Source organism: Equus asinus, chromosome 1 (genome assembly GCF_041296235.1).
Source record: "Equus asinus isolate D_3611 breed Donkey chromosome 1, EquAss-T2T_v2, whole genome shotgun sequence".
Classification (NCBI taxonomy): domain Eukaryota; kingdom Metazoa; phylum Chordata; class Mammalia; order Perissodactyla; family Equidae; genus Equus; species Equus asinus.
The window spans coordinates 77321230-77393318 of record NC_091790.1 but is presented as its reverse complement, the minus strand read 5'-3'; positions in this window follow the sequence as shown (position 1 = coordinate 77393318).

The following is a 72089-nucleotide window of genomic DNA, read 5'->3' as shown; positions in this document are numbered from 1 at the left end:
ATGAAAAGATGTTCATCATCGCTAATCATCAGGGAAATGCAAATCAAAACTACACTAAGATATCACCTTACCCCCGTTAGATTGGCAAAAACATCCAAAACCAAGAACGACAAATGTTGAAGAGGTTGTGGAGAAAGAGGAACCCTCATACACTGTGGGTGGGAATGCAAACTGGTACAGCCACTACGGAAAACAGTATGGAGATTTCTCAAAAAGTTAAAAATAGAAATACCCTATGACCCAGCCATCCCATTACTGGGTATCTATCCTAAGAACCTGATATCAGATATCTCAAGAGTCCGTTGCACCCCTATGTTCATCGCAGCATTATTTACAATAGCCAAGACGTGGAACCAGCCTACATGCCCAGAAACTGATGATTGGATAAAGAAGATGTGGTATATATACACAATGGAATACTACTCAGCCATAAAAAAAGACGACATTGGCCCATTCACAACAATGTGGATGGACCTCGAGGGCATTATGTTAAGCGAAATAAGTCAGTCAGAGAAAGACGAACTCTATATGACTACACTCATAGGTGGAAATTAGTATATTGAGAAGGAGATCTGATGGGTGGTTACCAGGGAAAAGGGGGGGTGGGGGGAGGGCACGGAGGGGGAAGTGGTGTTCCCACAACATGACTAACAAAAATGTACAACTGAAATTTCACAAGCTTGTAATCCATCATAACATTAATAAACAACAAAAGAAAAAAAAAAGATGCTTTGGGGCCCATCTGCCCCTATGGAAAGAACGCAGCACTTTCTGCCTTGCAGCTGTAGGGCAATGTAGCACACCCAGAGCAGAAGTTCTACTTCCGCCAGATCAGGCCCGCAAAGAAACTGCGTTTCACAGGCCTTTGTAAGAGATGTTGCCGGTAGGCTGTTAGAGCACTGTGCAGAGCGAGTTGTTTCTTAGCTTCCCAAAGAGCTGGAAGCAAGATGCTTTAGGGGCCATCTGCCCTTAAGGAAAGAAGGCAGCACTTTGTGCCTTGCATCTCTAGGGCAATGTAGCACACCCAGAGCAGATGTTCTACTTCTGCCAGGTCAGGCCTGCAAAGAAACTTCGTTTCACAGGCCCTTGTAAGAGATGTTCCCGGTAGGCTGTTAGAGCACTGTGCAGAGCGACTTGTTTCTTAGCTTCCCAAAGAGCTGGAAGCAAGATGCTTTGGGGCCCTTCTCACCCTTTGGAAAGAAGGCAGCACTTTGTGCCTTGCAGCTCTAGGGCAATGTAGCACACCCAGAGCAGAAGTTCTACTTCAGCCAGATCAGGCCCGCAAAGAAACTGCGTTTCACAGGCCTTTGTAAGAGATGTTCCCGGTAGGCTGTTAGAGCACTGTGCAGAGCGAGTTGTTTCTTAGCTTCCCAGAGAGCTGGAAGCAAGATGCTTTGGGGCCCGTTAATTTTATACCCTGCTACTTTGCTGTAGTTGTTGATTATTTCTAATAGTTTTTCTGTGGATTCTTTGGGGTTTTCTATGTATAAGATCATGTCGTCTGCAAACAACGCGAGTTTTACTTCTTCGTTACCTATTTGGATTCCTTTCATTTTTTTTTCCTGCCGAATTGCTCTGGGCAGCACCTCCAGTACTATGTTGAATAGGAGTGGTGAAAGTGGGCACCCTTGTCTTGTTCCTGTCCTCAGAGGGATGGCTTTCAGCTTTTGTCCATTGAGTATGATGTTGGCTGTGGGTCTATCATATATGGCCTTTATTATGTTGAGGTCCTTTCCTTCTATACCCATTTTACTGAGGGTTTTTATCATAAATGGGTGTTGGATCTTGTCGAATGCTTTCTCTGCGTCTATTGAGATGATCATGTGGTTTTTGTTTTTCATTTTGTTGAGGTAGTGTATCACGTTGATTGACTTGCGGGTGTTGAACCATCCCTGTGTCCCTGGTATAAATCCCACTTGATCATGGTGTATAATCTTTTTGATGTATTGCTGTAATCGGTTTGCCAAAATTTGGTTGAGGATTTTTGCATCTATGTTCATCAGTGATATCGGCCTGTAGTTCTCCTTCTTTGTGTTGTCCTTGTCAGGTTTGGGGATCAGAGTGATGTTGGCTTCATAGAATGTGTTAGGGAGTTCTCCATCTTTCTCAATTTTCTGGAACAGTTTGAGGAGAATAGGTACAAAGAACTCACACTGCTTAACAACAAAAAAACAAACAACCCGATCAAAAAATGGGCAGAGGACATGAACAGACATTTCTCCAAAGAAGATATGAACATGGCCAATAGACACATGAAAAGATGTTCATCATCGCTAATCATCAGGGAAATGCAAATCAAAACTACACTAAGATATCACCTTACCCCCGTTAGATTGGCAAAAACATCCAAAACCAAGAACGACAAATGTTGCAGAGGTTGTGGAGAAAGAGGAACCCTCATACACTGTTGGTGGGAATGCAAACTGGTACAGCCACTACGGAAAACAGTATGGAGATTTCTCAAAAAGTTAAAAATAGAAATACCCTATGACCCAGCCATCCCATTACTGGGTATCTATCCTAAGAACCTGATATCAGATATCTCAAGAGTCCGTTGCACCCCTATGTTCATCGCAGCATTATTTACAATAGCCAAGACGTGGAACCAGCCTACATGCCCAGAAACTGATGATTGGATAAAGAAGATGTGGTATATATACACAATGGAATACTACTCAGCCATAAAAAAAGACGACATTGGCCCATTCACAACAATGTGGATGGACCTCGAGGGCATTATGTTAAGCGAAATAAGTCAGGCAGAGAAAGACGAACTCTATATGACTCCACTCATAGGTGGAAATTAGTATATTGAGAAGGAGATCTGATCGGTGGTTACCAGGGAAAAGGGGGGGTGGGGGGAGGGCACGGAGGGGGAAGTGGTGTTCCCACAACATGACTAACAAAAATGTACAACTGAAATTTCACAAGCTTATAATCCATCATAACATTAATAAACAAAAAAAAAAAAAAAAAGATGCTTTGGGGCCCATCTGCCCCTATGGAAAGAACGCAGCACTTTCTGCCTTGCAGCTCTAGGACAATGTAGCACACCCAGAGCAGAAGTTCTACTTCAGCCAGATCAGGCGCGCAAAGAAACTGCGTTTCACAGGCCTTTGTAAGAGATGTTCCCGGTAGGCTGTTAGAGCACTGTGCAGAGCGAGTTGTTTCTTAGCTTCCCAACGAGCTGGAAGCAAGATGCTTTAGGGGCCATCTGCCCTTAAGGAAAGAAGGCATCACTTTGTGCCTTGCATCTCTAGGGCAATGTAGCACACCCAGAGCAGATGTTCTTCTTCTGCCAGGTCAGGCCTGCAAAGAATCTTCGTTTCACAGGCCCTTGTAGGAGATGTTCCCGGTAGGCTGTTAGAGCACTGTGCAGAGCGACTTGTTTCTTAGCTTCCCAAAGAGCTGGAAGCAAGATGCTTTCTGGCCCTTCTCACCCTTTGGAAAGAAGGCAGCACTTTGTGCCTTGCAGCTCTAGGGCAATGTAGCACACCCAGAGCAGAAGTTCTACTTCAGCCAGATCAGGCCCGCAAAGAAACTGCGTTTCACAGGCCTTTGTAAGAGATGTTCCCGGTAGGCTGTTAGAGCACTGTGCAGAGCGAGTTGTTTCTTAGCTTCCCAGAGAGCTGGAAGCAAGATGCTTTGGGGCCCGTTAATTTTATACCCTGCTACTTTGCTGTAGTTGTTGATTATTTCTAATAGTTTTTCTGTGGATTCTTTGGGGTTTTCTATGTATAAGATCATGTCGTCTGCAAACAACGCGAGTTTTACTTCTTCGTTACCTATTTGGATTCCTTTCATTTTTTTTTCCTGCCGAATTGCTCTGGCCAGCACCTCCAGTACTATGTTGAATAAGAGTGGTGAAAGTGGGCACCCTTGTCTTGTTCCTGTCCTCAGAGGGATGGCTTTCAGCTTTTGTCCATTGAGTATGATGTTGGCTGTGGGTCTATCATATATGGCCTTTATTATGTTGAGGTCCTTTCCTTCTATACCCATTTTACTGAGGGTTTTTATCATAAATGGGTGTTGGATCTTGTCGAATGCTTTCTCTGCGTCTATTGAGATGATCATGTGGTTTTTGTTTTTCATTTTCTTGAGGTAGTGTATCACGTTGATTGACTTGCGGGTGTTGAACCATCCCTGTGTCCCTGGTATAAATCCCACTTGATCATGGTGTATAATCTTTTTGATGTATTGCTGTAATCGGTTTGCCAAAATTTGGTTGAGGATTTTTGCATCTATGTTCATCAGTGATATCGGCCTGTAGTTCTCCTTCTTTGTGTTGTCCTTGTCAGGTTTGGGGATCAGAGTGATGTTGGCTTCATAGAATGTGTTAGGGAGTTCTCCATCTTTCTCAATTTTCTGGAACAGTTTGAGGAGAATAGGTACAAAGAACTCACACTGCTTAACAACAAAAAAACAAACAACCCGATCAAAAAATGGGCAGAGGACATGAACAGACATTTCTCCAAAGAAGATATGAACATGGCCAATAGACACATGAAAAGATGTTCATCATCGCTAATCATCAGGGAAATGCAAATCAAAACTACACTAAGATATCACCTTACCCCCGTTAGATTGGCAAAAACATCCAAAACCAAGAACGACAAATGTTGCAGAGGTTGTGGAGAAAGAGGAACCCTCATACACTGTTGGTGGGAATGCAAACTGGTACAGCCACTACGGAAAACAGTATGGAGATTTCTCAAAAAGTTAAAAATAGAAATACCCTATGACCCAGCCATCCCATTACTGGGTATCTATCCTAAGAACCTGATATCAGATATCTCAAGAGTCCGTTGCACCCCTATGTTCATCGCAGCATTATTTACAATAGCCAAGACGTGGAACCAGCCTACATGCCCAGAAACTGATGATTGGATAAAGAAGATGTGGTATATATACACAATGGAATACTACTCAGCCATAAAAAAAGACGACATTGGCCCATTCACAACAATGTGGATGGACCTCGAGGGCATTATGTTAAGCGAAATAAGTCAGTCAGAGAAAGACGAACTCTATATGACTCCACTCATAGGTGGAAATTAGTATATTGAGAAGGAGATCTGATCGGTGGTTACCAGGGAAAAGGGGGGGTGGGGGGAGGGCACGGAGGGGGAAGTGGTGTTCCCACAACATGACTAACAAAAATGTACAACTGAAATTTCACAAGCTTGTAATCCATCATAACATTAATAAACAAAAAAAAAAAAAAAAAGATGCTTTGGGGCCCATCTGCCCCTATGGAAAGAACGCAGCACTTTCTGCCTTGCAGCTCTAGGGCAATGTAGCACACCCAGAGCAGAAGTTCTACTTCAGCCAAATCAGGCCCGCAAAGAAACTGCGTTTCACAGGCCTTTGTAAGAGATGTTCCCGGTAGGCTGTTAGAGCACTGTGCAGAGCGAGTTGTTTCTTAGCTTCCCAAAGAGCTGGAAGCAAGATGCTTTGGGGCCCTTCTCACCCTTTGGAAAGAAGGCAGCACTTTGTGCCTTGCAGCTCTAGGGCAATGTAGCACACCCAGAGCAGATGTTCTACTTCTGCCAGGTCAGGCCTGCAAAGAAACTTCGTTTCACATGCCCTTGTAAGAGATGTTCCCGGTAGGCTGTTAGAGCACTGTGCAGAGCGACTTGTTTCTTAGCTTCCCAAAGAGCTGGAAGCAAGATGCTTTGGGGCCCTTCTCACCCTTTGGAAAGAAGGCAGCACTTTGTGCCTTGCAGCTCTAGGGCAATGTAGCACACCCCGAGCAGAAGTTCTACTTCAGCCAGATCAGGCCCGCAAAGAAACTGCGTTTCACAGGCCTTTGTAAGAGATGTTCCCGGTAGGCTGTTAGAGCACTGTGCAGAGCGAGTTGTTTCTTAGCTTCCCAGAGAGCTGGAAGCAAGATGCTTTGGGGCCCGTTAATTTTATACCCTGCTACTTTGCTGTAGTTGTTGATTATTTCTAATAGTTTTTCTGTGGATTCTTTGGGGTTTTCTATGTATAAGATCATGTCGTCTGCAAACAACGCGAGTTTTACTTCTTCGTTACCTATTTGGACTCCTTTCATTTTTTTTTCCTGCCGAATTGCTCTGGCCAGCACCTCCAGTACTATGTTGAATAGGAGTGGTGAAAGTGGGCACCCTTGTCTTGTTCCTGTCCTCAGAGGGATGGCTTTCAGCTTTTGTCCATTGAGTATGATGTTGGCTGTGGGTCTATCATATATGGCCTTTATTATGTTGAGGTCCTTTCCTTCTATACCCATTTTACTGAGGGTTTTTATCATAAATGGGTGTTGGATCTTGTCGAATGCTTTCTCTGCGTCTATTGAGATGATCATGTGGTTTTTGTTTTTCATTTTGTTGAGGTAGTGTATCACGTTGATTGACTTGCGGGTGTTGAACCATCCCTGTGTCCCTGGTATAAATCCCACATGATCATGGTGTATAATCTTTTTGATGTATTGCTGTAATCGGTTTGCCAAAATTTGGTTGAGGATTTTTGCATCTATGTTCATCAGTGATATCGGCCTGTAGTTCTCCTTCTTTGTGTTGTCCTTGTCAGGTTTGGGGATCAGAGTGATGTTGGCTTCATAGAATGTGTTAGGGAGTTCTCCATCTTTCTCAATTTTCTGGAACAGTTTGAGGAGAATAGGTACAAAGAACTCACACTGCTTAACAACAAAAAAACAAACAACCCGATCAAAAAATGGGCAGAGGACATGAACAGACATTTCTCCAAAGAAGATATGAACATGGCCAATAGACACATGAAAAGATGTTCATCATCGCTAATCATCAGGGAAATGCAAATCAAAACTACACTAAGATATCACCTTACCCCCGTTAGATTGGCAAAAACATCCAAAACAAAGAACGACAAATGTGGGAGAGGTTGTGGAGAAAGAGGAACCCTCATACACTGTTGGTGGGAATGCAAACTGGTACAGCCACTATGGAAAACAGTATGGAGATTTCTCAAAAAGTTAAAAATAGAAATACCCTATGACCCAGCCATCCCATTACTGGGTATCTATCCTAAGAACCTGATATCAGATATCTCAAGAGTCCGTTGCACCCCTATGTTCATCGCAGCATTATTTACAATAGCCAAGACGTGGAACCAGCCTACATGCCCAGAAACTGATGATTGGATAAAGAAGATGTGGTATATATACACAATGGAATACTACTCAGCCATAAAAAAAGACGAAAGTGGCCCATTCACAACAATGTGGATGGACCTCGAGGGCATTATGTTAAGCGAAATAAGTCAGGCAGAGAAAGACGAACTCTATATGACTCCACTCATAGGTGGAAATTAGTATATTGAGAAGGAGATCTGATCGGTGGTTACCAGGGAAAAGGGGGGGTGGGGGGAGGGCACGGAGGGGGAAGTGGTGTTCCCACAACATGACTAACAAAAATGTACAACTGAAATTTCACAAGCTTGTAATCCATCATAACATTAATAAACAACAACAAAAAAAAAAGATGCTTTGGGGCCCATCTGCCCCTATGGAAAGAACGCAGCACTTTCTGCCTTGCAGCTCTAGGGCAATGTAGCACACCCAGAGCAGAAGTTCTACTTCAGCCAGATCAGGCGCGCAAAGAAACTGCGTTTCACAGGCCTTTGTAAGAGATGTTCCCGGTAGGCTGTTAGAGCACTGTGCAGAGCGAGTTGTTTCTTAGCTTCCCAACGAGCTGGAAGCAAGATGCTTTAGGGGCCATCTGCCCTTAAGGAAAGAAGGCAGCACTTTGTGCCTTGCATCTCTAGGGCAATGTAGCACACCCAGAGCAGATGTTCTTCTTCTGCCAGGTCAGGCCTGCAAAGAATCTTCGTTTCACAGGCCCTTGTAAGAGATGTTCCCGGTAGGCTGTTAGAGCACTGTGCAGAGCGACTTGTTTCTTAGCTTCCCAAAGAGCTGGAAGCAAGATGCTTTCTGGCCCTTCTCACCCTTTGGAAAGAAGGCAGCACTTTGTGCCTTGCAGCTCTAGGGCAATGTAGCACACCCAGAGCAGAAGTTCTACTTCAGCCAGATCAGGCCCGCAAAGAAACTGCGTTTCACAGGCCTTTGTAAGAGATGTTCCCGGTAGGCTGTTAGAGCACTGTGCAGAGCGAGTTGTTTCTTAGCTTCCCAGAGAGCTGGAAGCAAGATGCTTTGGGGCCCGTTAATTTTATACCCTGCTACTTTGCTGTAGTTGTTGATTATTTCTAATAGTTTTTCTGTGGATTCTTTGGGGTTTTCTATGTATAAGATCATGTCGTCTGCAAACAACGCGAGTTTTACTTCTTCGTTACCTATTTGGATTCCTTTCATTTTTTTTTCCTGCCGAATTGCTCTGGCCAGCACCTCCAGTACTATGTTGAATAGGAGTGGTGAAAGTGGGCACCCTTGTCTTCTTCCTGTCCTCAGAGGGATGGCTTTCAGCTTTTGTCCATTGAGTATGATGTTGGCTGTGGGTCTATCATATATGGCCTTTATTATGTTGAGGTCCTTTCCTTCTATACCCATTTTACTGAGGGTTTTTATCATAAATGGGTGTTGGATCTTGTCGAATGCTTTCTCTGCGTCTATTGAGATGATCATGTGGTTTTTGTTTTTCATTTTGTTGAGGTAGTGTATCACGTTGATTGACTTGCGGGTGTTGAACCATCCCTGTGTCCCTGGTATAAATCCCACTTGATCATGGTGTATAATCTTTTTGATGTATTGCTGTAATCGGTTTGCCAAAATTTGGTTGAGCATTTTTGCATCTATGTTCATCAGTGATATCGGCCTGTAGTTCTCCTTCTTTGTGTTGTCCTTGTCAGGTTTGGGGATCAGAGTGATGTTGGCTTCATAGAATGTGTTAGGGAGTTCTCCATCTTTCTCAATTTTCTGGAACAGTTTGAGGAGAATAGGTACAAAGAACTCACACTGCTTAACAACAAAAAAACAAACAACCCGATCAAAAAATGGGCAGAGGACATGAACAGACATTTCTCAAAAGAAGATATGAACATGGCCAATAGACACATGAAAAGATGCTCATCATCGCTAATCATCAGGGAAATGCAAATCAAAACTACACTAAGATATCACCTTACCCCCGTTAGATTGGCAAAAACATCCAAAACCAAGAACGACAAATGTTGCAGAGGTTGTGGAGAAAGAGGAACCCTCATACACTGTTGGTGGGAATGCAAACTGGTACAGCCACTACGGAAAACAGTATGGAGATTTCTCAAAAAGTTAAAAATAGAAATACCCTATGACCCAGCCATCCCATTACTGGGTATCTATCCTAAGAACCTGATATCAGATATCTCAAGAGTCCGTTGCACCCCTATGTTCATCGCAGCATTATTTACAATAGCCAAGACGTGGAACCAGCCTACATGCCCAGAAACTGATGATTGGATAAAGAAGATGTGGTATATATACACAATGGAATACTACTCAGCCATAAAAAAAGACGACATTGGCCCATTCACAACAATGTGGATGGACCTCGAGGGCATTATGTTAAGCGAAATAAGTCAGTCAGAGAAAGACGAACTCTATATGACTCCACTCATAGGTGGAAATTAGTATATTGAGAAGGAGATCTGATCGGTGGTTACCAGGGAAAAGGGGGGGTGGGGGGAGGGCACGGAGGGGGAAGTGGTGTTCCCACAACATGACTAACAAAAATGTACAACTGAAATTTCACAAGCTTGTAATCCATCATAACATTAATAAACAAAAAAAAAAAAAAAAAGATGCTTTGGGGCCCATCTGCCCCTATGGAAAGAACGCAGCACTTTCTGCCTTGCAGCTCTAGGGCAATGTAGCACACCCAGAGCAGAAGTTCTACTTCAGCCAAATCAGGCCCGCAAAGAAACTGCGTTTCACAGGCCTTTGTAAGAGATATTCCCGGTAGGCTGTTAGAGCACTGTGCAGAGCGAGTTGTTTCTTAGCTTCCCAAAGAGCTGGAAGCAAGATGCTTTGGGGCCCTTCTCACCCTTTGGAAAGAAGGCAGCACTTTGTGCCTTGCAGCTCTAGGGCAATGTAGCACACCCAGAGCAGATGTTCTACTTCTGCCAGGTCAGGCCTGCAAAGAAACTTCGTTTCACAGGCCCTTGTAAGAGATGTTCCCGGTAGGCTGTTAGAGCACTGTGCAGAGCGACTTGTTTCTTAGCTTCCCAAAGAGCTGGAAGCAAGATGATTTAGGGGCCCTTCTCACCCTTTGGAAAGAAGGCAGCACTTTGTGCCTTGCAGCTCTAGGGCAATGTAGCACACCCCGAGCAGAAGTTCTACTTCAGCCAGATCAGGCCCGCAAAGAAACTGCGTTTCACAGGCCTTTGTAAGAGATGTTCCCGGTAGGCTGTTAGAGCACTGTGCAGAGCGAGTTGTTTCTTAGCTTCCCAGAGAGCTGGAAGCAAGATGCTTTGGGGCCCGTTAATTTTATACCCTGCTACTTTGCTGTAGTTGTTGATTATTTCTAATAGTTTTTCTGTGGATTCTTTGGGGTTTTCTATGTATAAGATCATGTCGTCTGCAAACAACGCGAGTTTTACTTCTTCGTTACCTATTTGGATTCCTTTCATTTTTTTTTCCTGCCGAATTGCTCTGGCCAGCACCTCCAGTACTATGTTGAATAGGAGTGGTGAAAGTGGGCACCCTTGTCTTGTTCCTGTCCTCAGAGGGATGGCTTTCAGCTTTTGTCCATTGAGTATGATGTTGGCTGTGGGTCTATCATATATGGCCTTTATTATGTTGAGGTCCTTTCCTTCTATACCCATTTTACTGAGGGTTTTTATCATAAATGGGTGTTGGATCTTGTCGAATGCTTTCTCTGCGTCTATTGAGATGATCATGTGGTTTTTGTTTTTCATTTTGTTGATGTAGTGTATCACGTTGATTGACTTGCGGGTGTTGAACCATCCCTGTGTCCCTGGTATAAATCCCACTTGATCATGGTGTATAATCTTTTTGATGTATTGCTGTAATCGGTTTGCCAAAATTTGGTTGAGGATTTTTGCATCTATGTTCATCAGTGATATCGGCCTGTAGTTCTCCTTCTTTGTGTTGTCCTTGTCAGGTTTGGGGATCAGAGTGATGTTGGCTTCATAGAATGTGTTAGGGAGTTCTCCATCTTTCTCAATTTTCTGGAACAGTTTGAGGAGAATAGGTACAAAGAACTCACACTGCTTAACAACAAAAAAACAAACAACCCGATCAAAAAATGGGCAGAGGACATGAACAGACATTTCTCAAAAGAAGATATGAACATGGCCAATAGACACATGAAAAGATGCTCATCATCGCTAATCATCAGGGAAATGCAAATCAAAACTACACTAAGATATCACCTTACCCCCGTTAGATTGGCAAAAACATCCAAAACCAAGAACGACAAATGTTGCAGAGGTTGTGGAGAAAGAGGAACCCTCATACACTGTTGGTGGGAATGCAAACTGGTACAGCCACTACGGAAAACAGTATGGAGATTTCTCAAAAAGTTAAAAATAGAAATACCCTATGACCCAGCCATCCCATTACTGGGTATCTATCCTAAGAACCTGATATCAGATATCTCAAGAGTCCGTTGCACCCCTATGTTCATCGCAGCATTATTTACAATAGCCAAGACGTGGAACCAGCCTACATGCCCAGAAACTGATGATTGGATAAAGAAGATGTGGTATATATACACAATGGAATACTACTCAGCCATAAAAAAAGACGACATTGGCCCATTCACAACAATGTGGATGGACCTCGAGGGCATTATGTTAAGCGAAATAAGTCAGTCAGAGAAAGACGAACTCTATATGACTCCACTCATAGGTGGAAATTAGTATATTGAGAAGGAGATCTGATCGGTGGTTACCAGGGAAAAGGGGGGGTGGGGGGAGGGCACGGAGGGGGAAGTGGTGTTCCCACAACATGACTAACAAAAATGTACAACTGAAATTTCACAATCTTGTAATCCATCATAACATTAATAAACAAAAAAAAAAAAAAAAAGATGCTTTGGGGCCCATCTGCCCCTATGGAAAGAACGCAGCACTTTCTGCCTTGCAGCTCTAGGGCAATGTAGCACACCCAGAGCAGAAGTTCTACTTCAGCCAAATCAGGCCCGCAAAGAAACTGCGTTTCACAGGCCTTTGTAAGAGATATTCCCGGTAGGCTGTTAGAGCACTGTGCAGAGCGAGTTGTTTCTTAGCTTCCCAAAGAGCTGGAAGCAAGATGCTTTGGGGCCCTTCTCACCCTTTGGAAAGAAGGCAGCACTTTGTGCCTTGCAGCTCTAGGGCAATGTAGCACACCCAGAGCAGATGTTCTACTTCTGCCAGGTCAGGCCTGCAAAGAAACTTCGTTTCACAGGCCCTTGTAAGAGATGTTCCCGGTAGGCTGTTAGAGCACTGTGCAGAGCGACTTGTTTCTTAGCTTCCCAAAGAGCTGGAAGCAAGATGCTTTAGGGGCCCTTCTCACCCTTTGGAAAGAAGGCAGCACTTTGTGCCTTGCAGCTCTAGGGCAATGTAGCACACCCCGAGCAGAAGTTCTACTTCAGCCAGATCAGGCCCGCAAAGAAACTGCGTTTCACAGGCCTTTGTAAGAGATGTTCCCGGTAGGCTGTTAGAGCACTGTGCAGAGCGAGTTGTTTCTTAGCTTCCCAGAGAGCTGGAAGCAAGATGCTTTGGGGCCCGTTAATTTTATACCCTGCTACTTTGCTGTAGTTGTTGATTATTTCTAATAGTTTTTCTGTGGATTCTTTGGGGTTTTCTATGTATAAGATCATGTCGTCTGCAAACAACGCGAGTTTTACTTCTTCGTTACCTATTTGGATTCCTTTCATTTTTTTTTCCTGCCGAATTGCTCTGGCCAGCACCTCCAGTACTATGTTGAATAGGAGTGGTGAAAGTGGGCACCCTTGTCTTGTTCCTGTCCTCAGAGGGATGGCTTTCAGCTTTTGTCCATTGAGTATGATGTTGGCTGTGGGTCTATCATATATGGCCTTTATTATGTTGAGGTCCTTTCCTTCTATACCCATTTTACTGAGGGTTTTTATCATAAATGGGTGTTGGATCTTGTCGAATGCTTTCTCTGCGTCTATTGAGATGATCATGTGGTTTTTGTTTTTCATTTTGTTGATGTAGTGTATCACGTTGATTGACTTGCGGGTGTTGAACCATCCCTGTGTCCCTGGTATAAATCCCACTTGATCATGGTGTATAATCTTTTTGATGTATTGCTGTAATCGGTTTGCCAAAATTTGGTTGAGGATTTTTGCATCTATGTTCATCAGTGATATCGGCCTGTAGTTCTCCTTCTTTGTGTTGTCCTTGTCAGGTTTGGGGATCAGAGTGATGTTGGCTTCATAGAATGTGTTAGGGAGTTCTCCATCTTTCTCAATTTTCTGGAACAGTTTGAGGAGAATAGGTACAAAGAACTCACACTGCTTAACAACAAAAAAACAAACAACCCGATCAAAAAATGGGCAGAGGACATGAACAGACATTTCTCAAAAGAAGATATGAACATGGCCAATAGACACATGAAAAGATGTTCATCATCGCTAATCATCAGGGAAATGCAAATCAAAACTACACTAAGATATCACCTTACCCCCGTTAGATTGGCAAAAACATCCAAAACCAAGAACGACAAATGTTGCAGAGGTTGTGGAGAAAGAGGAACCCTCATACACTGTTGGTGGGAATGCAAACTGGTACAGCCACTATGGAAAACAGTATGGAGATTGCTCAAAAAGTTAAAAATAGAAATACCCTATGACCCAGCCATCCCATTACTGGGTATCTATCCTAAGAACCTGATATCAGATATCTCAAGAGTCCGTTGCACCCCTATGTTCATCGCAGCATTATTTACAATAGCCAAGACGTGGAACCAGCCTACATGCCCAGAAACTGATGATTGGATAAAGAAGATGTGGTATATATACACAATGGAATACTACTCAGCCATAAAAAAAGACGACATTGGCCCATTCACAACAATGTGGATGGACCTCGAGGGCATTATGTTAAGCGAAATAAGTCAGGCAGAGAAAGACGAACTCTATATGACTCCACTCATAGGTGGAAATTAGTATATTGAGAAGGAGATCTGATCGGTGGTTACCAGGGCAAAGGGGGGGTGGGGGGAGGGCACGGAGGGGGAAGTGGTGTTCCCACAACATGACTAACAAAAATGTACAACTGAAATTTCACAAGCTTGTAATCCATCATAACATTAATAAACAAACAAACAAAAAAAAAAGATGCTTTGGGGCCCATCTGCCCCTATGGAAAGAACGCAGCACTTTCTGCCTTGCAGCTCTAGGGCAATGTAGCACACCCAGAGCAGAAGTTCTACTTCAGCCAGATCAGGCCCGCAAAGAAACTGCGTTTCACAGGCCTTTGTAAGAGATGTTCCCGGTAGGCTGTTAGAGCACTGTGCAGAGCGAGTTGTTTCTTAGCTTCCCAAAGAGCTGGAAGCAAGATGCTTTGGGGCCCTTCTCACCCTTTGGCAAGAAGGCAGCACTTTGTGCCTTGCAGCTCTAGGGCAATGTAGCACACCCACAGCAGAAGTTCTACTTCAGCCAGATCAGGCCCGCAAAGAAACTGCGTTTCACAGGCCTTTGTAAGAGATGTTCCCGGTAGGCTGTTAGAGCACTGTGCAGAGCGAGTTGTTTCTTAGCTTCCCAACGAGCTGGAAGCAAGATGCTTTAGGGGCCATCTGCCCTTAAGGAAAGAAGGCAGCACTTTGTGCCTTGCAGCTCTAGGGCAATGTAGCACACCCAGAGCAGATGTTCTACTTCTGCCAGGTCAGGCCTGCAAAGAAACTTCGTTTCACAGGCCCTTGTAAGAGATGTTCCCGGTAGGCTGTTAGAGCACTGTGCAGAGCGACTTGTTTCTTAGCTTCCCAAAGAGCTGGAAGCAAGATGCTTTGGGGCCCTTCTCACCCTTTGGAAAGAAGGCAGCACTTTGTGCCTTGCAGCTCTAATGCAATGTAGCACACCCCGAGCAGAATTTCTACTTCAGCCAGATCAGGCCCGCAAAGAAACTGCGTTTCACAGGCCTTTGTAAGAGATGTTCCCGGTAGGCTGTTAGAGCACTGTGCAGAGCGAGTTGTTTCTTAGCTTCCCAGAGAGCTGGAAGCAAGATGCTTTGGGGCCCGTTAATTTTATACCCTGCTACTTTGCTGTAGTTGTTGATTATTTCTAATAGTTTTTCTGTGGATTCTTTGGGGTTTTCTATGTATAAGATCATGTCGTCTGCAAACAACGCGAGTTTTACTTCTTCGTTACCTATTTGGATTCCTTTCATTTTTTTTTCCTGCCGAATTGTTCTGGCCAGCACCTCCAGTACTATGTTGAATAGGAGTGGTGAAAGTGGGCACCCTTGTCTTGTTCCTGTCCTCAGAGGGATGGCTTTCAGCTTTTGTCCATTGAGTATGATGTTGGCTGTGGGTCTATCATATATGGCCTTTATTATGTTGAGGTCCTTTCCTTCTATACCCATTTTACTGAGGGTTTTTATCATAAATGGGTGTTGGATCTTGTCGAATGCTTTCTCTGCGTCTATTGAGATGATCATGTGGTTTTTGTTTTTCATTTTGTTGATGTAGTGTATCACGTTGATTGACTTGCGGGTGTTGAACCATCCCTGTGTCCCTGGTATAAATCCCACTTGATCATGGTGTATAATCTTTTTGATGTATTGCTGTAATCGGTTTGCCAAAATTTGGTTGAGGATTTTTGCATCTATGTTCATCAGTGATATCGGCCTGTAGTTCTCCTTCTTTGTGTTGTCCTTGTCAGGTTTGGGGATCAGAGTGATGTTGGCTTCATAGAATGTGTTAGGGAGTTCTCCATCTTTCTCAATTTTCTGGAACAGTTTGAGGAGAATAGGTACAAAGAACTCACACTGCTTAACAACAAAAAAACAAACAACCCGATCCAAAAATGGGCAGAGGACATGAACAGACATTTCTCAAAAGAAGATATGAACATGGCCAATAGACACATGAAAAGATGTTCATCATCGCTAATCATCAGGGAAATGCAAATCAAAACTACACTAAGATATCACCTTACCCCCGTTAGATTGGCAAAAACATCCAAAACCAAGAACGACAAATGTTGCAGAGGTTGTGGAGAAAGAGGAACCCTCATACACTGTTGGTGGGAATGCAAACTGGTACAGCCACTACGGAAAACAGTATGGAGATTTCTCAAAAAGTTAAAAATAGAAATACCCTATGACCCAGCCATCCCATTACTGGGTATCTATCCTAAGAACCTGATATCAGATATCTCAAGAGTCCGTTGCACCCCTATGTTCATCGCAGCATTATTTACAATAGCCAAGACGTGGAACCAGCCTACATGCCCAGAAACTGATGATTGGATAAAGAAGATGTGGTATATATACACAATGGAATACTACTCAGCCATAAAAAAAGACGACATTGGCCCATTCACAACAATGTGGATGGACCTCGAGGGCATTATGTTAAGCGAAATAAGTCAGTCAGAGAAAGACGAACTCTATATGACTCCACTCATAGGTGGAAATTAGTATATTGAGAAGGAGATCTGATCGGTGGTTACCAGGGCAAAGGGGGGGTGGGGGGAGGGCACGGAGGGGGAAGTGGTGTTCCCACAACATGACTAACAAAAATGTACAACTGAAATTTCACAAGCTTGTAATCCATCATAACATTAATAAACAAAAAAAAAAAAAAAAAGATGCTTTGGGGCCCATCTGCCCCTATGGAAAGAACGCAGCACTTTCTGCCTTGCAGCTCTAGGGCAATGTAGCACACCCAGAGCAGAAGTTCTACTTCAGCCAGATCAGGCCCGCAAAGAAACTGCGTTTCACAGGCCTTTGTAAGAGATGTTCCCGGTAGGCTGTTAGAGCACTGTGCAGAGCGAGTTGTTTCTTAGCTTCCCAAAGAGCTGGAAGCAAGATGCTTTGGGGCCCTTCTCACCCTTTGGCAAGAAGGCAGCACTTTGTGCCTTGCAGCTCTAGGGCAATGTAGCACACCCACAGCAGAAGTTCTACTTCAGCCAGATCAGGCGCGCAAAGAAACTGCGTTTCACAGGCCTTTGTAAGAGATGTTCCCGGTAGGCTGTTCGAGCACTGTGCAGAGCGAGCTGTTTCTTAGCTTCCCAACGAGCTGGAAGCAAGATGCTTTAGGGGCCATCTGCCCTTAAGGAAAGAAGGCAGCACTTTGTGCCTTGCGTCTCTAGGGCAATGTAGCACACGCAGAGCAGATGTTCTTCTTCTGCCAGGTCAGGCCTGCAAAGAATCTTCGTTTCACAGGCCCGTGTAAGAGATGTTCCCGGTAGGCTGTTAGAGCACTGTGCAGAGCGAGTTGTTTCTTAGCTTCCCAAAGAGCTGGAAGCAAGATGCTTTGGGGCCCTTCTCACGCTTTGGAAAGAAGGCAGCACTTTGTGCCTTGCAGCTCTAGGGCAATGTAGCACACCCCGAGCAGAAGTTCTACTTCAGCCAGATCAGGCCCGCAAAGAAACTGCGTTTCACAGGCCTTTGTAAGAGATGTTCCCGGTAGGCTGTTAGAGCACTGTGCAGAGCGAGTTGTTTCTTAGCTTCCCAGAGAGCTGGAAGCAAGATGCTTTGGGGCCCGTTAATTTTATACCCTGCTACTTTGCTGTAGTTGTTGATTATTTCTAATAGTTTTTCTGTGGATTCTTTGGGGTTTTCTATGTATAAGATCATGTCGTCTGCAAACAACGCGAGTTTTACTTCTTCGTTACCTATTTGGATTCCTTTCATTTTTTTTTCCTGCCGAATTGCTCTGGCCAGCACCTCCAGTACTATGTTGAATAGGAGTGGTGAAAGTGGGCACCCTTGTCTTGTTCCTGTCCTCAGAGGGATGGCTTTCAGCTTTTGTCCATTGAGTATGATGTTGGCTGTGGGTCTATCATATATGGCCTTTATTATGTTGAGGTCCTTTCCTTCTATACCCATTTTACTGAGGGTTTTTATCATAAATGGGTGTTGGATCTTGTCGAATGCTTTCTCTGCGTCTATTGAGATGATCATGTGGTTTTTGTTTTTCATTTTGTTGATGTAGTGTATCACGTTGATTGACTTGCGGGTGTTGAACCATCCCTGTGTCCCTGGTATAAATCCCACTTGATCATGGTGTATAATCTTTTTGATGTATTGCTGTAATCGGTTTGCCAAAATTTGGTTGAGGATTTTTGCATCTATGTTCATCAGTGATATCGGCCTGTAGTTCTCCTTCTTTGTGTTGTCCTTGTCAGGTTTGGGGATCAGAGTGATGTTGGCTTCATAGAATGTGTTAGGGAGTTCTCCATCTTTCTCAATTTTCTGGAACAGTTTGAGGAGAATAGGTACAAAGAACTCACACTGCTTAACAACAAAAAAACAAACAACCCGATCAAAAAATGGGCAGAGGACATGAACAGACATTTCTCCAAAGAAGATATGAACATGGCCAATAGACACATGAAAAGATGTTCATCATCGCTAATCATCAGGGAAATGCAAATCAAAACTACACTAAGATATCACCTTACCCCCGTTAGATTGGCAAAAACATCCAAAACCAAGAACGACAAATGTTGCAGAGGTTGTGGAGAAAGAGGAACCCTCATACACTGTTGGTGGGAATGCAAACTGGTACAGCCACTACGGAAAACAGTATGGAGATTTCTCAAAAAGTTAAAAATAGAAATACCCTATGACCCAGCCATCCCATTACTGGGTATCTATCCTAAGAACCTGATATCAGATATCTCAAGAGTCCGTTGCACCCCTATGTTCATCGCAGCATTATTTACAATAGCCAAGACGTGGAACCAGCCTACATGCCCAGAAACTGATGATTGGATAAAGAAGATGTGGTATATATACACAATGGAATACTACTCAGCCATAAAAAAAGACGACATTGGCCCATTCACAACAATGTGGATGGACCTCGAGGGCATTATGTTAAGCGAAATAAGTCAGGCAGAGAAAGACGAACTCTATATGACTCCACTCATAGGTGGAAATTAGTATATTGAGAAGGAGATCTGATCGGTGGTTACCAGGGCAAAGGGGGGGTGGGGGGAGGGCACGGAGGGGGAAGTGGTGTTCCCACAACATGACTAACAAAAATGTACAACTGAAATTTCACAAGCTTGTAATCCATCATAACATTAATAAACAAAAAAAAAAAAAAAAAGATGCTTTGGGGCCCATCTGCCCCTATGGAAAGAACGCAGCACTTTCTGCCTTGCAGCTCTAGGGCAATGTAGCACACCCAGAGCAGAAGTTCTACTTCAGCCAGATCAGGCCCGCAAAGAAACTGCGTTTCACAGGCCTTTGTAAGAGATGTTCCCGGTAGGCTGTTAGAGCACTGTGCAGAGCGAGTTGTTTCTTAGCTTCCCAAAGAGCTGGAAGCAAGATGCTTTGGGGCCCTTCTCACCCTTTGGCAAGAAGGCAGCACTTTGTGCCTTGCAGCTCTAGGGCAATGTAGCACACCCACAGCAGAAGTTCTACTTCAGCCAGATCAGGCGCGCAAAGAAACTGCGTTTCACAGGCCTTTGTAAGAGATGTTCCCGGTAGGCTGTTAGAGCACTGTGCAGAGCGAGCTGTTTCTTAGCTTCCCAACGAGCTGGAAGCAAGATGCTTTAGGGGCCATCTGCCCTTAAGGAAAGAAGGCAGCACTTTGTGCCTTGCGTCTCTAGGGCAATGTAGCACACGCAGAGCAGATGTTCTTCTTCTGCCAGGTCAGGCCTGCAAAGAATCTTCGTTTCACAGGCCCGTGTAAGAGATGTTCCCGGTAGGCTGTTAGAGCACTGTGCAGAGCGAGTTGTTTCTTAGCTTCCCAAAGAGCTGGAAGCAAGATGCTTTGGGGCCCTTCTCACGCTTTGGAAAGAAGGCAGCACTTTGTGCCTTGCAGCTCTAGGGCAATGTAGCACACCCACAGCAGAAGTTCTACTTCAGCCAGATCAGGCCCGCAAAGAAACTGCGTTTCACAGGCCTTTGTAAGAGATGTTCCCGGTAGGCTGTTAGAGCACTGTGCAGAGCGAGTTGTTTCTTAGCTTCCCAGAGAGCTGGAAGCAAGATGCTTTGGGGCCCGTTAATTTTATACCCTGCTACTTTGCTGTAGTTGTTGATTATTTCTAATAGTTTTTCTGTGGATTCTTTGGGGTTTTCTATGTATAAGATCATGTCGTCTGCAAACAACGCGAGTTTTACTTCTTCGTTACCTATTTGGATTCCTTTCATTTTTTTTTCCTGCCGAATTGCTCTGGCCAGCACCTCCAGTACTATGTTGAATAGGAGTGGTGAAAGTGGGCACCCTTGTCTTGTTCCTGTCCTCAGAGGGATGGCTTTCAGCTTTTGTCCATTGAGTATGATGTTGGCTGTGGGTCTATCATATATGGCCTTTATTATGTTGAGGTCCTTTCCTTCTATACCCATTTTACTGAGGGTTTTTATCATAAATGGGTGTTGGATCTTGTCGAATGCTTTCTCTGCGTCTATTGAGATGATCATGTGGTTTTTGTTTTTCATTTTGTTGATGTAGTGTATCACGTTGATTGACTTGCGGGTGTTGAACCATCCCTGTGTCCCTGGTATAAATCCCACTTGATCATGGTGTATAATCTTTTTGATGTATTGCTGTAATCGGTTTGCCAAAATTTGGTTGAGGATTTTTGCATCTATGTTCATCAGTGATATCGGCCTGTAGTTCTCCTTCTTTGTGTTGTCCTTGTCAGGTTTGGGGATCAGAGTGATGTTGGCTTCATAGAATGTGTTAGGGAGTTCTCCATCTTTCTCAATTTTCTGGAACAGTTTGAGGAGAATAGGTACAAAGAACTCACACTGCTTAACAACAAAAAAACAAACAACCCGATCAAAAAATGGGCAGAGGACATGAACAGACATTTCTCAAAAGAAGATATGAACATGGCCAATAGACACATGAAAAGATGTTCATCATCGCTAATCATCAGGGAAATGCAAATCAAAACTACACTAAGATATCACCTTACCCCCGTTAGATTGGCAAAAACATCCAAAACCAAGAACGACAAATGTTGCAGAGGTTGTGGAGAAAGAGGAACCCTCATACACTGTTGGTGGGAATGCAAACTGGTACAGCCACTACGGAAAACAGTATGGAGATTTCTCAAAAAGTTAAAAATAGAAATACCCTATGACCCAGCCATCCCATTACTGGGTATCTATCCTAAGAACCTGATATCAGATATCTCAAGAGTCCGTTGCACCCCTATGTTCATCGCAGCATTATTTACAATAGCCAAGACGTGGAACCAGCCTACATGCCCAGAAACTGATGATTGGATAAAGAAGATGTGGTATATATACACAATGGAATACTACTCAGCCATAAAAAAAGACGACATTGGCCCATTCACAACAATGTGGATGGACCTCGAGGGCATTATGTTAAGCGAAATAAGTCAGGCAGAGAAAGACGAACTCTATATGACTCCACTCATAGGTGGAAATTAGTATATTGAGAAGGAGATCTGATCGGTGGTTACCAGGGAAAAGGGGGGGTGGGGGGAGGGCACGGAGGGGGAAGTGGTGTTCCCACAACATGACTAACAAAAATGTACAACTGAAATTTCACAAGCTTGTAATCCATCATAACATTAATAAACAAAAAAAAAAAAAAAAGATGCTTTGGGGCCCATCTGCCCCTATGGAAAGAACGCAGCACTTTCTGCCTTGCAGCTCTAGGGCAATGTAGCACACCCAGAGCAGAATTTCTACTTCAGCCAGATCAGGCCCGCAAAGAAACTGCGTTTCACAGGCCTTTGTAAGAGATGTTCCCGGTAGGCTGTTAGAGCACTGTGCAGAGCGAGTTGTTTCTTAGCTTACCAAAGAGCTGGAAGCAAGATGCTTTGGGGCCCTTCTCACCCTTTGGAAAGAAGGCAGCACTTTGTGCCTTGCAGCTCTAGGGCAATGTAGCACACCCCGAGCAGAAGTTCTACTTCAGCCAGATCAGGCCCGCAAAGAAACTGCGTTTCACAGGCCTTTGTAAGAGATGTTCCCGGTAGGCTGTTAGAGCACTGTGCAGAGCGAGTTGTTTCTTAGCTTCCCAACGAGCTGGAAGCAAGATGCTTTAGGGGCCATCTGCCCTTAAGGAAAGAAGGCAGCACTTTGTGCCTTGCATCTCTAGGGCAATGTAGCACACCCAGAGCAGATGTTCTACTTCTGCCAGGTCAGGCCTGCAAAGAAACTTCGTTTCACAGGCCCTTGTAAGAGATGTTCCCGGTAGGCTGTTAGAGCACTGTGCAGAGCGACTTGTTTCTTAGCTTCCCAAAGAGCTGGAAGCAAGATGCTTTGGGGCCCTTCTCACCCTTTGGAAAGAAGGCAGCACTTTGTGCCTTGCAGCTCTAGGGCAATGTAGCACACCCCGAGCAGAAGTTCTACTTCAGCCAGATCAGGCCCGCAAAGAAACTGCGTTTCACAGGCCTTTGTAAGAGATGTTCCCGGTAGGCTGTTAGAGCACTGTGCAGAGCGAGTTGTTTCTTAGCTTCCCAGAGAGCTGGAAGCAAGATGCTTTGGGGCCCGTTAATTTTATACCCTGCTACTTTGCTGTAGTTGTTGATTATTTCTAATAGTTTTTCTGTGGATTCTTTGGGGTTTTCTATGTATAAGATCATGTCGTTGCAAACAACGCGAGTTTTACTTCTTCGTTACCTATTTGGATTCCTTTCATTTTTTTTTCCTGCCGAATTGCTCTGGCCAGCACCTCCAGTACTATGTTGAATAGGAGTGGTGAAAGTGGGCACCCTTGTCTTGTTCCTGTCCTCAGAGGGATGGCTTTCAGCTTTTGTCCATTGAGTATGATGTTGGCTGTGGGTCTATCATATATGGCCTTTATTATGTTGAGGTACTTTCCTTCTATACCCATTTTACTGAGGGTTTTTATCATAAATGGGTGTTGGATCTTGTCGAATGCTTTCTCTGCGTCTATTGAGATGATCATGTGGTTTTTGTTTTTCATTTTGTTGATGTAGTGTATCACGTTGATTGACTTGCGGGTGTTGAACCATCCCTGTGTCCCTGGTATAAATCCCACTTGATCATGGTGTATAATCTTTTTGATGTATTGCTGTAATCGGTTTGCCAAAATTTGGTTGAGGATTTTTGCATCTATGTTCATCAGTGATATCAGCCTGTAGTTCTCCTTCTTTGTGTTGTCCTTGTCAGGTTTGGGGATCAGAGTGATGTTGGCTTCATAGAATGTGTTAGGGAGTTCTCCATCTTTCTCAATTTTCTGGAACAGTTTGAGGAGAATAGGTACAAAGAACTCACACTGCTTAACAACAAAAAAACAAACAACCCGATCAAAAAATGGGCAGAGGACATGAACAGACATTTCTCAAAAGAAGATATGAACATGGCCAATAGACACATGAAAAGATGTTCATCATCGCTAATCATCAGGGAAATGCAAATCAAAACTACACTAAGATATCACCTTACCCCCGTTAGATTGGCAAAAACATCCAAAACCAAGAACGACAAATGTTGCAGAGGTTGTGGAGAAAGAGGAACCCTCATACACTGTTGGTGGGAATGCAAACTGGTACAGCCACTACGGAAAACAGTATGGAGATTTCTCAAAAAGTTAAAAATAGAAATACCCTATGACCCAGCCATCCCATTACTGGGTATCTATCCTAAGAACCTGATATCAGATATCTCAAGAGTCCGTTGCACCCCTATGTTCATCGCAGCATTATTTACAATAGCCAAGACGTGGAACCAGCCTACATGCCCAGAAACTGATGATTGGATAAAGAAGATGTGGTATATATACACAATGGAATACTACTCAGCCATAAAAAAAGACGACATTGGCCCATTCACAACAATGTGGATGGACCTCGAGGGCATTATGTTAAGCGAAATAAGTCAGGCAGAGAAAGACGAACTCTATATGACTCCACTCATAGGTGGAAATTAGTATGTTGAGAAGGAGATCTGATCGGTGGTTACCAGGGAAAAGGGGGGGTGGGGGGAGGGCACGGAGGGGGAAGTGGTGTTCCCACAACATGACTAACAAAAATGTACAACTGAAATTTCACAAGCTTGTAATCCATCATAACATTAATAAACAAACAAACAAAAAAAAAAGATGCTTTGGGGCCCATCTGCCCCTATGGAAAGAACGCAGCACTTTCTGCCTTGCAGCTCTAGGGCAATGTAGCACACCCAGAGCAGAAGTTCTACTTCAGCCAGATGAGGCCCGCAAAGAAACTGCGTTTCACAGGCCTTTGTAAGAGATGTTCCCGGTAGGCTGTTAGAGCACTGTGCAGAGCGAGTTGTTTCTTAGCTTCCCAAAGAGCTGGAAGCAAGATGCTTTGGGGCCCTTCTCACCCTTTGGAAAGAAGGCAGCACTTTGTGCCTTGCAGCTCTAGGGCAATGTAGCACACCCACAGCAGAAGTTCTACTTCAGCCAGATCAGGCCCGCAAAGAAACTGCGTTTCACAGGCCTTTGTAAGAGATGTTCCCGGTAGGCTGTTAGAGCAGTGTGCAGAGCGAGTTGTTTCTTAGCTTCCCAACGAGCTGGAAGCAAGATGCTTTAGGGGCCATCTGCCCTTAAGGAAAGAAGGCAGCACTTTGTGCCTTGCATCTCTAGGGCAATGTAGCACATCCAGAGCAGATGTTCTACTTCTGCCAGGTCAGGCCTGCAAAGAAACTTCGTTTCACAGGCCCTTGTAAGAGATGTTCCCGGTAGGCTGTTAGAGCACTGTGCAGAGCGACTTGTTTCTTAGCTTCCCAAAGAGCTGGAAGCAAGATGCTTTGGGGCCCTTCTCACCCTTTGGAAAGAAGGCAGCACTTTGTGCCTTGCAGCTCTAGGGCAATGTAGCACACCCCGAGCAGAAGTTCTACTTCAGCCAGATCAGGCCCGCAAAGAAACTGCGTTTCACAGGCCTTTGTAAGAGATGTTCCCGGTAGGCTGTTAGAGCACTGTGCAGAGCGAGTTGTTTCTTAGCTTCCCAAAGAGCTGGAAGCAAGATGCTTTGGGGCCCGTTAATTTTATACCCTGCTACTTTGCTGTAGTTGTTGATTATTTCTAATAGTTTTTCTGTGGATTCTTTGGGGTTTTCTATGTATAAGATCATGTCGTTGCAAACAACGCGAGTTTTACTTCTTCGTTACCTATTTGGATTCCTTTCATTTTTTTTTCCTGCCGAATTGCTCTGGCCAGCACCTCCAGTACTATGTTGAATAGGAGTGGTGAAAGTGGGCACCCTTGTCTTGTTCCTGTCCTCAGAGGGATGGCTTTCAGCTTTTGTCCATTGAGTATGATGTTGGCTGTGGGTCTATCATATATGGCCTTTATTATGTTGAGGTCCTTTCCTTCTATACCCATTTTACTGAGGGTTTTTATCATAAATGGGTGTTGGATCTTGTCGAATGCTTTCTCTGCGTCTATTGAGATGATCATGTGGTTTTTGTTTTTCATTTTGTTGATGTAGTGTATCACGTTGATTGACTTGCGGGTGTTGAACCATCCCTGTGTCCCTGGTATAAATCCCACTTGATCATGGTGTATAATCTTTTTGATGTATTGCTGTAATCGGTTTGCCAAAATTTGGTTGAGGATTTTTGCATCTATGTTCATCAGTGATATCGGCCTGTAGTTCTCCTTCTTTGTGTTGTCCTTGTCAGGTTTGGGGATCAGAGTGATGTTGGCTTCATAGAATGTGTTAGGGAGTTCTCCATCTTTCTCAATTTTCTGGAACAGTTTGAGGAGAATAGGTACAAAGAACTCACACTGCTTAACAACAAAAAAACAAACAACCCGATCCAAAAATGGGCAGAGGACATGAACAGACATTTCTCAAAAGAAGATATGAACATGGCCAATAGACACATGAAAAGATGTTCATCATCGCTAATCATCAGGGAAATGCAAATCAAAACTACACTAAGATATCACCTTACCCCCGTTAGATTGGCAAAAACATCCAAAACCAAGAACGACAAATGTTGCAGAGGTTGTGGACAAAGAGGAACCCTCATACACTGTTGGTGGGAATGCAAACTGGTACAGCCACTATGGAAAACAGTATGGAGATTTCTCAAAAAGTTAAAAATAGAAATACCCTATGACCCAGCCATCCCATTACTGGGTATCTATCCTAAGAACCTGATATCAGATATCTCAAGAGTCCGTTGCACCCCTATGTTCATCGCAGCATTATTTACAATAGCCAAGACGTGGAACCAGCCTACATGCCCAGAAACTGATGATTGGATAAAGAAGATGTGGTATATATACACAATGGAATACTACTCAGCCATAAAAAAAGACGACATTGGCCCATTAACAACAATGTGGATGGACCTCGAGGGCATTATGTTAAGCGAAATAAGTCAGGCAGAGAAAGACGAACTCTATATGACTCCACTCATAGGTGGAAATTAGTATATTGAGAAGGAGATCTGATCGGTGGTTACCAGGGAAAAGGGGGGGTGGGGGGAGGGCACGGAGGGGGAAGTGGTGTTCCCACAACATGACTAACAAAAATGTACAACTGAAATTTCACAAGCTTGTAATCCATCATAACATTAATAAACAAAAAAAAAAAAAAAAAGATGCTTTGGGGCCCATCTGCCCCTATGGAAAGAACGCAGCACTTTCTGCCTTGCAGCTCTAGGGCAATGTAGCACACCCAGAGCAGAAGGTCTACTTCAGCCAGATCAGGCCCGGAAAGAAACTGCGTTTCACAGGCCTTTGTAAGAGATGTTCCCGGTAGGCTGTTAGAGCACTGTGCAGAGCGAGTTGTTTCTTAGCTTCCCAAAGAGCTGGAAGCAAGATGCTTTGGGGCCCTTCTCACCCTTTGGAAAGAAGGCAGCACTTTGTGCCTTGCAGCTCTAGGGCAATGTTGCACACCCACAGCAGAAGTTCTACTTCAGCCAGATCAGGCCCGCAAAGAAACTGCGTTCCACAGGCCTTTGTAAGAGATGTTCCCGGTAGGCTGTTAGAGCACTGTGCAGAGCGAGTTGTTTCTTAGCTTCCCAACGAGCTGGAAGCAAGATGCTTTAGGGGCCATCTGCCCTTAAGGAAAGAAGGCAGCACTTTGTGCCTTGCATCTCTAGGGCAATGTAGCACACCCAGAGCAGATGTTCTACTTCTGCCAGGTCAGGCCTGCAAAGAAACTTCGTTTCACAGGCCCTTGTAAGAGATGTTCCCGGTAGGCTGTTAGAGCACTGTGCAGAGCGACTTGTTTCTTAGCTTCCCAAAGAGCTGGAAGCAAGATGCTTTGGGGCCCTTCTCACCCTTTGGAAAGAAGGCAGCACTTTGTGCCTTACAGCTCTAGGGCAATGTAGCACACCCCGAGCAGAAGTTCTACTTCAGCCAGATCAGGCCCGCAAAGAAACTGCGTTTCACAGGCCTTTGTAAGAGATGTTCCCGGTAGGCTGTTAGAGCACTGTGCAGAGCGAGTTGTTTCTCAGCTTCCCAAACAGCCGGAAGCAAGATGCTTTGGGGCCCGTTAATTTTATACCCTGCTACTTTGCTGTAGTTGTTGATTATTTCTAATAGTTTTTCTGTGGATTCTTTGGGGTTTTCTATGTATAAGATCATGTCGTCTGCAAACAACGCGAGTTTTACTTCTTCGTTACCTATTTGGATTCCTTTCATTTTTTTTTCCTGCCGAATTGCTCTGGCCAGCACCTCCAGTACTATGTTGAATAGGAGTGGTGAAAGTGGGCACCCTTGTCTTGTTCCTGTCCTCAGAGGGATGGCTTTCAGCTTTTGTCCATTGAGTATGATGTTGGCTGTGGGTCTATCATATATGGCCTTTATTATGTTGAGGTCCTTTCCTTCTATACCCATTTTACTGAGGGTTTTTATCATAAATGGGTGTTGGATCTTGTCGAATGCTTTCTCTGCGTCTATTGAGATGATCATGTGGTTTTTGTTTTTCATTTTGTTGATGTAGTGTATCACGTTGATTGACTTGCGGGTGTTGAACCATCCCTGTGTCCCTGGTATAAATCCCACTTGATCATGGTGTATAATCTTTTTGATGTATTGCTGTAATCGGTTTGCCAAAATTTGGTTGAGGATTTTTGCATCTATGTTCATCAGTGATATCGGCCTGTAGTTCTCCTTCTTTGTGTTGTCCTTGTCAGGTTTGGGGATCAGAGTGATGTTGGCTTCATAGAATGTGTTAGGGAGTTCTCCATCTTTCTCAATTTTCTGGAACAGTTTGAGGAGAATAGGTACAAAGAACTCACACTGCTTAACAACAAAAAAACAAACAACCCGATCAAAAAATGGGCAGAGGACATGAACAGACATTTCTCAAAAGAAGATATGAACATGGCCAATAGACACATGAAAAGATGTTCATCATCGCTAATCATCAGGGAAATGCAAATCAAAACTACACTAAGATATCACCTTACCCCCGTTAGATTGGCAAAAACATCCAAAACCAAGAACGACAAATGTTGGAGAGGTTGTGGAGAAAGAGGAACCCTCATACACTGTTGGTGGGAATGCAAACTGGTACAGCCACTATGGAAAACAGTATGGAGATTTCTCAAAAAGTTAAAAATAGAAATACCCTATGACCCAGCCATCCCATTACTGGGTATCTATCCTAAGAACCTGATATCAGATATCTCAAGAGTCCGTTGCACCCCTATGTTCATCGCAGCATTATTTACAATAGCCAAGACGTGGAACCAGCCTACATGCCCAGAAACTGATGATTGGATAAAGAAGATGTGGTATATATACACAATGGAATACTACTCAGCCATAAAAAAAGACGACATTGGCCCATTCACAACAATGTGGATGGACCTCGAGGGCATTATGTTAAGCGAAATAAGTCAGGCAGAGAAAGACGAACTCTATATGACTCCACTCATAGGTGGAAATTAGTATGTTGAGAAGGAGATCTGATCGGTGGTTACCAGGGAAAAGGGGGGGTGGGGGGAGGGCACGGAGGGGGAAGTGGTGTTCCCACAACATGACTAACAAAAATGTACAACTGAAATTTCACAAGCTTGTAATCCATCATAACATTAATAAACAAAAAAAAAAAAAAAAGATGCTTTGGGGCCCATCTGCCCCTATGGAAAGAACGCAGCACTTTCTGCCTTGCAGCTCTAGGGCAATGTAGCACACCCAGAGCAGAATTTCTACTTCAGCCAGATCAGGCCCGCAAAGAAACTGCGTTTCACAGGCCTTTGTAAGAGATGTTCCCGGTAGGCTGTTAGAGCACTGTGCAGAGCGAGTTGTTTCTTAGCTTACCAAAGAGCTGGAAGCAAGATGCTTTGGGGCCCTTCTCACCCTTTGGAAAGAAGGCAGCACTTTGTGCCTTGCAGCTCTAGGGCAATGTAGCACACCCCGAGCAGAAGTTCTACTTCAGCCAGATCAGGCCCGCAAAGAAACTGCGTTTCACAGGCCTTTGTAAGAGATGTTCCCGGTAGGCTGTTAGAGCACTGTGCAGAGCGAGTTGTTTCTTAGCTTCCCAACGAGCTGGAAGCAAGATGCTTTAGGGGCCATCTGCCCTTAAGGAAAGAAGGCAGCACTTTGTGCCTTGCATCTCTAGGGCAATGTAGCACACCCAGAGCAGATGTTCTACTTCTGCCAGGTCAGGCCTGCAAAGAAACTTCGTTTCACAGGCCCTTGTAAGAGATGTTCCCGGTAGGCTGTTAGAGCACTGTGCAGAGCGACTTGTTTCTTAGCTTCCCAAAGAGCTGGAAGCAAGATGCTTTGGGGCCCTTCTCACCCTTTGGAAAGAAGGCAGCACTTTGTGCCTTGCAGCTCTAGGGCAATGTAGCACACCCCGAGCAGAAGTTCTACTTCAGCCAGATCAGGCCCGCAAAGAAACTGCGTTTCACAGGCCTTTGTAAGAGATGTTCCCGGTAGGCTGTTAGAGCACTGTGCAGAGCGAGTTGTTTCTTAGCTTCCCAGAGAGCTGGAAGCAAGATGCTTTGGGGCCCGTTAATTTTATACCCTGCTACTTTGCTGTAGTTGTTGATTATTTCTAATAGTTTTTCTGTGGATTCTTTGGGGTTTTCTATGTATAAGATCATGTCGTTGCAAACAACGCGAGTTTTACTTCTTCGTTACCTATTTGGATTCCTTTCATTTTTTTTTCCTGCCGAATTGCTCTGGCCAGCACCTCCAGTACTATGTTGAATAGGAGTGGTGAAAGTGGGCACCCTTGTCTTGTTCCTGTCCTCAGAGGGATGGCTTTCAGCTTTTGTCCATTGAGTATGATGTTGGCTGTGGGTCTATCATATATGGCCTTTATTATGTTGAGGTACTTTCCTTCTATACCCATTTTACTGAGGGTTTTTATCATAAATGGGTGTTGGATCTTGTCGAATGCTTTCTCTGCGTCTATTGAGATGATCATGTGGTTTTTGTTTTTCATTTTGTTGATGTAGTGTATCACGTTGATTGACTTGCGGGTGTTGAACCATCCCTGTGTCCCTGGTATAAATCCCACTTGATCATGGTGTATAATCTTTTTGATGTATTGCTGTAATCGGTTTGCCAAAATTTGGTTGAGGATTTTTGCATCTATGTTCATCAGTGATATCAGCCTGTAGTTCTCCTTCTTTGTGTTGTCCTTGTCAGGTTTGGGGATCAGAGTGATGTTGGCTTCATAGAATGTGTTAGGGAGTTCTCCATCTTTCTCAATTTTCTGGAACAGTTTGAGGAGAATAGGTACAAAGAACTCACACTGCTTAACAACAAAAAAACAAACAACCCGATCAAAAAATGGGCAGAGGACATGAACAGACATTTCTCAAAAGAAGATATGAACATGGCCAATAGACACATGAAAAGATGTTCATCATCGCTAATCATCAGGGAAATGCAAATCAAAACTACACTAAGATATCACCTTACCCCCGTTAGATTGGCAAAAACATCCAAAACCAAGAACGACAAATGTTGCAGAGGTTGTGGAGAAAGAGGAACCCTCATACACTGTTGGTGGGAATGCAAACTGGTACAGCCACTACGGAAAACAGTATGGAGATTTCTCAAAAAGTTAAAAATAGAAATACCCTATGACCCAGCCATCCCATTACTGGGTATCTATCCTAAGAACCTGATATCAGATATCTCAAGAGTCCGTTGCACCCCTATGTTCATCGCAGCATTATTTACAATAGCCAAGACGTGGAACCAGCCTACATGCCCAGAAACTGATGATTGGATAAAGAAGATGTGGTATATATACACAATGGAATACTACTCAGCCATAAAAAAAGACGACATTGGCCCATTCACAACAATGTGGATGGACCTCGAGGGCATTATGTTAAGCGAAATAAGTCAGGCAGAGAAAGACGAACTCTATATGACTCCACTCATAGGTGGAAATTAGTATGTTGAGAAGGAGATCTGATCGGTGGTTACCAGGGAAAAGGGGGGGTGGGGGGAGGGCACGGAGGGGGAAGTGGTGTTCCCACAACATGACTAACAAAAATGTACAACTGAAATTTCACAAGCTTGTAATCCATCATAACATTAATAAACAAACAAACAAAAAAAAAAGATGCTTTGGGGCCCATCTGCCCCTATGGAAAGAACGCAGCACTTTCTGCCTTGCAGCTCTAGGGCAATGTAGCACACCCAGAGCAGAAGTTCTACTTCAGCCAGATGAGGCCCGCAAAGAAACTGCGTTTCACAGGCCTTTGTAAGAGATGTTCCCGGTAGGCTGTTAGAGCACTGTGCAGAGCGAGTTGTTTCTTAGCTTCCCAAAGAGCTGGAAGCAAGATGCTTTGGGGCCCTTCTCACCCTTTGGAAAGAAGGCAGCACTTTGTGCCTTGCAGCTCTAGGGCAATGTAGCACACCCACAGCAGAAGTTCTACTTCAGCCAGATCAGGCCCGCAAAGAAACTGCGTTTCACAGGCCTTTGTAAGAGATGTTCCCGGTAGGCTGTTAGAGCAGTGTGCAGAGCGAGTTGTTTCTTAGCTTCCCAACGAGCTGGAAGCAAGATGCTTTAGGGGCCATCTGCCCTTAAGGAAAGAAGGCAGCACTTTGTGCCTTGCATCTCTAGGGCAATGTAGCACATCCAGAGCAGATGTTCTACTTCTGCCAGGTCAGGCCTGCAAAGAAACTTCGTTTCACAGGCCCTTGTAAGAGATGTTCCCGGTAGGCTGTTAGAGCACTGTGCAGAGCGACTTGTTTCTTAGCTTCCCAAAGAGCTGGAAGCAAGATGCTTTGGGGCCCTTCTCACCCTTTGGAAAGAAGGCAGCACTTTGTGCCTTGCAGCTCTAGGGCAATGTAGCACACCCCGAGCAGAAGTTCTACTTCAGCCAGATCAGGCCCGCAAAGAAACTGCGTTTCACAGGCCTTTGTAAGAGATGTTCCCGGTAGGCTGTTAGAGCACTGTGCAGAGCGAGTTGTTTCTTAGCTTCCCAAAGAGCTGGAAGCAAGATGCTTTGGGGCCCGTTAATTTTATACCCTGCTACTTTGCTGTAGTTGTTGATTATTTCTAATAGTTTTTCTGTGGATTCTTTGGGGTTTTCTATGTATAAGATCATGTCGTTGCAAACAACGCGAGTTTTACTTCTTCGTTACCTATTTGGATTCCTTTCATTTTTTTTTCCTGCCGAATTGCTCTGGCCAGCACCTCCAGTACTATGTTGAATAGGAGTGGTGAAAGTGGGCACCCTTGTCTTGTTCCTGTCCTCAGAGGGATGGCTTTCAGCTTTTGTCCATTGAGTATGATGTTGGCTGTGGGTCTATCATATATGGCCTTTATTATGTTGAGGTCCTTTCCTTCTATACCCATTTTACTGAGGGTTTTTATCATAAATGGGTGTTGGATCTTGTCGAATGCTTTCTCTGCGTCTATTGAGATGATCATGTGGTTTTTGTTTTTCATTTTGTTGATGTAGTGTATCACGTTGATTGACTTGCGGGTGTTGAACCATCCCTGTGTCCCTGGTATAAATCCCACTTGATCATGGTGTATAATCTTTTTGATGTATTGCTGTAATCGGTTTGCCAAAATTTGGTTGAGGATTTTTGCATCTATGTTCATCAGTGATATCGGCCTGTAGTTCTCCTTCTTTGTGTTGTCCTTGTCAGGTTTGGGGATCAGAGTGATGTTGGCTTCATAGAATGTGTTAGGGAGTTCTCCATCTTTCTCAATTTTCTGGAACAGTTTGAGGAGAATAGGTACAAAGAACTCACACTGCTTAACAACAAAAAAACAAACAACCCGATCCAAAAATGGGCAGAGGACATGAACAGACATTTCTCAAAAGAAGATATGAACATGGCCAATAGACACATGAAAAGATGTTCATCATCGCTAATCATCAGGGAAATGCAAATCAAAACTACACTAAGATATCACCTTACCCCCGTTAGATTGGCAAAAACATCCAAAACCAAGAACGACAAATGTTGCAGAGGTTGTGGACAAAGAGGAACCCTCATACACTGTTGGTGGGAATGCAAACTGGTACAGCCACTATGGAAAACAGTATGGAGATTTCTCAAAAAGTTAAAAATAGAAATACCCTATGACCCAGCCATCCCATTACTGGGTATCTATCCTAAGAACCTGATATCAGATATCTCAAGAGTCCGTTGCACCCCTATGTTCATCGCAGCATTATTTACAATAGCCAAGACGTGGAACCAGCCTACATGCCCAGAAACTGATGATTGGATAAAGAAGATGTGGTATATATACACAATGGAATACTACTCAGCCATAAAAAAAGACGACATTGGCCCATTCACAACAATGTGGATGGACCTCGAGGGCATTATGTTAAGCGAAATAAGTCAGGCAGAGAAAGACGAACTCTATATGACTCCACTCATAGGTGGAAATTAGTATATTGAGAAGGAGATCTGATCGGTGGTTACCAGGGAAAAGGGGGGGTGGGGGGAGGGCACGGAGGGGGAAGTGGTGTTCCCACAACATGACTAACAAAAATGTACAACTGAAATTTCACAAGCTTGTAATCCATCATAACATTAATAAACAAAAAAAAAAAAAAAAAGATGCTTTGGGGCCCATCTGCCCCTATGGAAAGAACGCAGCACTTTCTGCCTTGCAGCTCTAGGGCAATGTAGCACACCCAGAGCAGAAGGTCTACTTCAGCCAGATCAGGCCCGGAAAGAAACTGCGTTTCACAGGCCTTTGTAAGAGATGTTCCCGGTAGGCTGTTAGAGCACTGTGCAGAGCGAGTTGTTTCTTAGCTTCCCAAAGAGCTGGAAGCAAGATGCTTTGGGGCCCTTCTCACCCTTTGGAAAGAAGGCAGCACTTTGTGCCTTGCAGCTCTAGGGCAATGTTGCACACCCACAGCAGAAGTTCTACTTCAGCCAGATCAGGCCCGCAAAGAAACTGCGTTCCACAGGCCTTTGTAAGAGATGTTCCCGGTAGGCTGTTAGAGCACTGTGCAGAGCGAGTTGTTTCTTAGCTTCCCAACGAGCTGGAAGCAAGATGCTTTAGGGGCCATCTGCCCTTAAGGAAAGAAGGCAGCACTTTGTGCCTTGCATCTCTAGGGCAATGTAGCACACCCAGAGCAGATGTTCTACTTCTGCCAGGTCAGGCCTGCAAAGAAACTTCGTTTCACAGGCCCTTGTAAGAGATGTTCCCGGTAGGCTGTTAGAGCACTGTGCAGAGCGACTTGTTTCTTAGCTTCCCAAAGAGCTGGAAGCAAGATGCTTTGGGGCCCTTCTCACCCTTTGGAAAGAAGGCAGCACTTTGTGCCTTACAGCTCTAGGGCAATGTAGCACACCCCGAGCAGAAGTTCTACTTCAGCCAGATCAGGCCCGCAAAGAAACTGCGTTTCACAGGCCTTTGTAAGAGATGTTCCCGGTAGGCTGTTAGAGCACTGTGCAGAGCGAGTTGTTTCTCAGCTTCCCAAACAGCCGGAAGCAAGATGCTTTGGGGCCCGTTAATTTTATACCCTGCTACTTTGCTGTAGTTGTTGATTATTTCTAATAGTTTTTCTGTGGATTCTTTGGGGTTTTCTATGTATAAGATCATGTCGTCTGCAAACAACGCGAGTTTTACTTCTTCGTTACCTATTTGGATTCCTTTCATTTTTTTTTCCTGCCGAATTGCTCTGGCCAGCACCTCCAGTACTATGTTGAATAGGAGTGGTGAAAGTGGGCACCCTTGTCTTGTTCCTGTCCTCAGAGGGATGGCTTTCAGCTTTTGTCCATTGAGTATGATGTTGGCTGTGGGTCTATCATATATGGCCTTTATTATGTTGAGGTCCTTTCCTTCTATACCCATTTTACTGAGGGTTTTTATCATAAATGGGTGTTGGATCTTGTCGAATGCTTTCTCTGCGTCTATTGAGATGATCATGTGGTTTTTGTTTTTCATTTTGTTGATGTAGTGTATCACGTTGATTGACTTGCGGGTGTTGAACCATCCCTGTGTCCCTGGTATAAATCCCACTTGATCATGGTGTATAATCTTTTTGATGTATTGCTGTAATCGGTTTGCCAAAATTTGGTTGAGGATTTTTGCATCTATGTTCATCAGTGATATCGGCCTGTAGTTCTCCTTCTTTGTGTTGTCCTTGTCAGGTTTGGGGATCAGAGTGATGTTGGCTTCATAGAATGTGTTAGGGAGTTCTCCATCTTTCTCAATTTTCTGGAACAGTTTGAGGAGAATAGGTACAAAGAACTCACACTGCTTAACAACAAAAAAACAAACAACCCGATCAAAAAATGGGCAGAGGACATGAACAGACATTTCTCAAAAGAAGATATGAACATGGCCAATAGACACATGAAAAGATGTTCATCATCGCTAATCATCAGGGAAATGCAAATCAAAACTACACTAAGATATCACCTTACCCCCGTTAGATTGGCAAAAACATCCAAAACCAAGAACGACAAATGTTGGAGAGGTTGTGGAGAAAGAGGAACCCTCATACACTGTTGGTGGGAATGCAAACTGGTACAGCCACTATGGAAAACAGTATGGAGATTTCTCAAAAAGTTAAAAATAGAAATACCCTATGACCCAGCCATCCCATTACTGGGTATCTATCCTAAGAACCTGATATCAGATATCTCAAGAGTCCGTTGCACCCCTATGTTCATCGCAGCATTATTTACAATAGCCAAGACGTGGAACCAGCCTACATGCCCAGAAACTGATGATTGGATAAAGAAGATGTGGTATATATACACAATGGAATACTACTCAGCCATAAAAAAAGACGACATTGGCCCATTCACAACAATGTGGATGGACCTCGAGGGCATTATGTTAAGCGAAATAAGTCAGGCAGAGAAAGACGAACTCTATATGACTCCACTCATAGGTGGAAATTAGTATGTTGAGAAGGAGATCTGATCGGTGGTTACCAGGGAAAAGGGGGGGTGGGGGGAGGGCACGGAGGGGGAAGTGGTGTTCCCACAACATGACTAACAAAAATGTACAACTGAAATTTCACAAGCTTGTAATCCATCATAACATTAATAAACAAACAAACAAAAAAAAAAGATGCTTTGGGGCCCATCTGCCCCTATGGAAAGAACGCAGCACTTTCTGCCTTGCAGCTCTAGGGCAATGTAGCACACCCAGAGCAGAAGTTCTACTTCAGCCAGATGAGGCCCGCAAAGAAACTGCGTTTCACAGGCCTTTGTAAGAGATGTTCCCGGTAGGCTGTTAGAGCACTGTGCAGAGCGAGTTGTTTCTTAGCTTCCCAAAGAGCTGGAAGCAAGATGCTTTGGGGCCCTTCTCACCCTTTGGAAAGAAGGCAGCACTTTGTGCCTTGCAGCTCTAGGGCAATGTAGCACACCCACAGCAGAAGTTCTACTTCAGCCAGATCAGGCCCGCAAAGAAACTGCGTTTCACAGGCCTTTGTAAGAGATGTTCCCGGTAGGCTGTTAGAGCAGTGTGCAGAGCGAGTTGTTTCTTAGCTTCCCAACGAGCTGGAAGCAAGATGCTTTAGGGGCCATCTGCCCTTAAGGAAAGAAGGCAGCACTTTGTGCCTTGCATCTCTAGGGCAATGTAGCACATCCAGAGCAGATGTTCTACTTCTGCCAGGTCAGGCCTGCAAAGAAACTTCGTTTCACAGGCCCTTGTAAGAGATGTTCCCGGTAGGCTGTTAGAGCACTGTGCAGAGCGACTTGTTTCTTAGCTTCCCAAAGAGCTGGAAGCAAGATGCTTTGGGGCCCTTCTCACCCTTTGGAAAGAAGGCAGCACTTTGTGCCTTGCAGCTCTAGGGCAATGTAGCACACCCCGAGCAGAAGTTCTACTTCAGCCAGATCAGGCCCGCAAAGAAACTGCGTTTCACAGGCCTTTGTAAGAGATGTTCCCGGTAGGCTGTTAGAGCACTGTGCAGAGCGAGTTGTTTCTTAGCTTCCCAAAGAGCTGGAAGCAAGATGCTTTGGGGCCCGTTAATTTTATACCCTGCTACTTTGCTGTAGTTGTTGATTATTTCTAATAGTTTTTCTGTGGATTCTTTGGGGTTTTCTATGTATAAGATCATGTCGTTGCAAACAACGCGAGTTTTACTTCTTCGTTACCTATTTGGATTCCTTTCATTTTTTTTTCCTGCCGAATTGCTCTGGCCAGCACCTCCAGTACTATGTTGAATAGGAGTGGTGAAAGTGGGCACCCTTGTCTTGTTCCTGTCCTCAGAGGGATGGCTTTCAGCTTTTGTCCATTGAGTATGATGTTGGCTGTGGGTCTATCATATATGGCCTTTATTATGTTGAGGTCCTTTCCTTCTATACCCATTTTACTGAGGGTTTTTATCATAAATGGGTGTTGGATCTTGTCGAATGCTTTCTCTGCGTCTATTGAGATGATCATGTGGTTTTTGTTTTTCATTTTGTTGATGTAGTGTATCACGTTGATTGACTTGCGGGTGTTGAACCATCCCTGTGTCCCTGGTATAAATCCCACTTGATCATGGTGTATAATCTTTTTGATGTATTGCTGTAATCGGTTTGCCAAAATTTGGTTGAGGATTTTTGCATCTATGTTCATCAGTGATATCGGCCTGTAGTTCTCCTTCTTTGTGTTGTCCTTGTCAGGTTTGGGGATCAGAGTGATGTTGGCTTCATAGAATGTGTTAGGGAGTTCTCCATCTTTCTCAATTTTCTGGAACAGTTTGAGGAGAATAGGTACAAAGAACTCACACTGCTTAACAACAAAAAAACAAACAACCCGATCCAAAAATGGGCAGAGGACATGAACAGACATTTCTCAAAAGAAGATATGAACATGGCCAATAGACACATGAAAAGATGTTCATCATCGCTAATCATCAGGGAAATGCAAATCAAAACTACACTAAGATATCACCTTACCCCCGTTAGATTGGCAAAAACATCCAAAACCAAGAACGACAAATGTTGCAGAGGTTGTGGACAAAGAGGAACCCTCATACACTGTTGGTGGGAATGCAAACTGGTACAGCCACTATGGAAAACAGTATGGAGATTTCTCAAAAAGTTAAAAATAGAAATACCCTATGACCCAGCCATCCCATTACTGGGTATCTATCCTAAGAACCTGATATCAGATATCTCAAGAGTCCGTTGCACCCCTATGTTCATCGCAGCATTATTTACAATAGCCAAGACGTGGAACCAGCCTACATGCCCAGAAACTGATGATTGGATAAAGAAGATGTGGTATATATACACAATGGAATACTACTCAGCCATAAAAAAAGACGACATTGGCCCATTAACAACAATGTGGATGGACCTCGAGGGCATTATGTTAAGCGAAATAAGTCAGGCAGAGAAAGACGAACTCTATATGACTCCACTCATAGGTGGAAATTAGTATATTGAGAAGGAGATCTGATCGGTGGTTACCAGGGAAAAGGGGGGGTGGGGGGAGGGCACGGAGGGGGAAGTGGTGTTCCCACAACATGACTAACAAAAATGTACAACTGAAATTTCACAAGCTTGTAATCCATCATAACATTAATAAACAAAAAAAAAAAAAAAAAGATGCTTTGGGGCCCATCTGCCCCTATGGAAAGAACGCAGCACTTTCTGCCTTGCAGCTCTAGGGCAATGTAGCACACCCAGAGCAGAAGGTCTACTTCAGCCAGATCAGGCCCGGAAAGAAACTGCGTTTCACAGGCCTTTGTAAGAGATGTTCCCGGTAGGCTGTTAGAGCACTGTGCAGAGCGAGTTGTTTCTTAGCTTCCCAAAGAGCTGGAAGCAAGATGCTTTGGGGCCCTTCTCACCCTTTGGAAAGAAGGCAGCACTTTGTGCCTTGCAGCTCTAGGGCAATGTTGCACACCCACAGCAGAAGTTCTACTTCAGCCAGATCAGGCCCGCAAAGAAACTGCGTTCCACAGGCCTTTGTAAGAGATGTTCCCGGTAGGCTGTTAGAGCACTGTGCAGAGCGAGTTGTTTCTTAGCTTCCCAACGAGCTGGAAGCAAGATGCTTTAGGGGCCATCTGCCCTTAAGGAAAGAAGGCAGCACTTTGTGCCTTGCATCTCTAGGGCAATGTAGCACACCCAGAGCAGATGTTCTACTTCTGCCAGGTCAGGCCTGCAAAGAAACTTCGTTTCACAGGCCCTTGTAAGAGATGTTCCCGGTAGGCTGTTAGAGCACTGTGCAGAGCGACTTGTTTCTTAGCTTCCCAAAGAGCTGGAAGCAAGATGCTTTGGGGCCCTTCTCACCCTTTGGAAAGAAGGCAGCACTTTGTGCCTTACAGCTCTAGGGCAATGTAGCACACCCCGAGCAGAAGTTCTACTTCAGCCAGATCAGGCCCGCAAAGAAACTGCGTTTCACAGGCCTTTGTAAGAGATGTTCCCGGTAGGCTGTTAGAGCACTGTGCAGAGCGAGTTGTTTCTCAGCTTCCCAAACAGCCGGAAGCAAGATGCTTTGGGGCCCGTTAATTTTATACCCTGCTACTTTGCTGTAGTTGTTGATTATTTCTAATAGTTTTTCTGTGGATTCTTTGGGGTTTTCTATGTATAAGATCATGTCGTCTGCAAACAACGCGAGTTTTACTTCTTCGTTACCTATTTGGATTCCTTTCATTTTTTTTTCCTGCCGAATTGCTCTGGCCAGCACCTCCAGTACTATGTTGAATAGGAGTGGTGAAAGTGGGCACCCTTGTCTTGTTCCTGTCCTCAGAGGGATGGCTTTCAGCTTTTGTCCATTGAGTATGATGTTGGCTGTGGGTCTATCATATATGGCCTTTATTATGTTGAGGTCCTTTCCTTCTATACCCATTTTACTGAGGGTTTTTATCATAAATGGGTGTTGGATCTTGTCGAATGCTTTCTCTGCGTCTATTGAGATGATCATGTGGTTTTTGTTTTTCATTTTGTTGATGTAGTGTATCACGTTGATTGACTTGCGGGTGTTGAACCATCCCTGTGTCCCTGGTATAAATCCCACTTGATCATGGTGTATAATCTTTTTGATGTATTGCTGTAATCGGTTTGCCAAAATTTGGTTGAGGATTTTTGCATCTATGTTCATCAGTGATATCGGCCTGTAGTTCTCCTTCTTTGTGTTGTCCTTGTCAGGTTTGGGGATCAGAGTGATGTTGGCTTCATAGAATGTGTTAGGGAGTTCTCCATCTTTCTCAATTTTCTGGAACAGTTTGAGGAGAATAGGTACAAAGAACTCACACTGCTTAACAACAAAAAAACAAACAACCCGATCAAAAAATGGGCAGAGGACATGAACAGACATTTCTCAAAAGAAGATATGAACATGGCCAATAGACACATGAAAAGATGTTCATCATCGCTAATCATCAGGGAAATGCAAATCAAAACTACACTAAGATATCACCTTACCCCCGTTAGATTGGCAAAAACATCCAAAACCAAGAACGACAAATGTTGGAGAGGTTGTGGAGAAAGAGGAACCCTCATACACTGTTGGTGGGAATGCAAACTGGTACAGCCACTATGGAAAACAGTATGGAGATTTCTCAAAAAGTTAAAAATAGAAATACCCTATGACCCAGCCATCCCATTACTGGGTATCTATCCTAAGAACCTGATATCAGATATCTCAAGAGTCCGTTGCACCCCTATGTTCATCGCAGCATTATTTACAATAGCCAAGACGTGGAACCAGCCTACATGCCCAGAAACTGATGATTGGATAAAGAAGATGTGGTATATATACACAATGGAATACTACTCAGCCATAAAAAAAGACGACATTGGCCCATTCACAACAATGTGGATGGACCTCGAGGGCATTATGTTAAGCGAAATAAGTCAGGCAGAGAAAGACGAACTCTATATGACTCCACTCATAGGTGGAAATTAGTATATTGAGAAGGAGATCTGATCGGTGGTTACCAGGGAAAAGGGGGGGTGGGGGGAGGGCACGGAGGGGGAAGTGGTGTTCCCACAACATGACTAACAAAAATGTACAACTGAAATTTCACAAGCTTGTAATCCATCATAACATTAATAAACAAAAAAAAAAAAAAAAAAGATGCTTTGGGGCCCATCTGCCCCTATGGAAAGAACGCAGCACTTTCTGCCTTGCAGCTCTAGGGCAATGTAGCACACCCAGAGCAGAAGTTCTACTTCAGCCAGATCAGGCCCGGAAAGAAACTGCGTTTCACAGGCCTTTGTAAGAGATGTTCCCGGTAGGCTGTTAGAGCACTGTGCAGAGCGAGTTGTTTCTTAGCTTCCCAAAGAGCTGGAAGCAAGATGCTTTGGGGCCCTTCTCACCCTTTGGAAAGAAGGCAGCACTTTGTGCCTTGCAGCTCTAGGGCAATGTAGCACACCCACAGCAGAAGTTCTACTTCAGCCAGATCAGGCCCGCAAAGAAACTGCGTTCCACAGGCCTTTGTAAGAGATGTTCCCGGTAGGCTGTTAGAGCACTGTGCAGAGCGAGTTGTTTCTTAGCTTCCCAACGAGCTGGAAGCAAGATGCTTTAGGGGCCATCTGCCCTTAAGGAAAGAAGGCAGCACTTTGTGCCTTGCATCTCTAGGGCAATGTAGCACACCCAGAGCAGATGTTCTACTTCTGCCAGGTCAGGCCTGCAAAGAAACTTCGTTTCACAGGCCCTTGTAAGAGATGTTCCCGGTAGGCTGTTAGAGCACTGTGCAGAGCGACTTGTTTCTTAGCTTCCCAACGAGCTGGAAGCAAGATGCTTTGGGGCCCTTCTCACCCTTTGGAAAGAAGGCAGCACTTTGTGCCTTGCAGCTCTAGGGCAATGTTGCACACCCACAGCAGAAGTTCTACTTCAGCCAGATCAGGCCCGCAAAGAAACTGCGTTCCACAGGCCTTTGTAAGAGATGTTCCCGGTAGGCTGTTAGAGCACTGTGCAGAGCGAGTTGTTTCTTAGCTTCCCAACGAGCTGGAAGCAAGATGCTTTAGGGGCCATCTGCCCTTAAGGAAAGAAGGCAGCACTTTGTGCCTTGCATCTCTAGGGCAATGTACTACACCCAGAGCAGATGTTCTACTTCTGCCAGGTCAGGCCTGCAAAGAAACTTCGTTTCACAGGCCCTTGTAAGAGATGTTCCCGGTAGGCTGTTAGAGCACTGTGCAGAGCGACTTGTTTCTTAGCTTCCCAAAGAGCTGGAAGCAAGATGCTTTGGGGCCCTTCTCACCCTTTGGAAAGAAGGCAGCACTTTGTGCCTTACAGCTCTAGGGCAATGTAGCACACCCCGAGCAGAAGTTCTACTTCAGCCAGATCAGGCCCGCAAAGAAACTGCGTTTCACAGGCCTTTGTAAGAGATGTTCCCGGTAGGCTGTTAGAGCACTGTGCAGAGCGAGTTGTTTCTCAGCTTCCCAAACAGCCGGAAGCAAGATGCTTTGGGGCCCGTTAATTTTATACCCTGCTACTTTGCTGTAGTTGTTGATTATTTCTAATAGTTTTTCTGTGGATTCTTTGGGGTTTTCTATGTATAAGATCATGTCGTCTGCAAACAACGCGAGTTTTACTTCTTCGTTACCTATTTGGATTCCTTTCATTTTTTTTTCCTGCCGAATTACTCTGGCCAGCACCTCCAGTACTATGTTGAATAGGAGTGGTGAAAGTGGGCACCCTTGTCTTGTTCCTGTCCTCAGAGGGATGGCTTTCAGCTTTTGTCCATTGAGTATGATGTTGGCTGTGGGTCTATCATATATGGCCTTTATTATGTTGAGGTCCTTTCCTTCTATACCCATTTTACTGAGGGTTTTTATCATAAATGGGTGTTGGATCTTGTCGAATGCTTTCTCTGCGTCTATTGAGATGATCATGTGGTTTTTGTTTTTCATTTTGTTGATGTAGTGTATCACGTTGATTGACTTGCGGGTGTTGAACCATCCCTGTGTCCCTGGTATAAATCCCACTTGATCATGGTGTATAATCTTTTTGATGTATTGCTGTAATCGGTTTGCCAAAATTTGGTTGAGGATTTTTGCATCTATGTTCATCAGTGATATCGGCCTGTAGTTCTCCTTCTTTGTGTTGTCCTTGTCAGGTTTGGGGATCAGAGTGATGTTGGCTTCATAGAATGTGTTAGGGAGTTCTCCATCTTTCTCAATTTTCTGGAACAGTTTGAGGAGAATAGGTACAAAGAACTCACACTGCTTAACAACAAAAAAACAAACAACCCGATCAAAAAATGGGCAGAGGACATGAACAGACATTTCTCAAAAGAAGATATGAACATGGCCAATAGACACATGAAAAGATGTTCATCATCGCTAATCATCAGGGAAATGCAAATCAAAACTACACTAAGATATCACCTTACCCCCGTTAGATTGGCAAAAACATCCAAAACCAAGAACGACAAATGTTGGAGAGGTTGTGGAGAAAGAGGAACCCTCATACACTGTTGGTGGGAATGCAAACTGGTACAGCCACTATGGAAAACAGTATGGAGATTTCTCAAAAAGTTAAAAATAGAAATACCCTATGACCCAGCCATCCCATTACTGGGTATCTATCCTAAGAACCTGATATCAGATATCTCAAGAGTCCGTTGCACCCCTATGTTCATCGCAGCATTATTTACAATAGCCAAGACGTGGAACCAGCCTACATGCCCAGAAACTGATGATTGGATAAAGAAGATGTGGTATATATACACAATGGAATACTACTCAGCCACAAAAAAAGACGACATTGGCCCCTTCACAACAATGTGGATGGACCTCGAGGGCATTATGTTAAGCGAAATAAGTCAGGCAGAGAAAGACGAACTCTATATGACTCCACTCATAGGTGGAAATTAGTATATTGAGAAGGAGATCTGATCGGTGGTTACCAGGGAAAAGGGGGGGTGGGGGGAGGGCACGGAGGGGGAAGTGGTGTTCCCACAACATGACTAACAAAAATGTACAACTGAAATTTCACAAGCTTGTAATCCATCATAACATTAATAAACAAAAAAAAAAAAAAAAGATGCTTTGGGGCCCATCTGCCCCTATGGAAAGAACGCAGCACTTTCTGCCTTGCAGCTCTAGGGCAATGTAGCACACCCAGAGCAGAATTTCTACTTCAGCCAGATCAGGCCCGCAAAGAAACTGCGTTTCACAGGCCTTTGTAAGAGATGTTCCCGGTAGGCTGTTAGAGCACTGTGCAGAGCGAGTTGTTTCTTAGCTTCCCAACGAGCTGGAAGCAAGATGCTTTAGGGGCCATCTGCCCTTAAGGAAAGAAGGCAGCACTTTGTGCCTTGCATCTCTAGGGCAATGTAGCACACCCAGAGCAGATGTTCTACTTCTGCCAGGTCAGGCCTGCAAAGAAACTTCGTTTCACAGGCCCTTGTAAGAGATGTTCCCGGTAGGCTGTTAGAGCACTGTGCAGAGCGACTTGTTTCTTAGCTTCCCAAAGAGCTGGAAGCAAGATGCTTTGGGGCCCTTCTCACCCTTTGGAAAGAAGGCAGCACTTTGTGCCTTGCAGCTCTAGGGCAATGTAGCACACCCCGAGCAGAAGTTCTACTTCAGCCAGATCAGGCCCGCAAAGAAACTGCGTTTCACAGGCCTTTGTAAGAGATGTTCCCGGTAGGCTGTTAGAGCACTGTGCAGAGCGAGTTGTTTCTTAGCTTCCCAGAGAGCTGGAAGCAAGATGCTTTGGGGCCCGTTAATTTTATACCCTGCTACTTTGCTGTAGTTGTTGATTATTTCTAATAGTTTTTCTGTGGATTCTTTGGGGTTTTCTATGTATAAGATCATGTCGTTGCAAACAACGCGAGTTTTACTTCTTCGTTACCTATTTGGATTCCTTTCATTTTTTTTTCCTGCCGAATTGCTCTGGCCAGCACCTCCAGTACTATGTTGAATAGGAGTGGTGAAAGTGGGCACCCTTGTCTTGTTCCTGTCCTCAGAGGGATGGCTTTCAGCTTTTGTCCATTGAGTATGATGTTGGCTGTGGGTCTATCATATATGGCCTTTATTATGTTGAGGTACTTTCCTTCTATACCCATTTTACTGAGGGTTTTTATCATAAATGGGTGTTGGATCTTGTCGAATGCTTTCTCTGCGTCTATTGAGATGATCATGTGGTTTTTGTTTTTCATTTTGTTGATGTAGTGTATCACGTTGATTGACTTGCGGGTGTTGAACCATCCCTGTGTCCCTGGTATAAATCCCACTTGATCATGGTGTATAATCTTTTTGATGTATTGCTGTAATCGGTTTGCCAAAATTTGGTTGAGGATTTTTGCATCTATGTTCATCAGTGATATCAGCCTGTAGTTCTCCTTCTTTGTGTTGTCCTTGTCAGGTTTGGGGATCAGAGTGATGTTGGCTTCATAGAATGTGTTAGGGAGTTCTCCATCTTTCTCAATTTTCTGGAACAGTTTGAGGAGAATAGGTACAAAGAACTCACACTGCTTAACAACAAAAAAACAAACAACCCGATCAAAAAATGGGCAGAGGACATGAACAGACATTTCTCAAAAGAAGATATGAACATGGCCAATAGACACATGAAAAGATGTTCATCATCGCTAATCATCAGGGAAATGCAAATCAAAACTACACTAAGATATCACCTTACCCCCGTTAGATTGGCAAAAACATCCAAAACCAAGAACGACAAATGTTGCAGAGGTTGTGGAGAAAGAGGAACCCTCATACACTGTTGGTGGGAATGCAAACTGGTACAGCCACTACGGAAAACAGTATGGAGATTTCTCAAAAAGTTAAAAATAGAAATACCCTATGACCCAGCCATCCCATTACTGGGTATCTATCCTAAGAACCTGATATCAGATATCTCAAGAGTCCGTTGCACCCCTATGTTCATCGCAGCATTATTTACAATAGCCAAGACGTGGAACCAGCCTACATGCCCAGAAACTGATGATTGGATAAAGAAGATGTGGTATATATACACAATGGAATACTACTCAGCCATAAAAAAAGACGACATTGGCCCATTCACAACAATGTGGATGGACCTCGAGGGCATTATGTTAAGCGAAATAAGTCAGGCAGAGAAAGACGAACTCTATATGACTCCACTCATAGGTGGAAATTAGTATGTTGAGAAGGAGATCTGATCGGTGGTTACCAGGGAAAAGGGGGGGTGGGGGGAGGGCACGGAGGGGGAAGTGGTGTTCCCACAACATGACTAACAAAAATGTACAACTGAAATTTCACAAGCTTGTAATCCATCATAACATTAATAAACAAACAAACAAAAAAAAAAGATGCTTTGGGGCCCATCTGCCCCTATGGAAAGAACGCAGCACTTTCTGCCTTGCAGCTCTAGGGCAATGTAGCACACCCAGAGCAGAAGTTCTACTTCAGCCAGATCAGGCCCGCAAAGAAACTTCGTTTCACAGGCCTTTGTAAGAGATGTTCCCGGTAGGCTGTTAGAGCACTGTGCAGAGCGAGTTGTTTCTTAGCTTCCCAAAGAGCTGGAAGCAAGATGCTTTGGGGCCCTTCTCACCCTTTGGAAAGAAGGCAGCACTTTGTGCCTTGCAGCTCTAGGGCAATGTAGCACACCCAGAGCAGAAGTTGTACTTCAGCCAGATCAGGCCCGCAAAGAAACTGCGTTTCACAGTCCTTTGTAAGAGATGTTCCCTGTAGGCTGTTAGAGCACTGTGCAGAGCGAGTTCTTTGTTAGCTTCCCAAAGACCTGGAAGCAAGATGCTTTGGGGGCCATCTGCCCTTAAGGAAAGAAGGCAGCACTTTGTGTCTTGCAGCTCTAGGGCAATGTAGCACACCCAGAGCAGAAGTTCTACTTCAGCCAGATCAGGCCCGCAAAGAAACTTCGTTTCACAGGCCCTTGTAAGAGATGTTCCCGGTAGGCTGTTAGAGCACTGTGCAGAGCGACTTGTTTCTTAGCTTCCCAAAGAGCTGGAAGCAAGATGCTTTGGGGCCCTTCTCACCCTTTGGAAAGAAGGCAGCACTTTGTGCCTTACAGCTCTAGGGCAATGTAGCACACCCCGAGCAGAAGTTCTACTTCAGCCAGATCAGGCCCGCAAAGAAACTGCGTTTCACAGGCCTTTGTAAGAGATGTTCCCGGTAGGCTGTTAGAGCACTGTGCAGAGCGAGTTGTTTCTCAGCTTCCCAAACAGCCGGAAGCAAGATGCTTTGGGGCCCGTTAATTTTATACCCTGCTACTTTGCTGTAGTTGTTGATTATTTCTAATAGTTTTTCTGTGGATTCTTTGGGGTTTTCTATGTATAAGATCATGTCGTCTGCAAACAACGCGAGTTTTACTTCTTCGTTACCTATTTGGATTCCTTTCATTTTTTTTTCCTGCCGAATTGCTCTGGCCAGCACCTCCAGTACTATGTTGAATAGGAGTGGTGAAAGTGGGCACCCTTGTCTTGTTCCTGTCCTCAGAGGGATGGCTTTCAGCTTTTGTCCATTGAGTATGATGTTGGCTGTGGGTCTATCATATATGGCCTTTATTATGTTGAGGTCCTTTCCTTCTATACCCATTTTACTGAGGGTTTTTATCATAAATGGGTGTTGGATCTTGTCGAATGCTTTCTCTGCGTCTATTGAGATGATCATGTGGTTTTTGTTTTTCATTTTGTTGATGTAGTGTATCACGTTGATTGACTTGCGGGTGTTGAACCATCCCTGTGTCCCTGGTATAAATCCCACTTGATCATGGTGTATAATCTTTTTGATGTATTGCTGTAATCGGTTTGCCAAAATTTGGTTGAGGATTTTTGCATCTATGTTCATCAGTGATATCGGCCTGTAGTTCTCCTTCTTTGTGTTGTCCTTGTCAGGTTTGGGGATCAGAGTGATGTTGGCTTCATAGAATGTGTTAGGGAGTTCTCCATCTTTCTCAATTTTCTGGAACAGTTTGAGGAGAATAGGTACAAAGAACTCACACTGCTTAACAACAAAAAAACAAACAACCCGATCCAAAAATGGGCAGAGGACATGAACAGACATTTCTCAAAAGAAGATATGAACATGGCCAATAGACACATGAAAAGATGTTCATCATCGCTAATCATCAGGGAAATGCAAATCAAAACTACACTAAGATATCACCTTACCCCCGTTAGATTGGCAAAAACATCCAAAACCAAGAACGACAAATGTTGGAGAGGTTGTGGAGAAAGAGGAACCCTCATACACTGTTGGTGGGAATGCAAACTGGTACAGCCACTATGGAAAACAGTATGGAGATTTCTCAAAAAGTTAAAAATAGAAATACCCTATGACCCAGCCATCCCATTACTGGGTATCTATCCTAAGAACCTGATATCAGATATCTCAAGAGTCCGTTGCACCCCTATGTTCATCGCAGCATTATTTACAATAGCCAAGACGTGGAACCAGCCTACATGCCCAGAAACTGATGATTGGATAAAGAAGATGTGGTATATATACACAATGGAATACTACTCAGCCATAAAAAAAGACGACATTGGCCCATTCACAACAATGTGGATGGACCTCGAGGGCATTATGTTAAGCGAAATAAGTCAGGCAGAGAAAGACGAACTCTATATGACTCCACTCATAGGTGGAAATTAGTATGTTGAGAAGGAGATCTGATCGGTGGTTACCAGGGAAAAGGGGGGGTGGGGGGAGGGCACGGAGGGGGAAGTGGTGTTCCCACAACATGACTAACAAAAATGTACAACTGAAATTTCACAAGCTTGTAATCCATCATAACATTAATAAACAAACAAACAAAAAAAAAAGATGCTTTGGGGCCCATCTGCCCCTATGGAAAGAACGCAGCACTTTCTGCCTTGCAGCTCTAGGGCAATGTAGCACACCCAGAGCAGAAGTTCTACTTCAGCCAGATCAGGCCCGCAAAGAAACTTCGTTTCACAGGCCTTTGTAAGAGATGTTCCCGGTAGGCTGTTAGAGCACTGTGCAGAGCGAGTTGTTTCTTAGCTTCCCAAAGAGCTGGAAGCAAGATGCTTTGGGGCCCTTCTCACCCTTTGGAAAGAAGGCAGCACTTTGTGCCTTGCAGCTCTAGGGCAATGTAGCACACCCAGAGCAGAAGTTGTACTTCAGCCAGATCAGGCCCGCAAAGAAACTGCGTTTCACAGTCCTTTGTAAGAGATGTTCCCTGTAGGCTGTTAGAGCACTGTGCAGAGCGAGTTCTTTGTTAGCTTCCCAAAGACCTGGAAGCAAGATGCTTTGGGGGCCATCTGCCCTTAAGGAAAGAAGGCAGCACTTTGTGTCTTGCAGCTCTAGGGCAATGTAGCACACCCAGAGCAGAAGTTCTACTTCAGCCAGATCAGGCCCGCAAAGAAACTTCGTTTCACAGGCCCTTGTAAGAGATGTTCCCGGTAGGCTGTTAGAGCACTGTGCAGAGCGACTTGTTTCTTAGCTTCCCAAAGAGCTGGAAGCAAGATGCTTTGGGGCCCTTCTCACCCTTTGGAAAGAAGGCAGCACTTTGTGCCTTACAGCTCTAGGGCAATGTAGCACACCCCGAGCAGAAGTTCTACTTCAGCCAGATCAGGCCCGCAAAGAAACTGCGTTTCACAGGCCTTTGTAAGAGATGTTCCCGGTAGGCTGTTAGAGCACTGTGCAGAGCGAGTTGTTTCTCAGCTTCCCAAACAGCCGGAAGCAAGATGCTTTGGGGCCCGTTAATTTTATACCCTGCTACTTTGCTGTAGTTGTTGATTATTTCTAATAGTTTTTCTGTGGATTCTTTGGGGTTTTCTATGTATAAGATCATGTCGTCTGCAAACAACGCGAGTTTTACTTCTTCGTTACCTATTTGGATTCCTTTCATTTTTTTTTCCTGCCGAATTGCTCTGGCCAGCACCTCCAGTACTATGTTGAATAGGAGTGGTGAAAGTGGGCACCCTTGTCTTGTTCCTGTCCTCAGAGGGATGGCTTTCAGCTTTTGTCCATTGAGTATGATGTTGGCTGTGGGTCTATCATATATGGCCTTTATTATGTTGAGGTCCTTTCCTTCTATACCCATTTTACTGAGGGTTTTTATCATAAATGGGTGTTGGATCTTGTCGAATGCTTTCTCTGCGTCTATTGAGATGATCATGTGGTTTTTGTTTTTCATTTTGTTGATGTAGTGTATCACGTTGATTGACTTGCGGGTGTTGAACCATCCCTGTGTCCCTGGTATAAATCCCACTTGATCATGGTGTATAATCTTTTTGATGTATTGCTGTAATCGGTTTGCCAAAATTTGGTTGAGGATTTTTGCATCTATGTTCATCAGTGATATCGGCCTGTAGTTCTCCTTCTTTGTGTTGTCCTTGTCAGGTTTGGGGATCAGAGTGATGTTGGCTTCATAGAATGTGTTAGGGAGTTCTCCATCTTTCTCAATTTTCTGGAACAGTTTGAGGAGAATAGGTACAAAGAACTCACACTGCTTAACAACAAAAAAACAAACAACCCGATCAAAAAATGGGCAGAGGACATGAACAGACATTTCTCAAAAGAAGATATGAACATGGCCAATAGACACATGAAAAGATGTTCATCATCGCTAATCATCAGGGAAATGCAAATCAAAACTACACTAAGATATCACCTTACCCCCGTTAGATTGGCAAAAACATCCAAAACCAAGAACGACAAATGTTGGAGAGGTTGTGGAGAAAGAGGAACCCTCATACACTGTTGGTGGGAATGCAAACTGGTACAGCCACTATGGAAAACAGTATGGAGATTTCTCAAAAAGTTAAAAATAGAAATACCCTATGACCCAGCCATCCCATTACTGGGTATCTATCCTAAGAACCTGATATCAGATATCTCAAGAGTCCGTTGCACCCCTATGTTCATCGCAGCATTATTTACAATAGCCAAGACGTGGAACCAGCCTACATGCCCAGAAACTGATGATTGGATAAAGAAGATGTGGTATATATACACAATGGAATACTACTCAGCCATAAAAAAAGACGACATTGGCCCATTCACAACAATGTGGATGGACCTCGAGGGCATTATGTTAAGCGAAATAAGTCAGGCAGAGAAAGACGAACTCTATATGACTCCACTCATAGGTGGAAATTAGTATGTTGAGAAGGAGATCTGATCGGTGGTTACCAGGGAAAAGGGGGGGTGGGGGGAGGGCACGGAGGGGGAAGTGGTGTTCCCACAACATGACTAACAAAAATGTACAACTGAAATTTCACAAGCTTGTAATCCATCATAACATTAATAAACAAACAAACAAAAAAAAAAGATGCTTTGGGGCCCATCTGCCCCTATGGAAAGAACGCAGCACTTTCTGCCTTGCAGCTCTAGGGCAATGTAGCACACCCAGAGCAGAAGTTCTACTTCAGCCAGATGAGGCCCGCAAAGAAACTGCGTTTCACAGGCCTTTGTAAGAGATGTTCCCGGTAGGCTGTTAGAGCACTGTGCAGAGCGAGTTGTTTCTTAGCTTCCCAAAGAGCTGGAAGCAAGATGCTTTGGGGCCCTTCTCACCCTTTGGAAAGAAGGCAGCACTTTGTGCCTTGCAGCTCTAGGGCAATGTAGCACACCCACAGCAGAAGTTCTACTTCAGCCAGATCAGGCCCGCAAAGAAACTGCGTTTCACAGGCCTTTGTAAGAGATGTTCCCGGTAGGCTGTTAGAGCAGTGTGCAGAGCGAGTTGTTTCTTAGCTTCCCAACGAGCTGGAAGCAAGATGCTTTAGGGGCCATCTGCCCTTAAGGAAAGAAGGCAGCACTTTGTGCCTTGCATCTCTAGGGCAATGTAGCACATCCAGAGCAGATGTTCTACTTCTGCCAGGTCAGGCCTGCAAAGAAACTTCGTTTCACAGGCCCTTGTAAGAGATGTTCCCGGTAGGCTGTTAGAGCACTGTGCAGAGCGACTTGTTTCTTAGCTTCCCAAAGAGCTGGAAGCAAGATGCTTTGGGGCCCTTCTCACCCTTTGGAAAGAAGGCAGCACTTTGTGCCTTGCAGCTCTAGGGCAATGTAGCACACCCCGAGCAGAAGTTCTACTTCAGCCAGATCAGGCCCGCAAAGAAACTGCGTTTCACAGGCCTTTGTAAGAGATGTTCCCGGTAGGCTGTTAGAGCACTGTGCAGAGCGAGTTGTTTCTTAGCTTCCCAAAGAGCTGGAAGCAAGATGCTTTGGGGCCCGTTAATTTTATACCCTGCTACTTTGCTGTAGTTGTTGATTATTTCTAATAGTTTTTCTGTGGATTCTTTGGGGTTTTCTATGTATAAGATCATGTCGTTGCAAACAACGCGAGTTTTACTTCTTCGTTACCTATTTGGATTCCTTTCATTTTTTTTTCCTGCCGAATTGCTCTGGCCAGCACCTCCAGTACTATGTTGAATAGGAGTGGTGAAAGTGGGCACCCTTGTCTTGTTCCTGTCCTCAGAGGGATGGCTTTCAGCTTTTGTCCATTGAGTATGATGTTGGCTGTGGGTCTATCATATATGGCCTTTATTATGTTGAGGTCCTTTCCTTCTATACCCATTTTACTGAGGGTTTTTATCATAAATGGGTGTTGGATCTTGTCGAATGCTTTCTCTGCGTCTATTGAGATGATCATGTGGTTTTTGTTTTTCATTTTGTTGATGTAGTGTATCACGTTGATTGACTTGCGGGTGTTGAACCATCCCTGTGTCCCTGGTATAAATCCCACTTGATCATGGTGTATAATCTTTTTGATGTATTGCTGTAATCGGTTTGCCAAAATTTGGTTGAGGATTTTTGCATCTATGTTCATCAGTGATATCGGCCTGTAGTTCTCCTTCTTTGTGTTGTCCTTGTCAGGTTTGGGGATCAGAGTGATGTTGGCTTCATAGAATGTGTTAGGGAGTTCTCCATCTTTCTCAATTTTCTGGAACAGTTTGAGGAGAATAGGTACAAAGAACTCACACTGCTTAACAACAAAAAAACAAACAACCCGATCCAAAAATGGGCAGAGGACATGAACAGACATTTCTCAAAAGAAGATATGAACATGGCCAATAGACACATGAAAAGATGTTCATCATCGCTAATCATCAGGGAAATGCAAATCAAAACTACACTAAGATATCACCTTACCCCCGTTAGATTGGCAAAAACATCCAAAACCAAGAACGACAAATGTTGCAGAGGTTGTGGACAAAGAGGAACCCTCATACACTGTTGGTGGGAATGCAAACTGGTACAGCCACTATGGAAAACAGTATGGAGATTTCTCAAAAAGTTAAAAATAGAAATACCCTATGACCCAGCCATCCCATTACTGGGTATCTATCCTAAGAACCTGATATCAGATATCTCAAGAGTCCGTTGCACCCCTATGTTCATCGCAGCATTATTTACAATAGCCAAGACGTGGAACCAGCCTACATGCCCAGAAACTGATGATTGGATAAAGAAGATGTGGTATATATACACAATGGAATACTACTCAGCCATAAAAAAAGACGACATTGGCCCATTAACAACAATGTGGATGGACCTCGAGGGCATTATGTTAAGCGAAATAAGTCAGGCAGAGAAAGACGAACTCTATATGACTCCACTCATAGGTGGAAATTAGTATATTGAGAAGGAGATCTGATCGGTGGTTACCAGGGAAAAGGGGGGGTGGGGGGAGGGCACGGAGGGGGAAGTGGTGTTCCCACAACATGACTAACAAAAATGTACAACTGAAATTTCACAAGCTTGTAATCCATCATAACATTAATAAACAAAAAAAAAAAAAAAAAGATGCTTTGGGGCCCATCTGCCCCTATGGAAAGAACGCAGCACTTTCTGCCTTGCAGCTCTAGGGCAATGTAGCACACCCAGAGCAGAAGGTCTACTTCAGCCAGATCAGGCCCGGAAAGAAACTGCGTTTCACAGGCCTTTGTAAGAGATGTTCCCGGTAGGCTGTTAGAGCACTGTGCAGAGCGAGTTGTTTCTTAGCTTCCCAAAGAGCTGGAAGCAAGATGCTTTGGGGCCCTTCTCACCCTTTGGAAAGAAGGCAGCACTTTGTGCCTTGCAGCTCTAGGGCAATGTTGCACACCCACAGCAGAAGTTCTACTTCAGCCAGATCAGGCCCGCAAAGAAACTGCGTTCCACAGGCCTTTGTAAGAGATGTTCCCGGTAGGCTGTTAGAGCACTGTGCAGAGCGAGTTGTTTCTTAGCTTCCCAACGAGCTGGAAGCAAGATGCTTTAGGGGCCATCTGCCCTTAAGGAAAGAAGGCAGCACTTTGTGCCTTGCATCTCTAGGGCAATGTAGCACACCCAGAGCAGATGTTCTACTTCTGCCAGGTCAGGCCTGCAAAGAAACTTCGTTTCACAGGCCCTTGTAAGAGATGTTCCCGGTAGGCTGTTAGAGCACTGTGCAGAGCGACTTGTTTCTTAGCTTCCCAAAGAGCTGGAAGCAAGATGCTTTGGGGCCCTTCTCACCCTTTGGAAAGAAGGCAGCACTTTGTGCCTTACAGCTCTAGGGCAATGTAGCACACCCCGAGCAGAAGTTCTACTTCAGCCAGATCAGGCCCGCAAAGAAACTGCGTTTCACAGGCCTTTGTAAGAGATGTTCCCGGTAGGCTGTTAGAGCACTGTGCAGAGCGAGTTGTTTCTCAGCTTCCCAAACAGCCGGAAGCAAGATGCTTTGGGGCCCGTTAATTTTATACCCTGCTACTTTGCTGTAGTTGTTGATTATTTCTAATAGTTTTTCTGTGGATTCTTTGGGGTTTTCTATGTATAAGATCATGTCGTCTGCAAACAACGCGAGTTTTACTTCTTCGTTACCTATTTGGATTCCTTTCATTTTTTTTTCCTGCCGAATTGCTCTGGCCAGCACCTCCAGTACTATGTTGAATAGGAGTGGTGAAAGTGGGCACCCTTGTCTTGTTCCTGTCCTCAGAGGGATGGCTTTCAGCTTTTGTCCATTGAGTATGATGTTGGCTGTGGGTCTATCATATATGGCCTTTATTATGTTGAGGTCCTTTCCTTCTATACCCATTTTACTGAGGGTTTTTATCATAAATGGGTGTTGGATCTTGTCGAATGCTTTCTCTGCGTCTATTGAGATGATCATGTGGTTTTTGTTTTTCATTTTGTTGATGTAGTGTATCACGTTGATTGACTTGCGGGTGTTGAACCATCCCTGTGTCCCTGGTATAAATCCCACTTGATCATGGTGTATAATCTTTTTGATGTATTGCTGTAATCGGTTTGCCAAAATTTGGTTGAGGATTTTTGCATCTATGTTCATCAGTGATATCGGCCTGTAGTTCTCCTTCTTTGTGTTGTCCTTGTCAGGTTTGGGGATCAGAGTGATGTTGGCTTCATAGAATGTGTTAGGGAGTTCTCCATCTTTCTCAATTTTCTGGAACAGTTTGAGGAGAATAGGTACAAAGAACTCACACTGCTTAACAACAAAAAAACAAACAACCCGATCAAAAAATGGGCAGAGGACATGAACAGACATTTCTCCAAAGAAGATATGAACATGGCCAATAGACACATGAAAAGATGTTCATCATCGCTAATCATCAGGGAAATGCAAATCAAAACTACACTAAGATATCACCTTACCCCCGTTAGATTGGCAAAAACATCCAAAACCAAGAACGACAAATGTTGGAGAGGTTGTGGAGAAAGAGGAACCCTCATACACTGTTGGTGGGAATGCAAACTGGTACAGCCACTATGGAAAACAGTATGGAGATTTCTCAAAAAGTTAAAAATAGAAATACCCTATGACCCAGCCATCCCATTACTGGGTATCTATCCTAAGAACCTGATATCAGATATCTCAAGAGTCCGTTGCACCCCTATGTTCATCGCAGCATTATTTACAATAGCCAAGACGTGGAACCAGCCTACATGCCCAGAAACTGATGATTGGATAAAGAAGATGTGGTATATATACACAATGGAATACTACTCAGCCACAAAAAAAGACGACATTGGCCCCTTCACAACAATGTGGATGGACCTCGAGGGCATTATGTTAAGCGAAATAAGTCAGTCAGAGAAAGACGAACTCTATATGACTCCACTCATAGGTGGAAATTAGTATATTGAGAAGGAGATCTGATCGGTGGTTACCAGGGAAAAGGGGGGTTGGGGGGAGGGCACGGAGGGGGAAGTGGTGTTCCCACAACATGACTAACAAAAATGTACAACTGAAATTTCACAAGCTTGTAATCCATCATAACATTAATAAACAAAACAAACAAACAAAAAAAAGATGCTTTGGGGCCCATCTGCCCCTATGGAAAGAACTCAGCACTTTCTGCCTTGCAGCTCTAGGGCAATGTAGCACACCCAGAGCAGAAGTTCTACTTCAGCCAGATCAGGCCCGCAAAGAAACTTCGTTTCACAGGCCCTTGTAAGAGATGTTCCCGGTAGGCTGTTAGAGCACTGTGCAGAGCGACTTGTTTCTTAGCTTCCCAACGAGCTGGAAGCAAGATGCTTTGGGGCCCTTCTCACCCTTTGGAAAGAAGGCAGCACTTTGTGCCTTGCAGCTCTAGGGCAATGTTGCACACCCACAGCAGAAGTTCTACTTCAGCCAGATCAGGCCCGCAAAGAAACTGCGTTCCACAGGCCTTTGTAAGAGATGTTCCCGGTAGGCTGTTAGAGCACTGTGCAGAGCGAGTTGTTTCTTAGCTTCCCAACGAGCTGGAAGCAAGATGCTTTAGGGGCCATCTGCCCTTAAGGAAAGAAGGCAGCACTTTGTGCCTTGCATCTCTAGGGCAATGTACTACACCCAGAGCAGATGTTCTACTTCTGCCAGGTCAGGCCTGCAAAGAAACTTCGTTTCACAGGCCCTTGTAAGAGATGTTCCCGGTAGGCTGTTAGAGCACTGTGCAGAGCGACTTGTTTCTTAGCTTCCCAAAGAGCTGGAAGCAAGATGCTTTGGGGCCCTTCTCACCCTTTGGAAAGAAGGCAGCACTTTGTGCCTTACAGCTCTAGGGCAATGTAGCACACCCCGAGCAGAAGTTCTACTTCAGCCAGATCAGGCCCGCAAAGAAACTGCGTTTCACAGGCCTTTGTAAGAGATGTTCCCGGTAGGCTGTTAGAGCACTGTGCAGAGCGAGTTGTTTCTCAGCTTCCCAAACAGCCGGAAGCAAGATGCTTTGGGGCCCGTTAATTTTATACCCTGCTACTTTGCTGTAGTTGTTGATTATTTCTAATAGTTTTTCTGTGGATTCTTTGGGGTTTTCTATGTATAAGATCATGTCGTCTGCAAACAACGCGAGTTTTACTTCTTCGTTACCTATTTGGATTCCTTTCATTTTTTTTTCCTGCCGAATTGCTCTGGCCAGCACCTCCAGTACTATGTTGAATAGGAGTGGTGAAAGTGGGCACCCTTGTCTTGTTCCTGTCCTCAGAGGGATGGCTTTCAGCTTTTGTCCATTGAGTATGATGTTGGCTGTGGGTCTATCATATATGGCCTTTATTATGTTGAGGTCCTTTCCTTCTATACCCATTTTACTGAGGGTTTTTATCATAAATGGGTGTTGGATCTTGTCGAATGCTTTCTCTGCGTCTATTGAGATGATCATGTGGTTTTTGTTTTTCATTTTGTTGATGTAGTGTATCACGTTGATTGACTTGCGGGTGTTGAACCATCCCTGTGTCCCTGGTATAAATCCCACTTGATCATGGTGTATAATCTTTTTGATGTATTGCTGTAATCGGTTTGCCAAAATTTGGTTGAGGATTTTTGCATCTATGTTCATCAGTGATATCGGCCTGTAGTTCTCCTTCTTTGTGTTGTCCTTGTCAGGTTTGGGGATCAGAGTGATGTTGGCTTCATAGAATGTGTTAGGGAGTTCTCCATCTTTCTCAATTTTCTGGAACAGTTTGAGGAGAATAGGTACAAAGAACTCACACTGCTTAACAACAAAAAAACAAACAACCCGATCAAAAAATGGGCAGAGGACATGAACAGACATTTCTCAAAAGAAGATATGAACATGGCCAATAGACACATGAAAAGATGTTCATCATCGCTAATCATCAGGGAAATGCAAATCAAAACTACACTAAGATATCACCTTACCCCCGTTAGATTGGCAAAAACATCCAAAACCAAGAACGACAAATGTTGGAGAGGTTGTGGAGAAAGAGGAACCCTCATACACTGTTGGTGGGAATGCAAACTGGTACAGCCACTATGGAAAACAGTATGGAGATTTCTCAAAAAGTTAAAAATAGAAATACCCTATGACCCAGCCATCCCATTACTGGGTATCTATCCTAAGAACCTGATATCAGATATCTCAAGAGTCCGTTGCACCCCTATGTTCATCGCAGCATTATTTACAATAGCCAAGACGTGGAACCAGCCTACATGCCCAGAAACTGATGATTGGATAAAGAAGATGTGGTATATATACACAATGGAATACTACTCAGCCACAAAAAAAGACGACATTGGCCCCTTCACAACAATGTGGATGGACCTCGAGGGCATTATGTTAAGCGAAATAAGTCAGTCAGAGAAAGACGAACTCTATATGACTCCACTCATAGGTGGAAATTAGTATATTGAGAAGGAGATCTGATCGGTGGTTACCAGGGAAAAGGGGGGTTGGGGGGAGGGCACGGAGGGGGAAGTGGTGTTCCCACAACATGACTAACAAAAATGTACAACTGAAATTTCACAAGCTTGTAATCCATCATAACATTAATAAACAAAACAAACAAACAAAAAAAAGATGCTTTGGGGCCCATCTGCCCCTATGGAAAGAACTCAGCACTTTCTGCCTTGCAGCTCTAGGGCAATGTAGCACACCCAGAGCAGAAGTTCTACTTCAGCCAGATCAGGCCCGCAAAGAAACTGCGTTTCACAGGCCTTTGTAAGAGATGTTCCCGGTAGGCTGTTAGAGCACTGTGCAGAGCGAGTTGTTTCTTAGCTTCCCAACGAGCTGGAAGCAAGATGCTTTGGGGCCCTTCTCACCCTTTGGAAAGAAGGCAGCACTTTGTGCCTTGCAGCTCTAGGGCAATGTAGCACACCCACAGCAGAAGTTCTACTTCAGCCAGATCAGGCCCGCAAAGAAACTGCGTTCCACAGGCCTTTGTAAGAGATGTTCCCGGTAGGCTGTTAGAGCACTGTGCAGAGCGAGTTGTTTCTTAGCTTCCCAACGAGCTGGAAGCAAGATGCTTTAGGGGCCATCTGCCCTTAAGGAAAGAAGGCAGCACTTTGTGCCTTGCATCTCTAGGGCAATGTAGCACACCCAGAGCAGATGTTCTACTTCTGCCAGGTCAGGCCTGCAAAGAAACTTCGTTTCACAGGCCCTTGTAAGAGATGTTCCCGGTAGGCTGTTAGAGCACTGTGCAGAGCGACTTGTTTCTTAGCTTCCCAACGAGCTGGAAGCAAGATGCTTTGGGGCCCTTCTCACCCTTTGGAAAGAAGGCAGCACTTTGTGCCTTGCAGCTCTAGGGCAATGTTGCACACCCACAGCAGAAGTTCTACTTCAGCCAGATCAGGCCCGCAAAGAAACTGCGTTCCACAGGCCTTTGTAAGAGATGTTCCCGGTAGGCTGTTAGAGCACTGTGCAGAGCGAGTTGTTTCTTAGCTTCCCAACGAGCTGGAAGCAAGATGCTTTAGGGGCCATCTGCCCTTAAGGAAAGAAGGCAGCACTTTGTGCCTTGCATCTCTAGGGCAATGTACTACACCCAGAGCAGATGTTCTACTTCTGCCAGGTCAGGCCTGCAAAGAAACTTCGTTTCACAGGCCCTTGTAAGAGATGTTCCCGGTAGGCTGTTAGAGCACTGTGCAGAGCGACTTGTTTCTTAGCTTCCCAAAGAGCTGGAAGCAAGATGCTTTGGGGCCCTTCTCACCCTTTGGAAAGAAGGCAGCACTTTGTGCCTTACAGCTCTAGGGCAATGTAGCACACCCCGAGCAGAAGTTCTACTTCAGCCAGATCAGGCCCGCAAAGAAACTGCGTTTCACAGGCCTTTGTAAGAGATGTTCCCGGTAGGCTGTTAGAGCACTGTGCAGAGCGAGTTGTTTCTCAGCTTCCCAAACAGCCGGAAGCAAGATGCTTTGGGGCCCGTTAATTTTATACCCTGCTACTTTGCTGTAGTTGTTGATTATTTCTAATAGTTTTTCTGTGGATTCTTTGGGGTTTTCTATGTATAAGATCATGTCGTCTGCAAACAACGCGAGTTTTACTTCTTCGTTACCTATTTGGATTCCTTTCATTTTTTTTTCCTGCCGAATTGCTCTGGCCAGCACCTCCAGTACTATGTTGAATAGGAGTGGTGAAAGTGGGCACCCTTGTCTTGTTCCTGTCCTCAGAGGGATGGCTTTCAGCTTTTGTCCATTGAGTATGATGTTGGCTGTGGGTCTATCATATATGGCCTTTATTATGTTGAGGTCCTTTCCTTCTATACCCATTTTACTGAGGGTTTTTATCATAAATGGGTGTTGGATCTTGTCGAATGCTTTCTCTGCGTCTATTGAGATGATCATGTGGTTTTTGTTTTTCATTTTGTTGATGTAGTGTATCACGTTGATTGACTTGCGGGTGTTGAACCATCCCTGTGTCCCTGGTATAAATCCCACTTGATCATGGTGTATAATCTTTTTGATGTATTGCTGTAATCGGTTTGCCAAAATTTGGTTGAGGATTTTTGCATCTATGTTCATCAGTGATATCGGCCTGTAGTTCTCCTTCTTTGTGTTGTCCTTGTCAGGTTTGGGGATCAGAGTGATGTTGGCTTCATAGAATGTGTTAGGGAGTTCTCCATCTTTCTCAATTTTCTGGAACAGTTTGAGGAGAATAGGTACAAAGAACTCACACTGCTTAACAACAAAAAAACAAACAACCCGATCAAAAAATGGGCAGAGGACATGAACAGACATTTCTCAAAAGAAGATATGAACATGGCCAATAGACACATGAAAAGATGTTCATCATCGCTAATCATCAGGGAAATGCAAATCAAAACTACACTAAGATATCACCTTACCCCCGTTAGATTGGCAAAAACATCCAAAACCAAGAACGACAAATGTTGGAGAGGTTGTGGAGAAAGAGGAACCCTCATACACTGTTGGTGGGAATGCAAACTGGTACAGCCACTATGGAAAACAGTATGGAGATTTCTCAAAAAGTTAAAAATAGAAATACCCTATGACCCAGCCATCCCATTACTGGGTATCTATCCTAAGAACCTGATATCAGATATCTCAAGAGTCCGTTGCACCCCTATGTTCATCGCAGCATTATTTACAATAGCCAAGACGTGGAACCAGCCTACATGCCCAGAAACTGATGATTGGATAAAGAAGATGTGGTATATATACACAATGGAATACTACTCAGCCACAAAAAAAGACGACATTGGCCCCTTCACAACAATGTGGATGGACCTCGAGGGCATTATGTTAAGCGAAATAAGTCAGTCAGAGAAAGACGAACTCTATATGACTCCACTCATAGGTGGAAATTAGTATATTGAGAAGGAGATCTGATCGGTGGTTACCAGGGAAAAGGGGGGTTGGGGGGAGGGCACGGAGGGGGAAGTGGTGTTCCCACAACATGACTAACAAAAATGTACAACTGAAATTTCACAAGCTTGTAATCCATCATAACATTAATAAACAAAACAAACAAACAAAAAAAAGATGCTTTGGGGCCCATCTGCCCCTATGGAAAGAACTCAGCACTTTCTGCCTTGCAGCTCTAGGGCAATGTAGCACACCCAGAGCAGAAGTTCTACTTCAGCCAGATCAGGCCCGCAAAGAAACTGCGTTTCACAGGCCTTTGTAAGAGATGTTCCCGGTAGGCTGTTAGAGCACTGTGCAGAGCGAGTTGTTTCTTAGCTTCCCAACGAGCTGGAAGCAAGATGCTTTGGGGCCCTTCTCACCCTTTGGAAAGAAGGCAGCACTTTGTGCCTTGCAGCTCTAGGGCAATGTAGCACACCCCTAGCAGAAGTTCTACTTCAGCCAGATCAGGCCCGCAAAGAAACTGTGTTTCACAGGCCTTTGTAAGAGATGTTCCCGGTAGGCTGTTAGAGCACTGTGCAGAGCGAGTTGTTTCTCAGCTTCCCAAACAGCCGGAAGCAAGATGCTTTGGGGCCCTTCTCACCCTTTGGAAACAAGTCTGCACTTTGTGCCTTGCAGCTCTAGGGCAATGTAGCACACCCAGAGCGGAAGTTCTACTTCAGCCGTATCAGGCCTGCAAAGAAACTGCGTTTCACAGGCCTTTGTAAGAGATGTTCCCGGTAGGCTGTAAGAGCACTGTGCAGAGGGACTTGTTTCTTAGCTTCCCAAAGAGCTGGAAGCAAAATGCTTTGAGACTCATCTGCCCCTTTGGAAAGAAGGCAGCACTTTGTGTCTTGCAGGTCTAGGGCAATGTAGCACACCCAGAGCAGATGTTCTACTTCTTCCAGGTCAGTCCTGCAAAGAAACTTCGTTTCACAGTCCTTTGTAAGAGATGTTCCCGGTAGGCTGTTAGAGCACTGTGCAGTGCGAGTTGTTTCTCAGCTTCCCAAACAGCCGGAAGCAAGATGCTTTGGGGCCCTTCTCACCCTTTGGAAAGAAGGCAGCACTTTGTGCCTTGCAGCTCTAGGGCAATGTAGCACACCCACAGCAGAAGTTCTACTTCAGCCAGATCAGGCCCCAAAGAAACTGCGTTTCACAGGCCTTTGTAAGAGATGTTCCCGGTAGGCTGTTAGAGCACTGTGCAGAGCGAGTTGTTTCTTAGATTCCCAATGAGCTGGAAGCAAGATGCTTTAGGGGCCATCTGCCCTTAAGGAAAGAAGGCAGCACTTTGTGCCTTGCAGCTCTAGGGCAATGTAGCACACCCAGAGCAGATGTTCTACTTCTGCCAGGTCAGGCCTGCAAAGAAACTTCGTTTCACAGGCCTTTGTAAGAGATGTTGCCGGTAGGCTGTAAGAGCACTGTGCAGAGCGACTTATTTCTTAGCTTCCCAGAGAGCTGGAAGCAAGATGCTTTGGGGCCCTTCTCACCCTTTGGAAAGCAGGCAGCACTTTGTGCCTTGCAGCTCTAGGGCAATGTAGCACACCCAGAGCAGAAGTTCTACTTCAGCTAGATCAGACCTGCAAAGAAACTGCGTTTCACAGGCCTTTGTAAGAGATGTTCCCGGTAGGCTGTTAGAGCACTGTGCAGAGCGAGTTGTTTCTTAGCTTCCCAGAGAGCTGGAAGCAAGATGCTTTGGGGCCCGTTAATTTTATACCCTGCTACTTTGCTGTAGTTGTTGATTATTTCTAATAGTTTTTCTGTGGATTCTTTGGGGTTTTCTATGTATAAGATCATGTCGTCTGCAAACAACGCGAGTTTTACTTCTTCGTTACCTATTTGGATTCCTTTCATTGTTTTTCCTGCTGAATTGCTCTGGCCAGCACCTCCAGTACTATGTTGAATAGGAGTGGTGAAAGTGGGCACCCTTGTCTTGTTCCTGTCCTCAGAGGGATGGCTTTCAGCTTTTGTCCATTGAGTATGATGTTGGCTGTGGGTCTATCATATATGGCCTTTATTATGTTGAGGTACTTTCCTTCTATACCCATTTTACTGAGGGTTTTTATCATAAATGGGTGTTGGATCTTGTCGAATGCTTTCTCTGCGTCTATTGAGATGATCATGTGGTTTTTGTTTTTCATTTTGTTGATGTAGTGTATCACGTTGATTGACCTGCGGGTGTTGAACCATCCCTGTGTCCCTGGTATAAATCCCACTTGATCATGGTGTATAATCTTTTTGATGTATTGCTGTAATCGGTTTGCCAAAATTTGGTTGAGGATTTTTGCATCTATGTTCATCAGTGATATCGGCCTGTAGTTCTCCTTCTTTGTGTTGTCTTTGTCAGGTTTGGGGATCAGAGTGATGTTGGCTTCATAGAATGTGTTAGGGAGTTCTCCATCTTTCTCAATTTTCTGGAACAGTTTGAGGAGAATAGGTACAAAGAACTCACACTGCTTAACAACTAAAAAACAAACAACCCGATCAAAAAATGGGCAGAGGACATGAACAGACATTTCTCCAAAGAAGATATGAACATGGCCAATAGACACATGAAAAGATGTTCATCATCGCTAATCATCAGGGAAATGCAAATCAAAACTACACTAAGATATCACCTTACCCCCGTTAGATTGGCAAAAACATCCAAAACCAAGAACGACAAATGTTGCAGAGGTTGTGGACAAAGAGGAACCCTCATACACTGTTGGTGGGAATGCAAACTGGTACAGCCACTATGGAAAACAGTATGGAGATTTCTCAAAAAGTTAAAAATAGAAATACCCTATGACCCAGCCATCCCATTACTGGGTATCTATCCTAAGAACCTGATATCAGATATCTCAAGAGTCCGTTGCACCCCTATGTTCATCGCAGCATTATTTACAATAGCCAAGACGTGGAACCAGCCTACATGCCCAGAAACTGATGATTGGATAAAGAAGATGTGGTATATATACACAATGGAATACTACTCAGCCATAAAAAAAGACGACATTGGCCCATTCACAACAATGTGGATGGACCTCGAGGGCATTATGTTAAGCGAAATAAGTCAGGCAGAGAAAGACGAACTCTATATGACTCCACTCATAGGTGGAAATTAGCATATTGAGAAGGAGATCTGATCGGTGGTTACCAGGGAAAAGGGGGGGTGGGGGAGGGCACGGAGGGGGAAGTGGTGTTCCCACAACATGACTAACAAAAATGTACAACTGAAATTTCACAAGCTTGTAATCCGTCATAACATTAATAAACAACAACAAACAAAAAAAGATGCTTTGGGGCCCATCTGCCCCTATGGAAAGAACGCAGCACTTTCTGCCTTGCAGCTCTAGGGCAATGTAGCACACCCAGAGCAGAAGTTCTACTTCAGCCAGATCAGGCCCGCAAAGAAACTTCGTTTCACAGGCCTTTGTAAGAGATGTTCCCGGTAGGCTGTTAGAGCACTGTGCAGAGCGAGTTGTTTCTTAGCTTCCCAAAGAGCTGGAAGCAAGATGCTTTGGGGCCCTTCTCACCCTTTGGAAAGAAGGCAGCACTTTGTGCCTTGCAGCTCTAGGGCAATGTAGCACACCCAGAGCAGAAGTTGTACTTCAGCCAGATCAGGCCCGCAAAGAAACTGCGTTTCACAGTCCTTTGTAAGAGATGTTCCCTGTAGGCTGTTAGAGCACTGTGCAGAGCGAGTTCTTTGTTAGCTTCCCAAAGACCTGGAAGCAAGATGCTTTGGGGGCCATCTGCCCTTAAGGAAAGAAGGCAGCACTTTGTGTCTTGCAGCTCTAGGGCAATGTAGCACACCCAGAGCAGAAGTTCTACTTCAGCCAGATCAGGCCCGCAAAGAAAGTGCGTTTCACAGGCCTTTGTAAGAGATGTTCCCGGTAGGCTGTTAGAGCACTGTGCAGAGCGAGTTGTTTCTTAGCTTCCCAAAGAGCTGGAAGCAAGATGCTTTTGGGCCCTTCTCACCCTTTGGCAAGAAGGCAGCACTTTGTGCCTTGCAGCTCTAGGGCAATGTAGCACACCCAGAGCAGAAGTTGTACTTCAGCCAGATCAGGCCCGCAAAGAAACTGCGTTTCACAGGCCTTTGTAAGAGATGTTCCCTGTAGGCTGTTAGAGCACTGTGCAGAGCGAGTTCTTTGTTAGCTTCCCAAAGACCTGGAAGCAAGATGCTTTGGGGGCCATCTGCCCTTAAGGAAAGAAGGCAGCACTTTGTGCCTTGCAGCTCTAGGGCAATGTAGCACACCCAGAGCAGAAGTTCTACTTCAGCCAGATCAGGCCCGCAAAGAAACTACGTTTCACAGGCCTTTGTAAGAGATGTTCCCGGTAGGCTGTTAGAGCACTGTGCAGAGCGAGTTGTTTCTTAGCTTCCCAAACAGCCGGAAGCAAGATGCTTTGGGGCCCTTCTCACCCTTTGGAAACAAGTCAGCACTTTGTGCCTTGCAGCTCTAGGGCAATGTAGCACACCCAGAGCGGAAGTTCTACTTCAGCCGTATCAGGCCTGCAAAGAAACTGCGTTTCACAGGCCTTTGTAAGAGATGTTCCCGGTAGGCTGTAAGAGCACTGTGCAGAGGGACTTGTTTCTTAGCTTCCCAAAGAGCTGGAAGCAAAATGCTTTGAGACTCATCTGCCCCTTTGGAAAGAAGGCAGCACTTTGTGTCTTGCAGGTCTAGGGCAATGTAGCACACCCAGAGCAGATGTTCTACTTCTTCCAGGTCAGTCCTGCAAAGAAACTTCGTTTCACAGTCCTTTGTAAGAGATGTTCCCGGTAGGCTGTTAGAGCACTGTGCAGTGCGAGTTGTTTCTCAGCTTCCCAAACAGCCGGAAGCAAGATGCTTTGGGGCCCTTCTCACCCTTTGGAAAGAAGGCAGCACTTTGTGCTTTGCAGCTCTAGGGCAATGTAGCACACCCACAGCAGAAGTTCTACTTCAGCCAGATCAGGCCCCAAAGAAACTGCGTTTCACAGGCCTTTGTAAGAGATGTTCCCGGTAGGCTGTTAGAGCACTGTGCAGAGCGAGTTGTTTCTTAGATTCCCAACGAGCTGGAAGCAAGATGCTTTAGGGGCCATCTGCCCTTAAGGAAAGAAGGCAGCACTTTGTGCCTTGCAGCTCTAGGGCAATGTAGCACACCCAGAGCAGATGTTCTACTTCTGCCAGGTCAGGCCTGCAAAGAAACTTCGTTTCACAGGCCTTTGTAAGAGATGTTGCCGGTAGGCTGTAAGAGCACTGTGCAGAGCGACTTATTTCTTAGCTTCCCAGAGAGCTGGAAGCAAGATGCTTTGGGGCCCTTCTCACCCTTTGGAAAGCAGGCAGCACTTTGTGCCTTGCAGCTCTAGGGCAATGTAGCACACCCAGAGCAGAAGTTCTACTTCAGCTAGATCAGACCTGCAAAGAAACTGCGTTTCACAGGCCTTTGTAAGAGATGTTCCCGGTAGGCTGTTAGAGCACTGTGCAGAGCGAGTTGTTTCTTAGCTTCCCAGAGAGCTGGAAGCAAGATGCTTTGGGGCCCGTTAATTTTATACCCTGCTACTTTGCTGTAGTTGTTGATTATTTCTAATACTTTTTCTGTGGATTCTTTGGGGTTTTCTATTTATAAGATCATGTCGTCTGCAAACAACGCGAGTTTTACTTCTTCGTTACCTATTTGGATTCCTTTCATTTTTTTTCCTGCTGAATTGCTCTGGCCAGCACCTCCAGTACTATGTTGAATAGGAGTGGTGAAAGTGGGCACCCTTGTCTTGTTCCTGTCCTCAGAGGGATGTCTTTCAGCTTTTGTCCATTGAGTATGATGTTGGCTGTGGGTCTATCATATATGGCCTTTATTATGTTGAGGTACTTTCCTTCTATACCCGTTTTACTGAGGGTTTTTATCATAAATGGGTGTTGGATCTTGTCGAATGCTTTCTCTGCGTGTATTGAGATGATCATGTGGTTTTTGTTTTTCATTTTGTTGATGTAGTGTATCACGTTGATTGACTTGCGGGTGTTGAAGCATCCCTGTGTCCCTGGTATAAATCCCACTTGATCATGGTGTATAATCTTTTTGATGTATTGCTCTAATCGGTTTGCCAAAATTTTGTTGAGGATTTTTGCATCTATGTTCATCGGTGATATCGGCCTGTAGTTCTCCTTCTTTGTGTTGTCCTTGTCAGGTTTGGGGATCAGAGTGATGTTGGCTTCATAGAATGTGTTAGGGAGTTCTCCATCTTTCTCAATTTTCTGGAACAGTTTGAGGAGAATAGGTACAAAGAACTCACACTGCTTAACAACAAAAAAACAAACAACCCGATCAAAAAATGGGCAGAGGACATGAACAGACATTTCTCAAAAGAAGATATGAACATGGCCAATAGACACATGAAAAGATGTTCATCATCGCTAATCATCAGGGAAATGCAAATCAAAACTACACTAAGATATCACCTTACCCCCGTTAGATTGGCAAAAACATCCAAAACCAAGAACGACAAATGTTGGAGAGGTTGTGGAGAAAGAGGAACCCTCATACACTGTTGGTGGGAATGCAAACTGGTACAGCCACTATGGAAAACAGTATGGAGATTTCTCAAAAAGTTAAAAATAGAAATACCCTATGACCCAGCCATCCCATTACTGGGTATCTATCCTAAGAACCTGATATCAGATATCTCAAGAGTCCGTTGCACCCCTATGTTCATCGCAGCATTATTTACAATAGCCAAGACGTGGAACCAGCCTACATGCCCAGAAACTGATGATTGGATAAAGAAGATGTGGTATATATACACAATGGAATACTACTCAGCCATAAAAAAGACGACATTGGCCCATTCACAACAATGTGGATGGACCTCGAGGGCATTATGTTAAGCGAAATAAGTCAGTCAGAGAAAGACGAACTCTATATGACTCCACTCATAGGTGGAAATTATTATATTGAGAAGGAGATCTGATCGGTGGTTACCAGGGAAAAGGGGGGGTGGGGGAGGGCACGGAGGGGGAAGTGGTGTTCCCACAACATGACTAACAAAAATGTACAACTGAAATTTCACAAGCTTGTAATCCGTCATAACATTAATAAACAACAAAAAAAAAAAAAGATGCTTTGGGGCCCATCTGCCCCTATGGAAAGAACGCAGCACTTTCTGCCTTGCAGCTCTAGGGCAATGTAGCACACCCAGAGCAGAAGTTCTACTTCAGCCAGATCAGGCCCGCAAAGAATCTGCGTTTCACTGTCCTTTGTAAGAGATGTTCCCTGTAGGCTGTTAGAGCACTGTGCAGAGTGAGTTCTTTGTTAGCTTCCCAAAGACCTGGAAGCAAGAAGCTTTGGGGTCATCTGCCCTTAAGGAAAGAAGGCAGCACTTTGTGTCTTGCAGCTCTAGGGCAATGTAGCACACCCAGAGCAGAAGTTCTACTTCAGCCAGATCAGGCCCGCAAAGAAACTGCGTTTCACAGGCCTTTGTAAGAGATGTTCCCGGTAGGCTGTTAGAGCACTGTGCAGAGCGAGTTGTTTCTCAGCTTCCCAAAGAGCTGGAAGCAAGATGCTTTGGGGCCCTTCTCACCCTTTGGCAAGAAGGCAGCACTTTGTGCCTTGCAGCTCTAGGGCAATGTAGCACACCCAGAGCAGAAGTTGTACTTCAGCCAGATCAGGCCCGCAAAGAAACTGCGTTTCACAGGCCTTTGTAAGAGATGTTCCCTGTAGGCTGTTAGAGCACTGTGCAGAGCGAGTTCTTTGTTAGCTTCCCAAAGACCTGGAAGCAAGATGCTTTGGGGGCCATCTGCCCTTAAGGAAAGAAGGCAGCACTTTGTGCCTTGCAGCTCTAGGGCAATGTAGCACACCCAGAGCAGAAGTTCTACTTCAGCCAGATCAGGCCCGCAAAGAAACTGCGTTTCACAGGCCTTTGTAAGAGATGTTCCCGGTAGGCTGTTAGAGCACTGTGCAGAGCGAGTTGTTTCTTAGCTTCCCAAACAGCCGGAAGCAAGATGCTTTGGGGCCCTTCTCACCCTTTGGAAACAAGTCAGCACTTTGTGCCTTGCAGCTCTAGGGTAATGTAGCACACCCAGAGCGGAAGTTCTACTTCAGCCGTATCAGGCCTGCAAAGAAACTGCGTTTCACAGGCCTTTGTAAGAGATGTTCCCGGTAGGCTGTAAGAGCACTGTGCAGAGGGACTTGTTTCTTAGCTTCCCAAAGAGCTGGAAGCAAAATGCTTTGAGACTCATCTGCCCCTTTGGAAAGAAGGCAGCACTTTGTGTCTTGCAGGTCTAGGGCAATGTAGCACACCCAGAGCAGATGTTCTACTTCTTCCAGGTCAGTCCTGCAAAGAAACTTCGTTTCACAGTCCTTTGTAAGAGATGTTCCCGGTAGGCTGTTAGAGCACTGTGCAGTGCGAGTTGTTTCTCAGCTTCCCAAACAGCCGGAAGCAAGATGCTTTGGGGCCCTTCTCACCCTTTGGAAAGAAGGCAGCACTTTGTGCCTTGCAGCTCTAGGGCAATGTAGCACACCCACAGCAGAAGTTCTACTTCAGCCAGATCAGGCCCCAAAGAAACTGCGTTTCACAGGCCTTTGTAAGAGATGTTCCCGGTAGGCTGTTAGAGCACTGTGCAGAGCGAGTTGTTTCTTAGATTCACAACGAGCTGGAAGCAAGATGCTTTAGGGGCCATCTGCCCTTAAGGAAAGAAGGCAGCACTTTGTGCCTTGCAGCTCTAGGGCAATGTAGCACACCCAGAGCAGATGTTCTACTTCTGCCAGGTCAGGCCTGCAAAGAAACTTCGTTTCACAGGCCTTTGTAAGAGATGTTGCCGGTAGGCTGTAAGAGCACTGTGCAGAGCGACTTATTTCTTAGCTTCCCAGAGAGCTGGAAGCAAGATGCTTTGGGGCCCTTCTCACCCTTTGGAAAGCAGGCAGCACTTTGTGCCTTGCAGCTCTAGGGCAATGTAGCACACCCAGAGCAGAAGTTCTACTTCAGCTAGATCAGACCTGCAAAGAAACTGCGTTTCACAGGCCTTTGTAAGAGATGTTCCCGGTAGGCTGTTAGAGCACTGTGCAGAGCGAGTTGTTTCTTAGCTTCCCAGAGAGCTGGAAGCAAGATGCTTTGGGGCCCGTTCATTTTATACCCTGCTACTTTGCTGTAGTTGTTGATTATTTCTAATAGTTTTTCTGTGGATTCTTTGGGGTTTTCTATGTATAAGATCATGTCGTCTGCAAACAACGCGAGTTTTACTTCTTCGTTACCTATTTGGATTCCCTTCATTGTTTTTCCTGCTGAATTGCTCTGGCCAGCACCTCCAGTACTATGTTGAATAGGAGTGGTGAAAGTGGGCGCCCTTGTCTTGTTCCTGTCCTCAGAGGGATGGCTTTCAGCTTTTGTCCATTGAGTATGATGTTGGCTGTGGGTCTATCATATATGGCCTTTATTATGTTGAGGTCCTTTCCTTCTATACCCATTTTACTGAGGGTTTTTATCATAAATGGGTGTTGGATCTTGTCGAATGCTTTCTCTGCGTCTATTGAGATGATCATGTGGTTTTTGTTTTTCATTTTGTTGAGGTAGTGTATCACGTTGATTGACTTGCGGGTGTTGAACCATCCCTGTGTCCCTGGTATAAATCCCACTTGATCATGGTGTATAATCTTTTTGATGTATTGCTGTAATCGGTTTGCCAAAATTTGGTTGAGGATTTTTGCATCTATGTTCATCAGTGATATCGGCCTGTAGTTCTCCTTCTTTGTGTTGTCCTTGTCAGGTTTGGGGATCAGAGTGATGTTGGCTTCATAGAATGTGTTAGGGAGTTCTCCATCTTTCTCAATTTTCTGGAACAGTTTGAGGAGAATAGGTACAAAGAACTCACACTGCTTAACAACAAAAAAACAAACAACCCGATCCAAAAATGGGCAGAGGACATGAACAGACATTTCTCAAAAGAAGATATGAACATGGCCAATAGACACATGAAAAGATGTTCATCATCGCTAATCATCAGGGAAATGCAAATCAAAACTACACTAAGATATCACCTTACCCCCGTTAGATTGGCAAAAACATCCAAAACCAAGAACGACAAATGTTGCAGAGGTTGTGGACAAAGAGGAACCCTCATACACTGTTGGTGGGAATGCAAACTGGTACAGCCACTATGGAAAACAGTATGGAGATTTCTCAAAAAGTTAAAAATAGAAATACCCTATGACCCAGCCATCCCATTACTGGGTATCTATCCTAAGAACCTGATATCAGATATCTCAAGAGTCCGTTGCACCCCTATGTTCATCGCAGCATTATTTACAATAGCCAAGACGTGGAACCAGCCTACATGCCCAGAAACTGATGATTGGATAAAGAAGATGTGGTATATATACACAATGGAATACTACTCAGCCATAAAAAAAGAT